Source organism: Bufo bufo, chromosome 8, assembly GCF_905171765.1.
Source record: "Bufo bufo chromosome 8, aBufBuf1.1, whole genome shotgun sequence".
NCBI classification, from domain to species: Eukaryota; Metazoa; Chordata; class Amphibia; order Anura; family Bufonidae; genus Bufo; species Bufo bufo.
In genome coordinates, this window is record NC_053396.1 from 230,121,771 (window position 1) to 230,193,859 (window position 72,089).

General features: G+C 48.8%; 3 protein-coding genes across 5 annotated transcripts; all 3 read left to right on the forward strand.

Moving 5' to 3' along the window:
- The first annotated feature begins 995 nt into the window (after positions 1-995).
- ARHGAP35 (Rho GTPase activating protein 35) lies at positions 996-41,723 on the forward strand. 3 transcript variants are annotated; one of them, XR_005780735.1, is made up of 9 exons: positions 996-1,240; positions 7,192-11,044; positions 13,573-13,714; positions 13,980-14,057; positions 14,452-14,583; positions 14,911-15,016; positions 15,139-16,388; positions 31,035-31,039; positions 41,713-41,723. XR_005780735.1 is itself a non-coding variant. In XM_040442303.1 (7 exons), the coding sequence occupies exons 2-7, from the start codon at positions 7,409-7,411 to the stop codon at positions 15,446-15,448; spliced, it is 4,404 nt and encodes a 1,467-aa protein (XP_040298237.1). In that variant the 5' UTR covers positions 996-1,240; positions 7,192-7,408; the 3' UTR covers positions 15,449-16,692. The 3 variants fall into 3 exon arrangements, 2 of the variants coding, with proteins under 2 accessions (XP_040298237.1, XP_040298238.1); XM_040442303.1 differs by lacking the exons at positions 31,035-31,039; positions 41,713-41,723 and having other exon boundaries at positions 15,139-16,692; XM_040442304.1 differs by lacking the exons at positions 31,035-31,039; positions 41,713-41,723 and having other exon boundaries at positions 996-1,137; positions 15,139-16,692.
- On the forward strand, positions 41,692-46,015 carry GPR174 (G protein-coupled receptor 174). Its single transcript, XM_040442316.1, has 2 exons — positions 41,692-42,017; positions 44,745-46,015. The coding sequence occupies exon 2, from the start codon at positions 44,912-44,914 to the stop codon at positions 45,899-45,901; it is 990 nt and encodes a 329-aa protein (XP_040298250.1). The 5' UTR covers positions 41,692-42,017; positions 44,745-44,911; the 3' UTR covers positions 45,902-46,015.
- Positions 46,016-46,757: 742 nt separating this feature from the next.
- On the forward strand, positions 46,758-49,663 carry LOC120978219. The gene is made up of 3 exons (XM_040406444.1): positions 46,758-47,081; positions 47,620-48,584; positions 49,121-49,663. The coding sequence occupies exons 2-3, from the start codon at positions 47,895-47,897 to the stop codon at positions 49,661-49,663; spliced, it is 1,233 nt and encodes a 410-aa protein (XP_040262378.1). The 5' UTR covers positions 46,758-47,081; positions 47,620-47,894.
- The last annotated feature ends 22,426 nt before the right edge of the window (positions 49,664-72,089 follow it).

Below are 72,089 nucleotides of genomic sequence, written 5' to 3' on the forward strand. Positions count from 1 at the left end.
GCCATATTATGACAGGGCTCTAGGGGCAGATAGTGGGGGCCATATTATGACCGGGCTCTAGGGGCAGATAGTGGGGGCCATATTATGACAGGGCTCTAGGGGCAGATAGTAGGGGCCATATTATGACAGGGCTCTAGGGGCAGATAGTGGGGGCCATATTGTGACAGGGCTCTAGGGGCAGATAGCGGGGGCCATATTGTGACAGGGCTCTAGGGGCAGATAGCGGGGGCCATATTATGACAGGGCTCTAGGGGCAGATAGTAGGGGCCATATTGTGACAGGGCTCTAGGGGCAGATAGCGGGGGCCATATTATGACAGGGCTCTAGGGGCAGATAGTAGGGGCCATATTGTGACAGGGCTCTAGGGGCAGATAGCGGGGGCCATATTATGACAGGGCTCTAGGGGCAGATAGTAGGGGCCATATTATGACAGGGCTCTAGGGGCAGATAGCGGGGGCCATATTATGACAGGGCTCTAGGGGCAGATAGCGGGGGCCATATTATGACAGGGCTCTAGGGGCAGATAGTAGGGGCCATATTGTGACAGGGCTCTAGGGGCAGATAGCGGGGGCCATATTATGACAGGGCTCTAGGGGCAGATAGTAGGGGCCATATTATGACAGGGCTCTAGGGGCAGATAGTAGGGGCCATATTGTGACAGGGCTCTAGGGGCAGATAGCGGGGGCCATATTGTGACAGGGCTCTAGGGGCAGATTTTTGCGGATGGCTCTGGACAGGAAGGTTTCATTGTCAGGATGCTTTTGTGCCCAGATTACTGCAGTGTCAGGATAGACCGCTTATAAATAAAGTTATTATAACTAGAAGGAAAAAAAATCCATGGTTTTGTAGTACAAACATGGCGTCTAGACACTTCCGGCGCCTTCAGCACTATTGCTGACTATAGCGATGAGAGTACGAACATGGCCGACTTCCGTAGGCGCTCCCGCGCGCCCCCGACGCGCCCCCGACGCCCTTTCTCCTGTTGTTGTGCCCGCGCCCGCGCGCCCGCCGGAAGGAAGGAGCCGCCATTACAGGAGGAGACTCCCGAGTCACCCGGATACACCCGGAAACCGCGGCTGGGGACCCGCAGTCACCCGAATCACCCGGATATACGAAGCGGCTGCGTCCTTCTCCAGAGTAAGGCCGGATGCAGGTTGAGGGGAGCCGCCTCTAGGCCGCACTGCCCCCGGTCACCTGGAGACTCCCGGAAACTGCGGCCTGATCCACGCCCGACAGACGGGTGAGAGGAGCGCTGACAGCTGAGCGGGCCTGCCTGACCCCGGGCACCGCACACCCGAGCGCAGCGCCCGACACACCCGGCAACCAGCGGCCGCCCTATTGTGTAGTACACCCTAGAGACTACATACATGACCCGTCTCCTCTACATACGTGACCCGTCTCCTCTACATACGTGACCCGTCTCCTCTACATACGTGACCCGTCTCCTCTACATACGTGACCCGTCTCCTCTACATACGTGACCCGTCTCCTCTACATACGTGACCCGTCTCCTCTACATACGTGACCCGTCTCCTCTACATACGTGACCCGTCTCCTCTACATACGTGACCCGTCTCCTCTACATACGTGACCCGTCTCCTCTACATACGTGACCCGTCTCCTCTACATACGTGACCCGTCTCCTCTACATACGTGACCCGTCTCCTCTACATACGTGACCCGTCTCCTCTACATACGTGACCCGTCTCCTCTACATACGTGACCCGTCTCCTCTACATACGTGACCCGTCTCCTCTACATACGTGACCCGTCTCCTCTACATACATGACCCGTCTCCTCTACACGTGTGACCCGTCTCCTCTACACGCGTGACCCGTCTCCTCTACATACATGACCCGTCTCCTCTACATACATGACCCGTCTCCTCTACATTCATGACCCGTCTCCTCTACATACATGACCCGTCTCCTCTACATACATGACCCGTCTCCTCTACATACATGACCCGTCTCCTCTACATACATGACCGTCTCCTCTACACGTATGACCCGTCTCCTCTACACGTATGACCCGTCTCCTCTACACGTATGACCCGTCTCCTCTACATACGTGACCCGTCTCCTCTACATACGTGACCCGTCTCCTCTACATACGTGACCCGTCTCCTCTACATACGTGACCCGTCTCCTCTACATACGTGACCCGTCTCCTCTACATACGTGACCCGTCTCCTCTACATACGTGACCCGTCTCCTCTACATACGTGACCCGTCTCCTCTACATACGTGACCCGTCTCCTCTACATACGTGACCCGTCTCCTCTACATACGTGACCCGTCTCCTCTACATACGTGACCCGTCTCCTCTACATACGTGACCCGTCTCCTCTACATACGTGACCCGTCTCCTCTACATACGTGACCCGTCTCCTCTACATACGTGACCCGTCTCCTCTACATACGTGACCCGTCTCCTCTACATACCCGTCTCCCCTCTACATACCCGTCTCCCCTCCACATACCCGTCTCCCCTCCACGCATGGCCCGTCTCCCCTCCACGCATGGCCCGTCTCCCCTCCACGCATGGCCCGTCTCCCCTCCACGCATGGCCCGTCTCCCCTCCACGCATGGCCCGTCTCCCCTCCACGCATGGCCCGTCTCCCCTCCACGCATGGCCCGTCTCCCCTCCACACATGGCCCGTACACATGACCCGTCTATTGTACATATGTCATATGAACTATACAGACGTGATTTATGTGGTATATATGTATGCACTGCACATTTTATGATATATATTCCTGTATATACCTTATATATGTGGACTGTACATACATGACTTGTATCAACTGTATTCACATGAGATATATACACTACATACGGACATGTATGATTGCATATTTTGTGTGTTGTCATTTGGAGAGTGGGGGTTGTACATGGAGAATGGTTGCAGTAGTGACACTGGATGTACACCAACAGAAGCAGCCGAACTACAGTTGATAGACAGGTGTACAGGTGGGGACTGGTTAATGGGCAGCCTCGTGGTGATCGATGGGGACTGGTTAATGGGCAGCCTCGTGGTGATCGATGGGGACTGGTTAATGGGCAGCCTCGTGGTGATCGATGGGGACTGGTTAATGGGCAGCCTCGTGGTGATCGATGGGGACTGGTTAATGGGCAGCCTCGTGGTGATCGATGGGGACTGGTTAATGGGCAGCCTCGTGGTGATCGATGGGGACTGGTTAATGGGCAGCCTCGTGGTGATCGATGGGGACTGGTTAATGGGCAGCCTCGTGGTGATCGATGGGGACTGGTTAATGGGCAGCCTCGTGGTGATCGATGGGGACTGGTTAATGGGCAGCCTCGTGGTGATCGATGGGGACTGGTTAATGGGCAGCCTCGTGGTGATCGATGGGGACTGGTTAATGGGCAGCCTCGTGGTGATCGATGGGGACTGGTTAATGGGCAGCCTCGTGGTGATCGATGGGGACTGGGTAATGGGCAGCCTCGTGGTGATCGATGGGGACTGGTTAATGGGCAGCCTCGTGGTGATCGATGGAGACCGGTTAATGGGCAGCCTCGTGGTGATTGGGGATCGGTTAATGGGCAGCCTCGTGATGATCGATGGGGACTGGTTAATGGGCAGCCTCGTGATGATCGATGGGGACTGGTTAATGGGCAGCCTCGTGATGATCGATGGTGACTGGTTAATGGGCAGCCTCGTGGTGATCGATGGGGACTGGTTAATGGGCAGCCTCGTGATGATCGATGGGGACTGGGTAATGGGCAGCCTCGTGGTGATCGATGGAGACCGGTTAATGGGCAGCCTCGTGGTGATCGATGGAGACCGGTTAATGGGCAGCCTCGTGGTGATCGATGGGGACTGGTTAATGGGCAGCCTCGTGGTGATCGATGGGGACTGGTTAATGGGCAGCCTCGTGGTGATCGATGGGGACTGGTTAATGGGCAGCCTCGTGGTGATCGATGGGGACTGGTTAATGGGCAGCCTCGTGGTGATCGATGGGGACTGGTTAATGGGCAGCCTCGTGGTGATCGATGAGGACTGGTTAATGGGCAGCCTCGTGGTGATCGATGGGGACTGGTTAATGGGCAGCCTCGTGGTGATCGATGGGGACTGGTTAATGGGCAGCCTCGTGGTGATCGATGGGGACTGGGTAATGGGCAGCCTCGTGGTGATCGATGGGGACTGGTTAATGGGCAGCCTCGTGGTGATCGATGGAGACCGGTTAATGGGCAGCCTCGTGGTGATTGGGGATCGGTTAATGGGCAGCCTCGTGATGATCGATGGGGACTGGTTAATGGGCAGCCTCGTGATGATCGATGGTGACTGGTTAATGGGCAGCCTCGTGGTGATCGATGGGGACTGGTTAATGGGCAGCCTCGTGATGATCGATGGGGACTGGGTAATGGGCAGCCTCGTGGTGATCGATGGAGACCGGTTAATGGGCAGCCTCGTGGTGATCGATGGAGACCGGTTAATGGGCAGCCTCGTGGTGATCGATGGGGACTGGTTAATGGGCAGCCTCGTGGTGATCGATGGGGACTGGTTAATGGGCAGCCTCGTGGTGATTGGGGATCAGTTAATGGGCAGCCTCATGGTGATCGATGGGGACTGGTTAATGGGCAGCCTCGTGGTGATCGATGGAGACCGGTTAATGGGCAGCCTCGTGGTGATCGATGGGGACTGGTTAATGGGCAGCCTCGTGGTGATCGATGGAGACCGGTTAATGGGCAGCCTCGTGGTGATCGATGGGGACCGGTTAATGGGCAGCCTCGTGGTGATCGATGGGGACTGGTTAATGGGCAGCCTCGTGGTGATCGATGGGGACTGGTTAATGGGCAGCCTCGTGGTGATCGATGGGGACTGGTTAATGGGCAGCCTCGTGGTGATCGATGGGGACTGGTTAATGGGCAGCCTCGTGGTGATCGATGGGGACTGGTTAATGGGCAGCCTCGTGGTGATCGATGGGGATCGGTTAATGGGCAGCCTCGTGGTGATCGATGGAGACCGGTTAATGGGCAGCCTCGTGGTGATCGATGGGGACTGGTTAATGGGCAGCCTCGTGGTGATCGATGGAGACCGGTTAATGGGCAGCCTCGTGGTGATCGATGGGGACTGGTTAATGGGCAGCCTCGTGGTGATCGGTTAATGGGCAGCCTCGTGTTGATCGATGGGGATCGGTTAAAAGGAACCTGTCACCGGGATTCTGTGTATAGAGCTGAGGACATGGGCTGCTAGATGGCCGCTAGAACATCCGCCATATCCAGTCCCCATAGCTCTGTGTGCTTTTATTGTGTAAGAAAAACCGATTTCATACATATGCAAATTAACCTGAGATGAGTCCTGTCCCTGACTCATCTCACATACAGGACTCATCTCAGGTTCATTTGCATATGTATCAAATAGTTTTTTTTACACAATAAAAGCACACAAAGCTATGGGGACTGGGTATGGCGGATGTGCTAGCGGCCATCTAGCAGCCCACGTCCTCAGCTCTATACACAAAATCCAGGTGACAGGTTCCCTTTAATGGGCAGCCTCGTGGTGATCGATGGGGACTGGTTAATGGGCAGCCTCGTGGTGATTGGGGATCGGTTAATGGGCAGCCTCGTGGTGATTGGGGATCGGTTAATGGGCAGCCTCGTGGTGATTGGGGATCGGTTAATGGGCAGCCTCGTGGTGATTGGGGATCGGTTAATGGGCAGCCTCGTGGTGATTGGGGATCGGTTAATGGGCAGCCTCGTGGTGATTGGGGATCGGTTAATGGGCAGCCTCGTGGTGATTGGGGATCGGTCAATGGGCAGCCTCGTGGTGTTTAATGGGGATCGGGTAATGGGCAGCCTCGCAGTGATTGATGGGGATTGGTTAATGGGCAGCCTCGTGGTGATTGGGGATCGGGTAATGGGCAGCCTCGCAGTGATTGATGGGGATTGGTTAATGGGCAGCCTCGTGGTGATCGATAGGGACTGGTTAATGGGCAGCTCAGTCCGTGTTTCGGTTCTTCCCTGCGGTTGTGCTGTGGCAGGGAGTTGCCGTGTTGGGGCCGGCACGTATGATACATGTAGAAGGGACGTGTGGAGGTAGCGCCGGTGGGTCTGATGTGGCAGGACTTGTCCTGGACTCTGGAGTGGTCCTGCCCCTGGGGCCGTGTGACTGGATGCTCTTATGGCCGCCTTCTCCATGTTTCGTTCTCTTTTGCGCTTTCTCCTGGTCGTATTGATTTTGCTGTGTAAATATATCATCTCGTGCAGCGGCACGCGGGTGGGTGACCTTTGGTCCTTTACATCCCAAGATGGAAGCCTCTGCCAGTGCATTGTGGGTAATGCAGCTGACAAGGAGTCCAAGGGGTACTTACTCTGCGGGTAGTTAGGATTCCACCTCCAGCGACGCAGGGTTCATGGATGACTGACCCAGACCCCAAAATCAGGAGCCCCCTATAAATATTAGTTCGGGAGTCATGTGGTCAATATCTACTTGAGGAGGAGCTGGCTGAAACCAATATGGCCGCTATAATAATCCTCGCAGTGGTCGTCACCCAGCTTTCCCAGACTCCTAAATGGGCCAAGTTATGTTACAAGTAGACTCCGCTCTTAAAGGGGTTGTTCACTTTCCCATATTGATGACATATCCTCAGGATATCGGTATCAGCAGGGCCCGACCCCTGGCGCTGTCGTCTTCGCATTGTTATCCTGCTCGACATCGCAGCCGCAGACAGTGTAATTACATTGAAGTGAATGGGGCTGCAGAGCTGTAATTACACTGCTGCCCGCTGCAATGTCGACAGCCAGCAGACAAACTGCGCTGCAGTCTCTTTTGACAGTCGGACCCCCGCTGAGCTGATATTGATGACCTGTCCTGACGATACGTCATGAATAGGGGAAAAGCGGAGAACCCCTTTAGCCCTCTTTTCAGGAGCCTGAGTGACTACCCCTGGAGCCAGTGCTATGTCGGCCTTATTCTCTGCTTTCTGTGTGTTTCTGCACCCCTTAGGGGAAAACCCTGTGACCTTAATTTTTAGCCGTACTCCAGTTAAGGTGTCGTCTGTGACGGTATACATAAAGCTTGTTGACTAGCGCCAAAACGTGCGCGTCCTGTGTAATGGGGTGGTGACCATTGACTGTCCCTCCCCCACCTCACCACCATTTACAGTGACCTGACTGGTAGGTGTTGTCTACGCTCCTGTTGACCCCAAATGTGTTTTTATTTTGCAGATTCCTGAGGATGAGCGCCATGTATGGCTGCTGCGGGGGTGACACACCGAGGGGAGGCTTCTCCTAAGAACCTCTTTTGCCCATCTGAAGAGGGACACCTGCATGTGACGAAGACTGGATCACAACGTCCTGGCATGTCCTGAGACTCTGTGCATGGAGTGCCATTACCAAGCCTCACCCCGGCAGGCGTTGATTTGGGCAGGATGAGTGCTGCGCCATGATGATGGCACGGAAACAAGATGTGCGGGTGCCCACTTATAGCATCAGTGTGGTGGGCCTGTCCGGCACAGAAAAGGAAAAAGGCCAGTGTGGCATCGGGAAGTCGTGCCTGTGCAACCGTTTTGCCCGACCTAGTGCAGATGACTTCCACTTGGACCACACCTCCGTCCTTAGCACTAGTGACTTTGGGGGCCGTGTCGTGAACAATGACCACTTCCTGTACTGGGGGGAGATCACCCGGACGCTTGAAGACTGTGTGGAGTGCAAGGTACATGTGGTGGAACAGACGGAGTTCATAGATGACCAGACCTTCCAGCCTCACCGCAGCACGGCGCTGCAGCCATACATCAAGCGTGCTGCATCCAGTAAGCTCGCCTCTGCCGAGAAGCTCATGTATTTTTGCACAGATCAGTTGGGACTAGAGCAGGACTTTGAGCAGAAGCAGATGCCCGATGGCAAACTGCTGGTAGACGGCTTTCTGCTGTGCGTGGACGTCAGTCGTGGCATGAATAGGAACTTTGATGACCAACTTAAGTTTGTCTCCAACCTTTACACTCAACTAGCCAAGACCAAGAAGCCGATTGTGCTGGTCCTGACCAAGTGTGATGAAGGGGTGGAGCGATACATTCGGGACGCCCACGGGTTCGCACTCAACAAAAAGAATTTACAGGTGGTGGAGACTTCAGCCAGGTCCAACGTCAATGTAGACTTGGCCTTTACTGCCCTCATACAGCTGATTGACAAGAGTCGTGGCAAGTCCAAGATCATTCCTTACTTTGAGGCATTGAAGCAGCAGAGCCAGCAGAGCGCAGCCGCCAAAGACAAGTATGAATGGCTGGTGGGGCGAGTAGTCAAGTCACACAATGAGACGTGGCTGAACGCGAGCCGGCGCATGCAAAGCTGCAGCGAATATCAAGATTATGTGTACTTGGAAGGTACCGACAAAGCCAAGAAGCTGTTTCTGCAGCACATCCAGAGACTCCGGCAGGACCATATTGAGCGTCGTCGCAAGGTTTACCTGTCAGACCTCCCCCATGCTTTAGATGTCCTTGTGCCTGACCTTGATGAAATAGACCATCTGAGCTGCCCCAAAGTAGCCAAACTGTTAGAGTCAAAGCCTAACTTCTCCCGTTGGTTTGTGGTTCTTGAGGACACCCCATGGGATCTGACAAGCCACATAGACAACATGGATGACGACCGAATACCTTATGACATCATGGAAACTGCGCAGGCTGCAGATGTGTATTGCAGTCACCTGGAAAAACTAAGGAATGCAAGAAAGAAATCTGAGATGAAAAAAGCCTTCAAAGAAAACCTAGTTGCATCTCCATTTATCACTCCTGGAAAGCCCTGGGAGGAAGCTCGTAGTTTTATTATGAGCGAGGAGTTTTATCAGTGGCTGGAAGAGCCGGTCTATATGGAGATCTATAGTAGGCACCAAAAGGAGATCATTGACAAAGCCAAGGAGGAGTTCCAGGAGTTACTGCTCGAGTATTCTGAGCTGTTCTACGAACTGGGACTAGACGCCAAGCCCAGCAAAGAGAAAATGGGGGTCATCCAGGATGTTCTAGGTGAGGAGCATCGCTTCAAAGCTCTGCAGAAGCTGCAGGCCGAGCGGGACGCCCTAATCCTGAAACACATTCACTTTGTCTATCATCCCACAAAAGACACTTGCCCCAGTAATCCTTCATGTGTAGACACCAAAATCGAGCAGCTTATCAGCTCCAGGTGCCCCTACCCCTATGACCGCCTCTATAAAGACCCCAGTGTAGACAGGATTAACCTGGTCATCCTCGGCAAGGACGGTTTGGCGCGAGAGCTTGCTAATGAGATCCGTGCTCTTTGCACCAACGATGACAAGTACGTGATTGATGGGAAGATGTACGAGTTGTCTTTGCGTCCCATTGAGGGCAATGTGCGGCTGCCTGTCAACTCATTTCAGACCTCGACCTTTATGCCTCATGGATGCCTCTGCCTTTACAACTCCAAAGAGTCTTTGTCCTATGTCGTAGAGAGTATTGAGAAAAACCGGGAGTCCAGTCTAGGACGTAAGGACAACCACATGCTCAACTTACCCCTCACCTTAATACTCGTCCACCGCAGAGGTGACACGAGTGGGGAAACTGCGCACAGCCTCATTCAGCAGGGCCAGCAAATAGCCAGCAAGCTGCAGTGCTTCTTCCTGGACGCTGCCTCCACCAGCCTGGGCTACGGCCGCAACATAAATGAGAAGCAGATCAGCCAGATCCTGCGCTTTCTTTTAGAGTCCAAGAAGAACCTGAATCTTGTGACCTCCTCGCCAAGTATCAAGGATTTGGTTGACTGTGACCTGCGTGTAGTCATGTGCTTGATGTGTGGAGACCCCTTTAATATAGAGGAGGTGCTGAATGTTCTGAAGCCTCATACGTATCGGCCGTCGCAGTTTGGAGTTGGTGGCTCAGTGCTGCTTGACTTGCCGTTAGGTAGTCAGAAGCGCCGGCTGGAGCTGCTTATCTTGTCCTATCACGCCTCCTTCAACATCCGGAAGACAAAACTGGTACACGGGTACATTGTTTTCTACGCAGCGAAGCGCCGTGCCTCCCTGGCCATGCTCCGGGCCTTCCTCTGTGAAGTACAAGACATTGTTCCTGTGCAGCTTGTTGCCTTGACTGAGGGTCCCGTAAACCTCTTGGATAACCTGACCAGGGACCAACTGACTGAAGGAGAGGAGATCGCTCAGGACATTGAAGGCAAATTCCTGAATTTACAGTATGGACAGTCCCAGCCCAAGCTGGACATGTTCTACTCCTTCTTCAAGGATGTTGTGGAGAAGAAAGTCATCATCGAAGCCTCGCATATGTATGACAACACAGCAGAAGCATGTAGCACTACAGAGGAGGTGTTCAGCTCCCCTCGCGCAGGGTCTCCTCTCTGCAATTCTCACTTGCCTGACTCCGAGGAAGATCTGGACCCGTCTCCTCAGCACATCCTGTCTCGGGACGACATGAGTTTGGCCGCACCCTCAAGAGACATTTCTAAATTGGAGGACAGTGAGAGTCTTCCCTTCATCTCTGTCATGAGCACCTTAGAGAGCAAACTGAACAACAAGGTACCTCCTCCCCTCAAACCAAAGCCCGACTTGTCCTACCTAGACCCTGGGTCCCGTGATGGTCACAGAAGGTCCTTAACCTCCATCACTTGGCCTCCATCTGAAGCCTTTGACCCTTCAGACTATGCAGAGCCTATAGACTCTGTTGTAAAACCGAGGAACCAAGAAGAGAACATTTACTCTGTGCCTCATGACAGCACGCAAGGAAAAATAATCACCATCCGAAACGCTATCAAGCCGCAGTCCAACGGCAGCGGGAACGGTTCAGACAGTGACATGGACACGAATTCCCTGGAGCGAACACGGAAAGCGTCCATCGTGACCAAACCTGTCCTTTACCGGACCAAGTGTGCCAAACTCGGGAAGTTTTCTAGTTACCGCAGCAGCTTCAGTGTGGGCAGTGACGACGAGCTGGGCCCCATGCGGAGAAAAGACGAAGACATTGGAACGCAGGGACCGAAAGACAACACTACAAACTCCTACGAGGCAGATGGGGAGGATCCGCGCAAGAGGAACATTCTGCGCAGTCTGAGAAGGACCACCAAGGTACGTAGTGTGGACAGAACTATAAATCCCCTCATACTCCAGTCACAGCCAGAGCTGCAGTCTGAACAGCGAGGAGCGGGAGATGTAGCTCATTCTTGGTCTATCTCGGATGTACAACACCAGTTGACACGTCTCCCACCTCATCCGAGCGAGCCCCGAACAGACCATGACCAGATGTCAGGCCTGTGAAGTATGACTGCAGCTCCGGCTGTGACTGGAGTAAAGGGAGCGCCCCATTCTATGTATGTGCAGCTGTTACTCTCTGATAGCACAGGTCCTGCAGAGCGGGTACCCCAACATGCTGATTACCAGATGTGCAGTTATTGGGGTTGTAGTCCTTCCTCTAGATCAGAAGCATGAACCTGATTGAGGTCTCGTCAGTGTTCATCGTGATCAGGGCCAATATTTAGTTCTGGATGTGAACATTAACTGACAGCTAGCAGAGATCTTGAAATTGGTTGAAACAGAGGGACATTTATGCAGACATCCGATCCCGCTGAGCCGGCGGAGGACTCTTAATAACGTAGTCCCATCTCTGATAGCCCGTGGGCTTCAGCTATAATTTACACCAGTTTCTGGCGCATGTTATAGTAAATCTGGCGTCCGTGTAAGCCCCGCCCCTTTTATCAACTTCAGGAAATAATGTATGTACACAGTGACTGCACCAGCAGAATAGTGAGTGCAGCTCTGGAGTATAATACAGGATGTAACTCAGGATCAGTACAGGATAAGTAATGTATGTACACAGTGACTGCACCAGCAGAATAGTGAGTGCAGCTCTGGAATATAATACAGGATGTAACTCAGGATCAGTACAGGATAAGTAATGTATGTACACAGTGACTGCACCAGCAGAATAGTGAGTGCAGCTCTGGAGTATAATACAGGATGTAACTCAGGATCAGTACAGGATAAGTAATGTATGTGCACAGTGACTCCACCAGCAGAATAGTGAGTGCAGCTCTGGAGTATAATACAGGATGTAACTCAGGATCAGTACAGGATACGTAATGTATGTACACAGTGACTGCACCAGCAGAATAGTGAGTGCAGCTCTGGAATATAATACAGGATGTAACTCAGGATCAGTACAGGATACGTAATGTATGTACACAGTGACTGCACCAGCAGAATAGTGAGTGCAGCTCTGGAGTATAATACAGGATGTAACTCAGGATCAGTACAGGATAAGTAATGTATGTACACAGTGACTCCACCAGCAGAATAGTGAGTGCAGCTCTGGAGTATAATACAGGATGTAACTCAGGATCAGTACAGGATAAGTAATGTATGTACACAGTGACTGCACCAGCAGAATAGTGAGTGCAGCTCTGGAGTATAATACAGGATGTAACTCAGGATCAGTACAGGATAAGTAATGTATGTACACAGTGACTCCACCAGCAGAATAGTGAGTGCAGCTCTGGAGTATAATACAGGATGTAACTCAGGATCAGTACAGGATAAGTAATGTATGTACACAGTGACTGCACCAGCAGAATAGTGAGTGCAGCTCTGGAGTATAATACAGGATGTAACTCAGGATCAGTACAGGATAAGTAATGTACACAGTGACTGCACCAGCAGAATAGTGAGTGCAGCTCTGGAGTATAATACAGGATGTAACTCAGGATAAGTAATGTATGTACACAGTGACTGCACCAGCAGAATAGTGAGTGCAGCTCTGGAGTATAATACAGGATGTAACTCAGGATAAGTAATGTATGTACACAGTGACTGCACCAGCATAATAGTGAGTGCAGCTCTGGAGTATAATACAGGATGTAACTCAGGATCAGTACAGGATAAGTAATGTATGTACACAGTGACTGCACCAGCAGAATAGTGAGTGCAGCTCTGGAGTATAATACAGGATGTAACTGAGGATCAGTACAGGATAAGTAATGTATGTACACAGTGACTGCACCAGCAGAATAGTGAGTGCAGCTCTGGAGTATAATACAGGATGTAACTCAGGATCAGTACAGGATAAGTAATGTATGTACACAGTGACTGCACCAGCAGAATGGTGAGTGCAGCTCTGGAGTATAATACAGGATGTAACTCAGGATCAGTACAGGATAAGTAATGTTTGTACACATTGACTGCACCAGCAGAATAGTGAGTGCAGCTCTGGAGTATGATACAGGATGTAACTCAGGATCAGTACAGGATAAGTAATGTATGTACACAGTGACTGCACCGGCAGAATAGTGAGTGCAGCTCTGGAGTATAATACAGGATGTAACTCAGGATCAGTACAGGATAAGTAATGTATGTACACAGTGACTGCACCAGCAGAATAGGGAGTGCAGCTCTGGAGTATAATACGGGATGTGAGATGTGTTGATGAGATTGCTTTCTGTATTTCAGTGCAGTCCTGGTTGATATGAGGTTGGGGTGTTTGTTCTGTGTGCCTGTGAGATGATGATACTGCCCCCCACTCGCCCCCAGAATTGGGGGTTCTGAGAGATGTGACCTCCTCTGGGGACAGTGATGATTCCTTCTTATCTTTTCTTTCCTCCCAGAAACGAGCCCCTAAACTCCGTCCCTCTCTGACCAAGCAGATGGAGAGCAATTATTTTGGGATGCCGCTGGTGAACGTCGTGACTTCCGAGAAGCCTATTCCTATCTTCATTGAAAAGTGTGTGGAGTACATAGAAACCACAGGTGAGGCTGCTGATTTTAGGGGCCGGAGAGCTGACACTCTAATCTGGTGTTCCTTACACATCACCACTTTTCCATCCATTTTGCTTGAGAACACCCCCCTTGTCTATGGCTGTGTCTGGTACTGCAGCTCCCTTCCCACCTCCCCCCATGGTGAAGGAGAGACCCCCGGGTACCTGCTGGGGAGAAGTCACGTGACTCCCGTCCCTCTCTTACTCCGCCCCCTTCTCCCCCGGACCTTCAGCATCCTCTTTCTGTCTCTCCCCAGGGATGAGCACGGAGGGAATCTACCGGGTCAGCGGCAACAAGTCCGAGATGGATTCTCTGCAGAGGCAGTTTGATCAAGGTGATGATGGTGGTAGTGGTGGCGGTGGGAAGAATGATGATGAGGGTGATTAATGGTGGTGGAAGAAAGGGTGGCGGTATTAGTGGTGAGGATGATGAGTGTTATAGTGGTGGTTGGAGGGATGATGGGATAATTATGATGGTGGTGGGTTGTTGATGACAGAGGTGGAGATGGGAAGGAGGGTAACGATGGCAGTGGGGAAGGAGAGGAAGATGATGGGTTGATGATCATGGCAGGCTGTTGACTTTGAAAATGGTGGAGGATGGGAAAGGAGGTTACCATTGGCAGCAGGGAAGTAGAGGAGGATGAGGATGGCGGAGGGGGGAGAATGATGGGATGAGGATGACCTCCGGACTCTGCTCTGACCCTTCTTGGACTCTTGTACTTCTCGCAGATCACAGCCTGGACCTGGCGGAGAAAGATTTTACGGTGAACACGGTTGCCGGAGCCTTGAAGAGTTTCTTTGCGGAGCTGCCGGACCCCCTGGTGCCGTATACCGTACAGTCCGATCTGGTGGACGCCTACAGTAAGTTATTGTAGTAAGCGGGGCCCGCCCTGCTGTCGTGTGGTTCATATCTGGCGAGACACGAGTGGCTGTACGCGTCATCATCGGATTCTCCACATTGATGATCACTCCCAACATTGTCCATAATGACTGGCCACTGAGAAATAGAGCAGAACCAGCCTCACGTCTCCTTATATAAACTCAAGGGAAGGTAAAGCTGTGATCGTGACTGCAGAATGCAGGCTGTTGTCCCTGTTCTCAGGACCTGTGGTGGGTGCCGTGGTTGTGTCTCTAGGCGCCATCTTTTCTTGGTTTCACCTTCTGAACTTTGCTTCTTGTCTTCTGTAGAAATCAATGACCTAGAGCAGAAGCTTCAGGCGATGAAGGAACTTCTGAGGAAACTGCCCAAGGAGAACCAAGAGATCTTCAAATACGTCATCTCGCACCTGAACCGGTCAGTGTGTGTGTGCGCGCGCTCGCGCTCAATCTCGTCTGTGTGTGCGCGCCCATGTGTGCCCCGTGTATGGGTTGCTCTTGCCCGCTGGGCCTCGTCTGATCTTCTCTGCTCCTCCGCAGGGTCAGCCAGCATCATCACACTAACCTGATGACGAGCGAGAACCTGTCCATCTGCTTCTGGCCGACGTTGATGCGCCCGGACTTCACCACCATGGACGCTCTGACGGCGACTCGCACCTACCAGACAATCATCGAGCTCTTCATCCATCAGTGTCCGTACTTCTTCTACCAGCGCCCTGCGGTGGACATTCCCACGCCGAGCTCCCCCTCCACACCTCCTCTCAATCCGCCTTCTCCCCCTCAGTCTCCCCCATTAACCCCCGTGTCCCCATCGGAGAGCCTGCTACCATCTGATCCAAACATCCTGTGACCGTTTCCTCCCCTGCAGTTTGTAGTCTCTCCCGGAGGCATCATCTGACCCCCCCAGCCACTTGCTGACCTCTCGTGGAGGACCGGTGGCATCACTTTTGGGACCATTACAGATGGAGGCCGAGATGGACCCTCCGGTGGAAGGAACAGGGGGTTATCGTGGTACATTATGGAGCGGGGCGTCCCTGGTACACTGTGCAAGGATCATGAATGGATATCTGGTACACGGACTGTGTGACCCCCCACATCACACGGGGACCCCGCTTCTGGGCTGTCCGAGCGCCTGCTGTCTGTGGATTATGCCCTCGGTCTGGATCACATCACAGGAGGAGCGGCACTTGGTGCGTCGAAGAGCAACACTGTGAAATGTGGCGCTGAGCGGGGGCTCTCCGCGTCCCTCTGTGGTATTAGTGCCCCCCACCTTTTAGGACACTAACCCCAAAAGGACACAGAACCCACACTACATATCTTAGCACTTACAGGCGGCACATTAGGGTTCCTGGGGGCTGCATGAATTGTATGCTTTGTACATGACTACACTGACACGTGTGACACGGGCCGGAGATCACACGCATGTTTAACCACTGCTGCTCCGGCTGCTTTTCTTCTTCATTTTCGTCCCTTTTTTTAATTGGAGGCGCCTCAGGATGGGATTGTAACTGATCTCCTGAGGTGCCTTATAGTCCCGGCTCATTTTATAGGCCTGACCCGTATAGGGTGAGATTGCACCACGCCCCATTTTATCTGACGTGTCCTACTGATCCCCGTAACAGACGGCCCCCGCTTTTACTGACTTCACAATGAGCTGCGCCCTCACTACCTCTTTGTCAAGACACTAACTGTCCTTAAGTGTTAAAACCCCCCTCCCCCACCCGCACCTGTATGACCGGCGACCACACGTAACAGACCTCGTCCTGCTAACTTAAATCCCCCCCCACCCAGTGAGCGTGGCCCGGGACAGGAGGGGTCAATGGCGGGGAGCCCTGAGGTGAACGTTTTGGGGGTCAGTCTCACAGGTTGTGAAGGGAAAGTCTGAACCCACAATCCCGTGTGCAGGGAGACCTCGCCGCGACTGGGGGCCCCCATCATTTCCTGTTCTGTTTGTCGGGTCACTTTGTGCATGAGAAGGTGACCCCCCCACCGCTGACGCCCGGAGTCGTATTTGCTGCGATCTGCTCATTGTAATTGGAACAAACTGAGGGCCTTAATGTGACTTGTATTATAGCTAATAAATCTTGTTATAAACTCCCAGCACTCGCCCTCTTCATCTGCAAAGATAGGGGCCCCACAACACGGGGCAGCAAGTGGGGACCGGCACCACACAGGGCTGCTACATTGTTACAGTGCATCCAACCAGGCTGTCCGAAAGATTGTTACAATGCATCCATGGCAACCAGGCTGTCCGAAAGATTGTTACAATGCATCCGTGGCAACCAGGCTGTCCCAAACATTGTTACAATGCATCCGTAGCAACCAGGCTGTCCGAAAGATTGTTACAATGCATCCATGGCAACCAGGCTGTCCGAAAGATTGTTACAATGCATCCGTGGCAACCAGGCTGTCCGAAAGATTGTTACAATGCATCCGTAGCAACCAGGCTGTGCGAAAGATTGTTACAATGCATCCGTAGCAACCAGGCTGTGCGAAAGATTGTTACAATGCATCCGTAGCAACCAGGCTGTCCGAAAGATTGTTACAATGCATCCATGGCAACCAGGCTGTCCGAAAGATTGTTACAATGCATCCGTAGCAACCAGGCTGTCCCAAACATTGTTACAATGCATCCGTAGCAACCAGGCTGTCCGAAAGATTGTTACAATGCATCCGTAGCAACCAGGCTGTCCGAAAGATTACAATGCATCCGTGGCAACCAGGCTGTCCCAAACATAGTGTATCCATAGCAACAGTTTTGTTAGATTTTTTACAATGTATCCGTAGCAGCCAGGCTGTCAGATTGTTAGAGTATCCATAGCAGGGCTGCCCCCAGTATCCTTAAAGGTTGAGTCCTTTGTAAATAATGTAAACAGAAGTTGTACTGTTCACTGACAGCAAGCAGAGCTTTAGAACAGTGAGGTATTAATGCTCAGATCTCTGCAGCATCATGTATATCCGGCTGAAGTCTGCGCTGCGGTTTTCTGGGGTTCTGTCGCCATGTATTAGGACGCTGTCACAGATCCCTGTGGAAGGTTTTTGAGTTAATACATGACGAGGATCCAGCGGGGGGAGGGGAGGAGGAGGAGGCGGCGGTGGTGGTGTCGTAGCTTTACATTTCTCATTCCCTTCCAGCCAACTTACAGCTACCACAGAAAAGCTGTGTGTGAACCTTCCCTTAACGAGATTTTCCCTTCTGCATAACCCCAATGTGTACAATGTAGATACTGGAACGTTGTAGCGAACCCTCAGCTCTGTGAGTGCAACCACGTCAGCATGTGGTGTCTGAGGATACAAACCAGGATGTTTCAGTTCAAAAAAAGAAGGAAAATTTGAAAATGATGAGAAACGAAGACAACTGGCGCAGAAACCAAGGGCCACTGCTTAGATTTGGTAGGAAATAGGATCTGACCAGGGGACAGTTGTAGGACGTTATGTACTGGAAGAGCCCTGAACTCATAGCAGCCAATCAGAACCCTCCTATGTACAAGAATAATACTGCTCCTATATACAAGAATATAACTACTATAATGCTGCTCCTATATACAAGAATATAACTACTATAATACTGCTCCTATATACAAGAATATAACTACTATAATACTGCCTCCTATGTACAAGAATATAACTACTATAATACTGCCTCCTATGTACAAGAATATAACTACTATAATACTGCCTCCTATGTACAAGAATATAACTACTATAATACTGCTCCTATGTACAAGAATATATCTACTATAATACTGCCTCCTATATACAAGAATATAACTACTATAATACTGCTCCTATGTACAAGAATATAACTACTATAATACTGCTCCTATGTACAAGAATATAACTACTATAATACTGCTTCTATGTACAAGAATATAACTACTATAATACTGCTCCTATGTACAAGAATATAACTACTATAATACTGCCTCCTATGTGCAAGAATATAACTACTATAATACTGCTCCTATGTACAAGAATATAACTACTATAATACTGCTCCTATGTACAGGAATATAACTACTATAATACTGCCTCCTATGTACAAGAATATAACTACTATAATACTGCCTCCTATGTACAAGAATATAACTACTATAATACTGCCTCCTATGTACAAGAATATAACTACTATAATACTGCTCCTATGTACAAGAATATATCTACTATAATACTGCCTCCTATATACAAGAATATAACTACTATAATACTGCTCCTATGTACAAGAATATAACTACTATAATACTGCTCCTATGTACAAGAATATAACTACTATAATACTGCTTCTATGTACAAGAATATAACTACTATAATACTGCTCCTATGTACAAGAATATAACTACTATAATACTGCCTCCTATGTGCAAGAATATAACTACTATAATACTGCTCCTATGTACAAGAATATAACTACTATAATACTGCTCCTATGTACAGGAATATAACTACTATAATACTGCCTCCTATGTACAAGAATATAACTACTATAATACTGCTCCTATGTACAAGAATATAACTACTATAATACTGCTCCTATGTACAAGAATATAACTACTATAATACTGCTCCTATGTACAAGAATATAACTACTATAATACTGCTCCTATGTACAAGAATATAACTACTATAATACTGCTCCTATGTACAAGAATATAACTACTATAATACTGCTCCTATGTACAAGAATATTACTACTATAATACTGCCTCCTATGTACAGGAATATAACTACTATAATACTGCTCCTATGTACAAGAATATAACTACTATAATACTGCTCCTATGTACAAGAATATAACTACTATAATACTAATCCTATGTACAACAATATAACTACTGTAATACTGCTCCTATGTACAAGAATATAACTGCTATAATACTGCTCCATACAAGAATATAACTACTATAATACTGCCTCCTATGTACAAGAATATAACTACTATAATATTGCCTCCTATGTACAAGAATATAACTACTATAATACTGCTCCTATGTACAAGAATATAACTACTATAATACTGCTCCCATGTACAAGAATATAACTACTATAATACTGCTCCTATCTTCAAGAATATAACTACTATAATACTGCTCCTATGTACAAGTATATAACTACTATAATACTGCCTCCTATGTACAAGTATATAACTGCTATAATACTGCTCCTATCTTCAAGAATATAACTACTATAATACTGCTCCTATGTACAGGAATATAACTGCTATAATACTGCTCCTATGTACAAGAATATATCTACTATAATACTGCTCCTATGTACAAGAATATAACTACTATAATACTGTTCCTATGTACAAGAATATAACTACTATAATACTGCTCCTATGTACAAGAATATAACTACTATAATACTGCTCCTATGTACAAGAATATAACTACTATAATACTGCTTCCTATGTACAAGAATATAACTACTATAATACTGCCTCCTATGTACAAGAATATAACTACTATAATACTGCTCCTATGTACAGGAATATAACTACTATAATACTGCTCCTATGTACAAGAATATAACTACTATAATACTGCCTCCTATGTACAAGAATATAACTACTATAATACTGCTCCTATGTACAAGAATATAACTACTATAATACTGCCTCCTATGTACAAGAATATAACTACTATAATACTGCCTCCTATGTACAAGAATATAACTACTATAATACTGCTCCTATGTACAGGAATATAACTACTATAATACTGCTCCTATGTACAAGAATATAACTACTATAATACTGCTCCTATGTACAGTCGTGGCCAAAAGTTTTGAGAATTTCATGATTTTCCTATTACATGACGTAAAGTCATGATTTTATTAAAGACACGGAGGTGAGTATTGCTTAAACTTCCTTTACTGTTACCATAGCAGCAAAGAAATGAACATGTCAATCACAAAGAAAACACCATAGTAACCGACTCCTCCCCCTTATCCCAGTATATATAGACTCCACACTCTGGGATCATCCTCTTTCTTTGAACAGCCACTCAAACCGCTGACTCTTCCGGAAACTGGATCTTTCTGAACGAAAACAACAGTTCTGAACCTTAGGACCAACTCGTCAACCGACCAGACAGCCGAACTTTAGTAGCCACGAAAACACCAACGAGTGTGTCTAGGCAAAAAACCCTGAGGAGGAGGAACTTCAACCTGCGGACGAGAACACAAAATACGAGGTAGTACCACAAGAATATATCATGATGGAAAGTCAAACTTTACAACAAAATTCAATCAACAAAATATTCATAAATAAACACATAATGCATAAATAAATAAAACAAGCTGTACTAGATTCTTCCGAAAAACCCAACAGGGTGGGTAAGGGAGGGCAATACTCGCCTCCGTGTCTTTAATAAAATCATGACTTTACGTCATGTAATAGGAAAATCATGAAATTTTATGACAAGACACGGAGGCTTCGTATTGCTAGTTTAAAGCTGAGAGATAACCGAGTTAAAAGCATGAGACTCCGGGCGAAAGTAAAACTCCCGGAAAGTGGACACCCTAGACCAATCCGCTAAACGCATAACATCCTCCAGACGGGCCCCGGCGACCGACATAGAGGTAGCGGAAGCACTGCGGACGGAATGAGCCGTAAAGATATTAGTGTCAATACCGGCCTGACTCATAATTTCCTTAACCCAGCGAGACAGTGTCACACTGGCGACTGGAGCGTAGGGCTTCCGAAAAGAGATAAACAGATTAGGAGAAGTAGAGACACGTAAAGACGCAGTACGAGATTCGTACTCCTGAAGGCACGCCACCGGGCATAGCTGTGGGGACTGAGGGAAAGCGGGGTAAGCCACTGAACGAATGTTCGTCTTAGTGCGCCTGGAAATGTTAAATAAAACCCCATCCGGCGTAAAGGACCGAGCATCGTGATCTAATGCCCGCACATCAGACACCCGCTTACACGAAATTAGGCAAAGCAGCGTAACCAACTTAGCTGATAACTGGCGTAGTGATAATTGATCGTTGGAAGACCAAGAAACCAGGAAACTTAAAACCAACCCCACATCCCAAGTTGCTGAGAAACGAGGTCTGGGAGGTCGAGACAAACGAGAGCCCTTCAGCAGACGGCACACCAAAGGATGTTGACCCGCAGGGGAACCCTCGTGTCGGGAAGATATGGCCGATCTGTAAAGATTAATAGTGCGATAGGCTTTACCTGAATCATATAAAGAAGACAAGAAGGACAAAACCGACATTAAAGGAGCCCGAAGGGGATCCAGGTCCCTTTCTCCGCACCAGCGAGCTCAAGCGTCCCAGGCGGAGCGATAAGCCCGTCTAGTTCCTGGAGCCCATGCGTTCTCCAATAAGAAAAGAGTCGTGTCCGAAACTCCAGACAGCGAGACGGGACACCCGAGATCCTGCAAGCGAGAAGACGAAGCCCGCCTGATTGAATGAGAGGATGTTGTGCTCCCAAAGGATCCCGCAAGAGCCAGGGAAGGTCCGGGAGGAGGATTGGACGATCCACCAATAAGTCCAGAAGCAGTGGGAACCACGGTTGAGACTGCCACAGCGGAACGATCAGGATCAGATCCGCTAATTGGCGTTGGGCTTGGAGGAGAACTCGGGGAATTAAAGCGAACGGCGGAAACGCATACATCAGCGCTCCCCCCCCCCACTGTTGCAGAAACGCATCCACCGCCTCCGCCAGCGGATCCGGACGCCAGCTGAAGAATCTGGAAGTCTGAGCGTTCAGACGGTTCGCGAAAAGGTCTATCAACGGAGGACCCCAGTGAGACGATAAAGTTAGGAATACCCCCTCGTCTAACTTCCAATCGCTGGAATCCGAAATATATCGAGAATTACAGTCTGCTACCACATTGCGGAGACCCGGAAGGTGTTCTGCTATAACTACAATACCTTTGGTAAGGCAAAACTCCCAGAAATCTTGAGCTCCGCACCAGCGAGCCCAAGCGTCCCAGGCGGAGCGATAAGCCCGTCTAGTTCCTGGAGCCCATGCGTTCTCCAATAAGAAAAGAGTCGTGTCCGAAACTCCAGACAGCGAGACGGGACACCCGAGATCCTGCAAGCGAGAAGACGAAGCCCGCCTGATTGAATGAGAGGATGTTGTGCTCCCAAAGGATCCCGCAAGAGCCAGGGAAGGTCCGGGAGGAGGATTGGACGATCCACCAATAAGTCCAGAAGCAGTGGGAACCACGGTTGAGACTGTCAGAACCGAAGAACGAGTGCCGCCCATCCCGTTTACGTATCGGACCGCGGAGACGTTGTCCATCCGCAATCTGATACAGGTCGTGACCGTGCCGTTGGCGAAACTGCGAATCGCCAACGACCCTGCCAGTAATTCCAGGCCATTTATGTGGAGGCGGGACTCCTCTGGGGACCAAGGACCTCCGGTGGAAATCCCATTGCAATGAGCCCCCCAGCCGTGTAGGCTGGCATGGGATTCTATAATCAAATCCGGTAAGGGACCGAACAGGGCTTTGCCATTCCAGACTGATAGATTGTGAATCCACCATAGAAGCTCGTCCCTCGTTTCTGAATCGAGCGTGACCATGTCTGAGTATGTGGCCCCGGCTCGGAGGTGTGCAATTTTGAGTCTCTGGAGAGCTCGGTAGTGTAAAGGAGCCGGGAAGATGGCCTGGATGGACGACGCCAGGAGACCTATAAGGCGTGCTAAGTGACGCAGAGATAGTTGGGGTCGAAGCAGAGCATGTCGCAGCTCTTTGCGAATAGCCCAGACCTTGGACAGAGGAAGGTGAAGGGTCAGAGAAGAGGAATCTATCCTGAATCCCAGGAACTCTATAGAAGTCGATGCAATGAGGCATGACTTCTCCTGGTTTATGATGAAACCCAACCTGGATAGGAGGTTGGTGGTCATGAACAGATGAGAGTGAAGAAGGGACGGACTCCCTGCCATGATAAGAATATCGTCTAGATAAATTATCATGCGCACCCCTCTCCTGCGGAGCCAGGACACTACGGGCTTCATTATTTTGGTGAAGCACCAAGGGGCGGATGAGAGACCGAAAGGCAGGCAAGTGAACCGCCAAAGCTGGTCTCCCCAAGGAAAGCAAAGTAGGTTCCTGGAGGTCGGAGCCACCGGGACCGTGAGGTAGGCATCCTTGAGGTCCAGTTTGACCATCCAATCGCCCGGAAGGAGCATGTCTCTCAGAAGATGGATGCCCTCCATCTTGAAATGGCGATATTGGACTATAGAGTTGAGAGACTTTAGGTTTATAACTGGGCGTGACTGGCCGCCCTTTTTCTGTACCAAAAACATACTGCTGATTACCGCAGCTGAATGGGGAGAAGTGCGTTCTATCGCCTGCTTGAGGACGAGTTCTTTCAGTTCTCTGTGCAGCAGACGTTGCACCGACCCCGTCCATAGAACGTGTCTGGGACTTGGTAGTAGGCTTGGAGGGGCTACCAGGTCTATAGTGAAACCCATGATGGTGTCTAAAACCCACCGGTCTGAGGTGATCTCGGACCAGGCATTGGAAAAGTGACGGAGTCTGCCCCCGACACAACCTGTTGAAGAAAGTAACGGTAGGACGGGAGGGGCACTTACCAACTGGTCGACGATAGGATGGGGCTCCACGGTAGCTCCTGGACCGTCCTGAAAAACCCCTGGATGGGAAGAAGGATGGTTGATGTCTGGTATCCTGAAGAGAGGATCTATAGTTGAAGGAGCCTCTTCCCGTACCCCGGGAATGGAAATCGGACCGGCCGGACAGACGGCCCCTAGAGCTGCCGGCCCTGTTGGAAAAACGGGTGTTAAAGACCCTCTTCATTGATGTCTGGGCTTTATCTAAAGCCGTAAAGGCCCCGACATATCTGCCTAGTTCTTTAATAAACGAGTCTCCAAATAAGAGACCCTGAGCATTTTTTCCTGCTTCTGACAGTGCAAGGTTGGAGAGCTTAGGCTCCACCTTCATCAAGATGGCTTTACGCCGTTCGATGGCTAAGGAGGTATTTACATTGCCTGCAATGCAAATGGCCCTCTGAACCCATCCTCCTAACTCGACAGGATCCACCTGTTTACCCTCCGCCTTGGCGGACTCGGCCATGTCGAATATTTTTGCAAGAGGGCCCGTGATGTCCAGAAGTTTATCCTGGACCGCCCGCAAGGCTGAATCAAGCCCTTTTTTCGGGTTAAACTTTGTTTTCGTGAGAAATTGGACCATCTTAGGGTCGACAGTCGGTGTTTCACACACTTTATTGGGGATCAAAGGGCGGGGGCATTCCGCTCGCAATTTACTGCGGGACTCCTTGCTTAGGGGAGCACGGATTTTCTCCTCCAAATAATGTGCTACATGTGTGGCGGGAAGCCATTCTGCTGATCTGGGATGATGTAACTCATCCGGATTAAATAGGGGGGCACCTAGCGGGTCAAACAGAAGATCGTCAGGTGTTGGAAGGCCTTCCTGAGGGACGCCCGCAGGCGTGGGTGGGATGGGAGCTGGCAATATATCCAGAGGGTCAGTTTCGACGTCCTCAAGCTCCTCCCCTGAGTCATAATGGAACTCATTCTGAACCTCCTCAATCGATTCTCTGTCAGAATCAGTCAAAGGCTCAGGAAGGGTCCTGGCCGATTTCCAAGCACGAGAACGTTCTGCCTGTCGTGCACAGGCTCTTTTTCGCGGGACAACCGCGTGGTCATGTGATGGATTACCATCGGTTCTAAGAGTTCTGGAGGCGGATGGTCCTTCAGAGACCAATATAGGATCTTGTGTGGCCCTAGAGGGCTGAACACATAAGGCCTGAGATAATGACTGTGATAAAGCTGAGGACATGGAGCCCATAGCAACCATGATAGCCTCAGAAATAGATTGCTGCAGCGCAGCATTATGTCGCTCCTGTGAGGAGACATTCCTTAAGCTGGGAGAATTAGGGGGGCTAAGGGGGGGGGGGCAGCAGGGTCCTGCCTAACAGAAGAGGAGCTACTGCGTTGAGACATAGTGATAGAGTGGACAGGAGTTAGTCACCCCAGACCACCAAAGGAACAAAGACCTGAAAGAAAACGACAGTGAGGATCGGGAATGCCAAAGGAGAAAAACCGGGCGCAAAGATAAACACTCACCAAGTAGAAAAACCGGCACCGAGTAAGGTGAGAGCTACCGGAGCACAGGAGGAGACAAACGGCGCGAAAATCCTGAGGAACGGCCGAGATCTCACGAGATCTCAGGTGGCCGTAATCCAGGACAGGAGCGCCGATGCCGGAAGAGAAGAGACCGAAATCTCGCGATCGCGAGACCTCGGACTTGCCTGCCAGAGCCAGGAGGAAAACAGGATGACGGAGGAAATCTCGCGTAACGCGAGACTACGGCTGGGGAGGCCGCGAGTAGGCTGAAACGAACCGGGAATACCGGTAAGGAACGAGAGGTATGGGACCAGACTGAACCCGGAAGCGAAAGATAATAAGGGCAGACTGGGGCGAAAAAACCCCCAAGGGGGAAGGGAAAGAGAAAAGATAAAATAACTACCCTAAGGTAGAAGCGCAGTAGTAAAGTGGTAAGGGGCAAGGCCCCCACAGAAAAGACCTGTAACGATGTAAAATTACACCTAAACGCTATATAATCAAATAAATGACAAACAAGGATTCTATTAACACAGAGGATACTTATCTGCCATGGCAGCAGCAAAGAAAGAGGATGATCCCAGAGTGTGGAGTCATTATATACTGGGATAAGGGGGAGGAGTCGGTTACTATGGTGTTTTCTTTGTGATTGACATGTTCATTTCTTTGCTGCTATGGTAACAGTAAAGGAAGTTTAAGCAATACGAAGCCTCCGTGTCTTGTCATAAAATTAGATAAATATTGGGAATTGGAAAAGTTGCTGCTTAAGTTTTTATAATAGCAATTTGCATCTACTCCAGAATGTTATGAAGAGTGATCAGATGAATTGCATAGTCCTTCTTTGCCATGAAAATTAACTTAATCCCAAAAAAAACTTTCCACTGCATTTCATTGCTGTCATTAAAGGACCTGCTGAGATCATTTCAGTAATCGTCTTGTTAACTCAGGTGAGAATGTTGACGAGCACAAGGCTGGAGATCATTATGTCAGGCTGATTGGGTTAAAATGGCAGACTTGACCTGTTAAAAGGAGGTTTGATGCTTGAAATCCTTGTTCTTCTATTGTTAACCATGGTGACCTGCAAAGAAACGCGTGCAGCCATCATTGCGTTGCATAAAAATGGCTTCACAGGCAAGGATATTGTGGCTACTAAGACTGCACCTCAATCAACAATTTATAGGATCATCAAGAACTTCAAGGAAAGAGGTTCAATTCTTGTTAAGAAGGCTTCAGGGCGTCCAAGAAAGTCCAGCAAGCGCCAGGATCGTCTCCTAAAGAGGATTCAGCTGTGGGATCGGAGTGCCACCAGTGCAGCGCTTGCTCAGGAATGGCAGCAGGCAGGTGTGAGCGCATCTGCACGCACAGTGAGGCCAAGACTTCTGGAAGATGGCCTGGTGTCAAGAAGGGCAGCAAAGAAGCCACTTCTCTCCAAAAAAACACCAGGGACAGATTGATCTTCTGCAGAAAATATGGTGAATGGACTGCTGAGGACTGGGGCAAAGTCATATTCTCCGATGAAGCCTCTTTCCGATTGTTTGGGGCATCTGGAAAAAGGCTTGTCCGGAGAAGAAAAGGTGAGCGCTACCATCAGTCCTGTGTCATGCCAACAGTAAAGCATCCTGAGACCATTCATGTGTGGGGTTGCTTCTCATCCAAGGGAGTGGGCTCACTCACAATTTTGCCCAAAAACACAGCCATGAATAAAGAATGGCACCAAAACACCCTCCAACAGCAACTTCTTCCAACAATCCAACAACAGTTTGGTGAAGAACAATGCATTTTCCAGCACGATGGAGCACCGTGCCATAAGGCAAAAGTGATAACTAAGAGGCTCGGGGACCAAAACGTTGACATTTTGGGTCCATGGCCTGGAAACTCCCCAGATCTTAATCCCATTGAGAACTTGTGGTCAATCCTCAAGAGGCGGGAGGACAAACAAAAACCCACTAATTCTGACAAACTCCAAGAAGTGATGATGAAAGAATGGGTTGTATCAGTCAGGAATTGGCCCAGAAGATGATTGAGAGCATGCGCAGTCGGATTGCAGAGGTCCTGAAAAAGAAGGGCCAACACTGCAAATACTGACTCTCTGCATAAATGTCATGTAATTGTCGATAAAAGCCTTTGAAACGTATGAAGTGCGTGTAATTATATTTCACTACATCACAGAAACAACTGACACAAAGATCTAACAGCAGTTTAGCAGCAAACTTTGTGAAAACTAATATTTGTGTCATTCTCAAAACTTTTGGCCACGACTGTACAAGAATATAACTACTATAATACTGCTCCTATGTACAAGAATATAACTGCTATAATACTGCTCCTATGTACAAGAATATAACTGCTATAATACTACCTCCTATGTACAGGAATATAACTACTATAATACTGCTCCTATGTACAAGAATATAACTACTATAATACTGCCTCCTATGTACAAGAATATAACTGCTATAATACTACCTCCTATGTACAGGAATATAACTGCTATAATACTGCTCCTATGTACAAGAATATAACTGCTATAATACTACCTCCTATGTACAGGAATATAACTACTATAATACTGCTCCTATGTACAAGAATATAACTACTATAATACTGCCTCCTATGTACAAGAATATAACTACTATAATACTGCTCCTATGTACAAGAATATAACTACTATAATACTGCTCCTATGTACAAGAATATAACTACTATAATACTGCCTCCTATGTACAAGAATATAACTACTATAATACTGCTCCTATGTACAAGAATATAACTACTATAATACTGCCTCCTATGTACAAGAATATAACTACTATAATACTGCCTCCTATGTACAAGAATATAACTACTATAATACTGCTCCTTTGTACAGGGATATAACTACTATAATACTGCTCCTATGTACAAGAATATAACTACTATAATACTGCTCCTATGTACAAGAATATAACTACTATAATACTGCCTCCTATGTACAAGAATATAACTACTATAATACTGCCTCCTATGTACAAGAATATAACTACTATAATACTGCTCCAATGTACAAGAATATAACTACTATAATACTGCTCCTATGTACAAGAATATAACTACTATAATACTGCCTCCTATGTACAAGGATATAACTACTATAATACTGCTCCTTTGTACAGGGATATAACTACTATAATACTGCTCCTATGTACAAGAATATAACTACTATAATACTGCTCCTATGTACAAGAATATAACTACTATAATACTGCTCCTATGTACAAGAATATATCTACTATAATACTGCTCCTATGTACAAGAATATAACTACTATAATACTGCCTCCTATGTACAAGAATATAACTACTATAATACTGCCTCCTATGTACAAGAATATAACTACTATAATACTGCTCCTATGTACAAGAATATAACTACTATAATACTGCCTCCTATGTACAAGAATATAACTACTATAATACTGCTCCTGTGTACAAGAATATAACTGCTATAATACTGCTCCTATGTACAAGAATATATCTACTATAATACTGCTCCTATGTACAAGAATATAACTACTATAATACTGCTCCTATGTACAAGAATATAACTACTATAATACTGCCTCCTATGTACAAGAATATATCTACTATAATACTGCTTCTATGTACAAGAATATAACTACTATAATACTGCTCCTATGTACAAGAATATATCTACTATAATACTGCTCCTATGTACAAGAATATAACTACTATAATACTGCTCCTATGTACAAGAATATAACTACTATAATACTGCCTCCTATGTACAAGAATATATCTACTATAATACTGCTTCTATGTACAAGAATATAACTACTATAATACTGCTCCTATGTACAAGAATATAACTACTATAATACTGCTCCTATGTACAAGAATATAACTACTATAATACTGCTCCTATGTACAAGAATATAACTACTATAATACTGCCTCCTATGTACAGGAATATAACTACTATAATACTGCTCCTATGTACAAGAATATAACTACTTCGCTGCTCAAAAAAATAAAGGGAACACAAAAATAACACATCCTAGATCTGAGTTAATTAAATATTCTTCTGAAATACTTTGTTCTTTACATAGTTGAATGTGCCGACAACAAAATCACGCAAAAATATAAAAATTGAAATCAAATTTTTTAACCCATGGAGGTCTGGATTTGGAGTCACCCTCAAAATTAAAGTGGAAAAACACACTACAGGCTGATCCAACTTTATTGTAATGTCCTTAAAACAAGTCAGAATGAGGCTCAGTAGTGTGTGTGGCCTCCACGTGCCTGTATGACCTCCCTACAACGCCTGTGCATGCTCCTGATGAGGTGGCGGACGGTCTCCTGAGGGATCTCCTCCCAGACCTGGACTAAAGCATCTGCCAACTCCTGGACAGTCTGTGGTGCAACGTGACGTTGGTTGATAGAGCGAGACATGATGTCCCAGATGTGCTCAATTGGATTCAGGTCTGGGGAACGGGCGGGCCAGTCCATAGCATCAATGCCTTCGCCTTGCAGGAACTGCTGACACACTCCAGCCACATGAGGTCTAGCATTGTCTTGCATTAGGAGGAACCCAGGGCCAACCGCACCAGCATATGGTCTCACAAGGGGTCTGAGGATCTCATCTCGGTACCTAATGGCAGTCGGGCTACCTCTGGCGAGCACATGGAGGGCTGTGCGGCCCTCCAAAGAAATGCCACCCCACACCATTACTGACCTAATGCCAAACCAGTCATGCTGGAGGATGTTGTAGGCAGCAGAACGTTCTCCACGACGTCTCCAGACTCTGTCACGTCTGTCACATGTGCTCAGTGTGAACCTGCTTTCATCTGTGAAGAGCACAGGGCGTCAGTGGCGAATTTGCCAATCTTGGTGTTCTCTGGCAAATGCCAAACGTCCTGCACGGTGTTGGGCTGTAAGCACAACCCCCACCTGTGGACGTCGGGCCCTCATATCACCCTCATGGAGTCTGTTTATGACCGTTTGAGCAGACACATGCACATTTGTGGCCTGCTGGAGGTCATTTTGCAGGGCTCCGGCAGTGCTCCTCCTGTTCCTCCTTGCACAAAGGCGGAGGTAGCGGTCCTGCTGCTGGGTTGTTGCCCTCCTACGGCCTCCTTCACGTCTCCTGATGTATTGGCCTGTCTCCTGGTAGCGCCTCCATGCTCTGGACACTACGCTGACAGACACAGCAAACCTTCTTGCCACAGCTCGCATTGATGTGCCATCCTGGATAAGCTGCACTACCTGAGCCACTTGTGTGGGTTGTAGACTCCGTCTCATGCTACCACTAGAGTGAAAGCACCGCCAGCATTCAAAAGTAACCAAAACATCAGCCAGGAAGTATAGGAACTGAGAAGTGGTCTGTGGTCACCACCTGCAGAACCACTACTTTATTGGGGGTGTCTTGCTAATTGCCTATCATTTCCACCTGTTGTCGATCCCATTTGCACAACAGCATGTGAAATTGATTGTCACTCAGTGTTGCTTCCTAAGTGGACAGTTTGATTTCACAGAAGTGTGATTGACTTGGAGTTACATTGTGTTGTTTAAGTGTTCCCTTTATTTTTTTGAGCAGTGTATAATACTGCTCCTATGTACAAGAATATAACTACTATAATACTGCTCCTATGTACAGGAATATAACTGCTATAATACTGCCTCCTATGTACAAGAATATAACTACTATAATACTGCTCCTATGTACAAGAATATAACTGCTATAATACTGCCTCCTATGTACAGGAATATAACTGCTATAATACTGCCTCCTATGTACAAGAATATAACTACTATAATACTGCTCCTATGTACAAGAATATAACTACTATAATACTGCTCCTATGTACAAGAATATAACTACTATAATACTGCTCCTATGTACAGGAATATAACTGCTATAATACTGCCTCCTATGTACAAGAATATAACTACTATAATACTGCTCCTATGTACAAGAATATAACTACTATAATACTGCTCCTATGTACAAGAATATAACTGCTATAATACTGCCTCCTATGTACAGGAATATAACTGCTATAATACTGCCTCCTATGTACAAGAATATAACTACTATAATACTGCTCCTATGTACAAGAATATAACTACTATAATACTGCTCCTATGTACAAGAATATAACTACTATAATACTGCCTCCTATGTACAAGAATATAACTACTATAATACTGCTGCTATGTACAAGAATATAACTACTATAATACTGCTCCTATGTACAAGAATATAACTACTATAATACTGCTCCTATGTCCAAGAATATAACTGCTATAATACTGCTCCTATGTACAAGAATATAACTACTATAATACTGCTCCTATGTCCAAGAATATAACTGCTATATTACTGCTCCTATGTACAAGAATATAACTACTATAATACTGCTCCTATGTACAAGAATATAACTGCTATAATACTGACTCCTATGTACAAGAATATAACTACTATAATACTGCTCCTATATACAAGAATATAACTGCTATAATACTGCTCCTATGTACAAGAATATAACTACTATAATACTGTCTCCTATGTACAAGAATATAACTACTATTATACTGTCCCCTATGTACAAGAATATAACTACTATAATACTGCTCCTATGTACAAGAATATAACTACTATAATACTGCTCCTATGTACAAGAATATAACTACTATAATACTGCCTCCTATGTACAAGAATATAACTACTATAATACTGCCCCTATGTGCAAGAATATAACTACTATAATACTGCTCCTATGTATAAGAATATAACTACTATAATACTGCTCCTATGTACAAGAATATAACTACTATAATACTGCCTCCTATGTACAAGAATATAACTACTATAATACTGCCCCTATGTGCAAGAATATAACTGCTATAATACTGCCTCCTATGTACAAGAATATAACTACTATAATACTGCTCCTATATACAAGAATATAACTTCTATAATACTGCTCCTATGAACAAGAATATAACTACTATAATACTGCCTGCTATGTACAGGAATATAACTACTATAATACTGCTCCTATGTATAAGAATATAACTACTATAATACTGCTCCTATGTACAAGAATATAACTACTATAATACTGCTCCTATGTACAAGAATATAACTACTATAATACTGCTCCTATGTACAAGAATATAACTACTATAATACTGCTCCTATATACAAGAATATAACTACTATAATACTGCCTCCTATGTACAAGAATATAACTACTATAATACTGCCTGCGATGTACAAGAATATAACTACTATAATACTGCTCCTATGTACAAGAATATAACTACTATAATACTGCTCCTATGTACAAGAATATAACTACTATAATACTGCTCCTATGTACAAGAATATAACTACTATAATACTGCTCCTATGTACAAGAATATAACTACTATAATACTGCCTCCTATGTACAAGAATATAACTACTATAATACTGCCTCCTATGTACAAGAATATAACTACTATAATACTGCCTCCTATGTACAAGAATATAACTACTATAATACTGCTCCTATGTACAAGAATATAACTACTATAATACTGCCCCTATGTGCAAGAATATAACTACTATAATACTGCTCCTATGTATAAGAATATAACTACTATAATACTGCTCCTATGTACAAGAATATAACTACTATAATACTGCCTCCTATGTACAAGAATATAACTACTATAATACTGCCCCTATGTGCAAGAATATAACTGCTATAATACTGCCTCCTATGTACAAGAATATAACTACTATAATACTGCTCCTATATACAAGAATATAACTTCTATAATACTGCTCCTATGAACAAGAATATAACTACTATAATACTGCCTGCTATGTACAGGAATATAACTACTATAATACTGCTCCTATGTATAAGAATATAACTACTATAATACTGCTCCTATGTACAAGAATATAACTACTATAATACTGCTCCTATGTACAAGAATATAACTACTATAATACTGCTCCTATGTACAAGAATATAACTACTATAATACTGCTCCTATATACAAGAATATAACTACTATAATACTGCCTCCTATGTACAAGAATATAACTACTATAATACTGCCTGCGATGTACAAGAATATAACTACTATAATACTGCTCCTATGTACAAGAATATAACTACTATAATACTGCTCCTATGTACAAGAATATAACTACTATAATACTGCTCCTATGTACAAGAATATAACTACTATAATACTGCTCCTATGTACAAGAATATAACTACTATAATACTGCCTCCTATGTACAAGAATATAACTACTATAATACTGCCTCCTATGTACAAGAATATAACTACTATAATACTGCCTCCTATGTACAAGAATATAACTACTATAATACTGCTCCTATGTACAAGAATATAACTACTATAATACTGCCTCCTATGTACAAGAATATAACTACTATAATACTGCCTCCTATGTACAAGAATATAAACTACTATAATACTGCTCCAATGTACAAGAATATAACTACTATAATACTGCTCCTATGTACAAGAATATAACTACTATAATACTGCCTCCTATGTACAAGAATATAACTACTATAATACTGCCTCCTATGTACAAGAATATAACTACTATAATACTGCTCCTATGTACAAGAATATAACTACTATAATACTGCTCCTATGTACAGGAATATACAGTCAGGTCCATAAATATTGGGACATGGACACAATTCTAACATTTTTGGCTCTATAGACCACCACAATGGATGTGAAATGAAACGGACAAGATGTGCTTTACCTGCAGACTGTCAGCTGTAATCTGAGGGGATTTACATCCAAATCAGGTGAACGGTGCAGGAATTACAGCAGTTACATATGTGCCTCCTACTTGTTAAGGGACCAAAAGTAATGGGACAGAATTATAATCATAAATCAAACTTTCACTTTTTAATACTTGGTTGTAAATCCTTTGCAGCCAATTACAGCCTGAAGTCTGGAACGCATAGACCTCACCAGACGCTGGTCTCATCCCTGGTGATGCTCGGCCAGGCCTCTACTGCAACTGTCTTCAGCTCCTGCTTGTTCTTGGGGCATTTTCCCTTCAGTTTTGTCTTCACCAAGTGAAATGCTCAATCGGATTCAGGTCCGGGGATTGACTCGGCCATTTTCGAACATTCCACTTCTTTCCCTTAAACTCTTTGGTTGCTTTTGCAGTATGCTTTGGGTCATTGTCCATCTGCACTGTGAAGCGCCGTCCAATGAGTTCTGAAGCATTTGGCTGAATATGAGCAGATAATATTGCCCCAAACCCTTCAGAATTCATCCTGCTGCTTTTGTCAGCAGTCACATCATCAATAAATATAAGAGAAGCAGTTCCATTGGCAGCCATACATGTCCACGCCATGACACTACCACCACCATGCTTCACTGATGAGGTGGTATGCTTAGGACCATGAGCAGCTCCTTTCCTTCTCCATACTCTTCTCTTCCCATCACTCTGGTACAAGTTGATCTTGGTCTCATCTGTCCATAGGATGTTGTTCCAGAACTGTGAAGGCTTTTTTAGATGTCGTTTGGCAAACTCTAATCTGGCCTTCCTGTTTTTGAGGCTCATCAATGGTTTACATCTTGTGGTGAACCCTCTGTATTCACTCTGGTGAAGTCTTCTCTTGATTGTTGACTTTGACGCACATACACCTACCTCCTGGAGAGTGTTCTTGATCTGGCCAACTGTTGTGAAGGGCGTTTTCTTCACCAGGGAAAGAATTCTTCGGTCATCCACCACAGTTGTTTTCCGTGGTCTTCCGGGTCTTTTCGTGTTGCTGAGCTCACCGGTGCGTTACTTCTTTTTAGGAATGTTGTTTTGATTAGGCCTAAGGTTTTTGCTATGTCTCTGATGTTTATTTTTGTTGTTTTTTCAGCCTAATGATGGCTTCACTGATAGTGACCGCTCTTTGGTTCTCATCTTGAGAGTTGACAGCAACAGATTCCAAATACAAATAGCAGACTGGAAATGACCTCTGGACCCTTTATCTGCTCATTGTAATTGGGATAATGAGGGAATAACACACACCCGGCCATGGAACAGCCGAGAAGACAATTGTCCCATTACTTTTGGTCCCTTAACAAGTGGGAGGCACATATGCAAACTGCTGTAATTCCTGCACCGTTCACCTGATTTGGATGTAAATACCTCAAATTACAGCTGACAGTCTGCAGGTAAAGCACATCTTGTATGTTTCATCTCACATCCATTGTGGTGGTGAATAGAGCCAAACATGTTAGAATTGTGTCCATGTCCCAATATTTATGGACCTGGCTGTAACTACTATAATACTGCCTCCTATGTACAAGGATATTACTACTATAATACTGCCTCCTATGTTCAAGAATATAACTACTATAATACTGCTCCTATGTACAAGAATATAACTACTATAATTCTGCCTCCTATGTACAGGAATATAACTACTATAATACTGCCTCCTATGTACAATAATATAACTGCTATAATACTGTTCCTATATATAAGAATATAACTACTATAATACTGCTCCTATGTACAAGAATATAACTACTATAATACTGCCTCCTATGTACAAGAATATAACTACTATAATACTGCTCCTATGTACAGTAATATAACTACTATAATACTGCCTCCTATGTACAGGAATATAACTACTATAATACTGCCTCCTATGTACAAGAATATAACTACTATAATACTGCCCCCTATGTACAGGAATATAACTACTATAATACTGCTCCTATGTACAAGAATATAACTACTATAATACTGCTCCTATGTACAAGAATATAACTACTATAATACTGCCTCCTATGTACAAGAATATAACTACTATAATACTGCTCCTATGTACAAGAATATAACTACTATAATACTGCTCCTATGTACAAGAATATAACTGCTATAATACTGCTCCTATGTACAAGAATATAACTACTATAATACTGCTCCTATGTACAAGAATATAACTACTATAATACTGCCTTCTATGTACAAGAATATAACTGCTATAATACTGCTCCTATGTATAAGAATATAACTACTATAATACTTCTCCTATGTACAAGAATATAACTACTATAATACTGCCTCCTATGTACAAGAATATAACTACTATAATACTGCTCCTATGTACAAGAATATAACTACTATAATACTGATCCTATGTACAAGAATATAACTACTATAATACTGCCTCCTATGCACAAGAATATAACTACTATAATACTGCCTCCTATGTACAAGAATATAACTACTATAATACTGCCTCCTATGTACAAGAATAACAGGGTGCACCTCTATTCCGGGATGTGGGGGGGTCATGTGATCAGGGTGCACCTCTATACCGGGATGTGGGGGGGTCATGTGATCAGGGTGCACCTCTATTCCGGGATGTGGGGGGGGGTCATGTGATCAGGGTGCACCTCTATTCCGGGATGTGGGGGGGGGGGGTCATGTGATCAGGGTGCACCTCTATTCAGGGATGTGGGAGGGTCATGTGATCAGGGTGCACCTCTATTCCGGGATGTGGGGGGGGTCATGTGATCAGGGTGCACCTCTATTCCGGGATGTGGGGGGGGGGGGTCATGTGATCAGGGTGCACCTCTATTCTGGGATGTGGGGGAGGGTCATGTGATCAGGGTGCACCTCTATTCTGGGATGTGGGGGGGGGGTCATGTGATCAGGGTGCACCTCTATTCCGGGATGTGGGGGAGGGTCATGTGATCAGGGTGCACCTCTATTCTGGGATGTGGGGGGGGGTCATGTGATCAGGGTGCACCTCTATTCCGGGATGTGGGGGGGTCATGTGATCAGGGTGCACCTCTATTCCGGGATGTGGGGGGGGGGTCATGTGATCAGGGTGCACCTCTATTCCGGGATGTGGGGGGGGTCATGTGATCAGGGTGCACCTCTATTCCGGGATGTGGGGGGGGGTCATGTGATCAGGGTGCACCTCTATTCTGGGATGTGGGGGGGGGTCATGTGATCAGGGTGCACCTCTATTCCGGGATGTGGGGGGGGTCATGTGATCAGGGTGCACCTCTATTTCGGGATGTCGGGGGGGGGGGGTCATGTGATCAGGGTGCACCTCTATTCAGGGATGTCGGGGGGGGGGGGGGGGTCATGTGATCAGGGTGCACCTCTATTCAGGGATGTCGGGGGGGGTCATGTGATCAGGGTGCACCTCTCGGCTCTCTGCTGGCCCCTTCTCTTGGCTCTCTGCTGGCCCCTTCTCTTGGCGCTCTGCTGGCCCCTTCTCTTGGCGCTCTGCTGGCCCCTTCTCTTGGCGCTCTGCTGGCCCCTTCTCTTGGCGCTATGCTGGCCCCTTCTCTTGGCGATATGCTGGCCCCTTCTCTTGGAGCCCTGGAGGCCCCTTCTCTTGGCGCCCTGGAGGCCCCTTCTCTTGGCGCCCTGGAGGCCCCTTCTCTTGGCGCCCTGGAGGCCCCTTCTCTTGGCGCCCTGGAGGCACCTTCTCTTGGCGCCCTGGAGGCCCCTTTTCTTGGCGCCCTGGAGGCCCCTTCTCTTGGCGCCCTGGAGGCCCCTTTTCTTGGCGCCCTGGGGGCCCCTTTTCTTGCCGCCCTGGAGGCCCCTTTTCTGGGCGCCCTGGAGGCCCCTTTTCTTTGGCGCCCTGGAGGCCCCTTCTCTTGGCGCACTGGAGGCCCTTCTCTTGGCGCACTGGAGGCCCCTTCTCTTGGCGCCCTGGAGGCTTCTTCTCTTGGCGCCCTGGAGGCCCCTTCTTTTGGCGCCCTGGAGGCCCCTTCTCTTGGCGCCCTGGAAGCCCCTTCTCTTGGCGCTCTGGCGGCCCTTCTCTTGGCGCTCTGGCGGCCCCTTCTCTTGGCGCTCTGGCGGCCCCTTCTCTTCGCGCACTTGGTGGACCCTTCTCTTCTCGCTCTTGATGGTGCCTTATCTTTGCGCTCTGGAGGTCCCTTTTCTTGGCGCCCTGGAGTCCCCTTTTCTTGGCGCCCTGGAGGCCCCTTCTCTTTGCGCTCTGGAGGTCCCTTCTCTTGGCGCTCTAGTGGCTCCATCTCTTGGCGCTCTGGCGGCCCCCTTCTTTTTGCGCTGTTTCTTCCCCATCTCTTGGCGCTCTGGCAGCCCCTTCTTTTTGCGCTGTTTCTTCCCCATCTCTTGGCGCTCTGGCAGCCCCTTGTTTTCACGCTGTTGCTGCCCCTTCTTTTGGCGCTCTTGCAGCCCCCTTGTTTTTGCGATGTTGCTGCCCCATCTCTTGGTGCTCTGGCAGCCCCTTATTTTTGCGCTGTTGCTGCCCCTTCTCTTGGCGCCCTAGCGGCCCCTTCTCTTGATGCTCTTGCGGCCTCTTCTTGTTGAGCTCTGGCGCCCCTTTCTCTTTGTGCTTTGTCGGCCCCTTATTCTGGCTCTCTGGTGGCCCCTTCTCTTGGTGCTCTAGGGGTCCCTTCTCTTGGCGCTCTGGAGGCCCCTTTCTCTTGGCGCTCTGCTGGCCCCTTCTCTTGGCGCTCTGCTGGCCCCTTCTCTTGGCGCTCTGCTGGCCCCTTCTCTTGGCGCTCTGCTGGCCCCTTCTCTTGGCGCTCTGCTGGCCCCTTCTCTTGGCGCTCTGCTGGCCCCTTCTCTTGGCGCTCTGCTGGCCCCTTCTCTTGGCGCCCTGGAGGCCCCTTCTCTTGGCGCCCTGGAGGCCCCTTCTCTTGGCGCCCTGGAAGCCCCTTCTCTTGGCGCCCTGGAGGCCCCTTCTCTTGGCGCCCTGGAGGCCCCTTTTCTTGGCGCCCTGGAGGCCCCCTTTTCTTGGCGCCCTGGAGGCCCCTTTTCTTGGCGCCCTGGAGGCCCCTTTTCTTGGCGCCCTGGAGGCCCCTTCTCTTTGCGCTCTGGAGGTCCCTTCTCTTGGCGCTCTGGTGGCTCCATCTCTTGGCGCTCTGGCAGCCCCCTTCTTTTTGCGCTGTTTCTTCCCCATCTCTTGGCGCTCTGGCAGCCCCTTCTTTTTCCGCTGTTTCTTCCCCATCTCTTGACGCTCTGGCAGCCCCTTCTTTTTGCGCTGTTTCTTCCCCATCTCTTGGCGCTCTGGCAGCCCCTTGTTTTTTCCGCTGTTTCTTCGCCATCTCTTGACGCTCTGGCAGCCCCTTCTTTTTGCGGTGTTTCTTCGCCATCTCTTGGCGCTCTGGCAGCCCCTTGTTTTTTGCGCTGTTTCTTCGCCATCTCTTGGCGCTCTGGCAGCCCCTTCTTTTCACGCTGTTGCTGCCCCTTCTTTTGGCACTCTTGCAGCCCCCTTGTTTTTGCGATGTTGCTGCCCCATCTCTTGGTGCTCTGGCAGCCCCTTATTTTTGCGCTGTTGCTGCCCCTTCTCTTGGCGCCCTAGCGGCCCCTTCTCTTGATGCTCTTGCGGCCTCTTCTTGTTGAGCTCTGGCGACCCCTTCTCTTTGTGCTTTGGCGGCCCCTTATTCTGGCTCTCTGGTGGCCCCTTCTCTTGGTGCTCTAGGGGTCCCTTCTCTTGGCGCTCTGGAGGCCCCTTTCTCTTGGCGCTCTGCTGGCCCTTTCTCTTGGCGCTCTGCTGGCCCCTTCTCTTGGCGCTCTGCTGGCCCCTTCTCTTGGCGCTCTGCTGGCCCCTTCTCTTGGCGCTCTGCTGGCCCCTTCTCTTGGCGCTCTGCTGGCCCCTTCTCTTGGCGCTCTGCTGGCCCCTTCTCTTGGCGCTCTGCTGGCCCCTTCTCTTGGCGCTCTGCTGGCCCTTCTCTTGGCGCTCTGCTGGCCCCTTCTCTTGGCGCTCTGCTGGCCCCTTCTCTTGGCGCTCTGCTGGCCCCTTCTCTTGGCGCTCTGCTGGCCCCTTCTCTTGGCGCTCTGCTGGCCCCTTCTCTTGGCGCCCTGGAGGCCCCTTCTCTTGGCGCCCTGGAGGCCCCTTCTCTTGGCGCCCTGGAGGCCCCTTTTCTTGGCGCCCTGGAGGCCCCTTTTCTTGGCGCCCTGGAGGGCCCTTCTCTTGGCGCCCTGGAGGCCCCTTCTCTTGGCGCACTGGAGGCCCCTTCTCTTGGCGCACTGGAGGCCCCTTCTCTTGGCGCACTGGAGGCCCCTTCTCTTGGCGCCCTGGAGGCCCCTTCTCTTGGCGCTCTGGCGGCCCCTTCTTTTTGCGCTGTTTCTTCCCCATCTCTTGGCGCTCTGGCAGCCCCTTGTTTTTTGAGCTGTTTCTTCGCCATCTCTTGACGCTCTGGCAGCCCCTTGTTTTTTCCGCTGTTTCTTCGCCATCTCTTGACGCTCTGGCAGCCCCTTCTTTTTGCGCTGTTTCTTCGCCATCTCTTGGCGCTCTGGCAGCCCCTTCTTTTCACGCTGTTGCTGCCCCTTCTTTTGGCGCTCTTGCAGCCCCCTTGTTTTTGCGATGTTGCTGCCCCATCTCTTGGTGCTCTGGCAGCCCCTTATTTTTGCGCTGTTGCTGCCCCTTCTCTTGGCGCCCTAGCGGCCCCTTTCTCTTGATGCTCTTGCGGCCTCTTCTTGTTGAGCTCTGGCGACCCCTTCTCTTTGTGCTTTGGCGGCCCCTTATTCTGGCTCTCTGGCGGCCCCTTCTCTTGGTGCTCTAGGGGTCCCTTCTCTTGGCGCTCTGGAGGCCCCTTTCTCTTGGCGCTCTGGCGGCCCCTTTCTCTTGGCGCTCTGGCAGCCCCTTTCTCTTGGCGCTCTGGCGGCCCCTTTCTCTTGGCGCTCTGGCGGCCCCTTTCTCTTGGCGCTCTGGTGGCCCCTTTCTCTTGACGTTCTCTACGTCTTGGTCTCATCTTGGAGGTTCCTTGCTCTTTATGTTTGGTGGTCATGTCGTGTTGGATTCTCGGGGCCTTTCAGGGGTATTTATTCTGAGGTCATGTGGCACCCAGGAAGGTAATTGGTTGGACAGGACCTTCATGGGGTGTTTAGAGAGCGGGGGGTGAATACTTTTTCAATGTTCTGTGACTACTCTAATTCTCTCTGTGTATTTGGAGCTGTAGCTTTTTTTAATTTTTTTTTATCATGACTACAGTACCTGGACTACTCCAGTCATCATGCGGCGACATCACCATCTGTTATCTCTTATGTTAGTGACTTTCACTGTACATTTCCTGTTGGGGGTGGTAGTCCTCCAGTGTCAGTGATGCAGGGGTGGCAGCAGGTGTTGGGGATTTTGGCGGGTGTCAGGGTGCTGCCCCCTCCCCCGGTCGCCGCATCCTCTCCCCACCCCCAGCCTCGTCATGTAGAGCAGTGGAAATAAAACTGAAAGAGGGGAAGTCCAGCTCTGGAGCAGTGAGTGCAGCCGCTCAGCGTGGATCTTCACACGAGACACGTATCGCCTGGGACCAGAACCCATGCGATGTCCCGTCAGCCCCAGGACCCGTGGACGGCACAAGGTGGGAGCGTGTCCTGATGGCTATCAGCGGGGTCTGCCCGGGGTCGAGGCTTGGGTGTGGTCTGGGGAGTGGGGCAGAGCCCCAGCTCTGTATGTGTAGTGCTTGTGCATCTGCGTCTTATTCTGGCGTTATCAGAGGGTCTAAGGCTGACGGCAAATGGGTAAATAAGGAACGGTGAGGATGAGGAGGGACCCCGGAGCTCCGAGGAGACCCCGCCACCGGCGCTGAACGCGACACGGGGAGAATCACCTGACAGCAGAGGTGGCACCCACACATCCCCGACACTGCGCCTCATTTACCGACTGTCCAGAAACGTCTGGCCCTGTGCTCACATCCTCTGTCTCTGCTGCCATGCTTTACACTGAAGGTCTCAGGTTCTTCTGCTCTTGTGCTCACATCCTCTGTCTCTGCCACCATGCTTTACACTGAAGGTCTCATGTTCTCCTAGTCCTGTGGTCACATCCTCTGTCTCTACCACCATTCTTTACACTAAAAGTCTCATCCTTCTGGTCCTGTAGTCACATCCTCTGTCTCTACCACCATGCTTTACACTGAAGGTCTCACGTTCTCCTAGTCCTGTGTCATGTGATCAGGGTGCACCTCTATACCGGGATGTGGGGGGGGGGGGGGTGTCATGTGATCAGGGTGCACCTCTACCGGGATGGGCAGGGGGGGACATGTGATCAGGGTGCACCTCTATACCGGGATGTGGGATGTGGGGGGCGGGGGTCATGTGATCAGGGTGCACCTCTATTCAGGGATGTGGGGGGCGGGGGTCATGTGATCAGGGTGCACCTCTATTCCGGGACGTGGGGGGGGGGTCATGTGATCAGGGTGCACCTCTATTCAGGGATGTGGGGGGCGGGGGTCATGTGATCAGGGTGCACCTCTATACCGGGATGTGTGTGTGGGGGGGGGGGGGGGGGTGTCATGTGATCAGGGTGCACCTCTATACCAGGATGGGGGGGACGACATGTGATCAGGGTGCACCTCTATACCGGGATGTGGGATGTGTGTGGGGGGGGGGGGGGTCATGTGATCAGGGTGCACCTCTATTCCGGGATGGGGGGGGGGGGCAGTCATGTGATCAGGGTGCACCTCTATTCCGGGATGTGGGGGAGGGGCAGTCATGTGATCAGGGTGCACCTCTATTCCGGGATGTGGGGGGGGGGCAGTCATGTGATCAGGGTGCACCTCTATACCGGGATGTGGGGGGGGGGGTCATGTGATCAGGGTGCACCTCTATTCCGGGATGTGGGGGGGGGGGGTCATGTGATCAGGGTGCACCTCTATTCTGGGATGTCGGGGGGGGGGTCATGTGATCAGAGTGCACCTCTATTCCGGGATAGGGGGGGTCATGTGATCAGGGTGCACCTCTATTCTGGGATGTGGGGGGGTCATATGATCAGGGTGCACCTCTATTCCGGGATGGGGAGGGTCATGTGATCAGGGTGCACCTCTATTCCGGGATGTGGGGGGGGTCATGTGATCAGGGTGCACCTCTATTCCGGGATGTGGGGGGTCATGTGATCAGGGTGCACCTCTATTCTGGGATGTGGGGGGGTCATGTGATCAGGGTGCACCTCTATTCAGGGATGTGGGGGGTCATGTGATCAGGGTGGACCTCTATTCTGGGATGTGTGGGGGGGTCATGTGATCAGGGTGCACCTCTATTCAGGGATGTGGGGGGGGTCATGTGATCAGGGTGCACCTCTATTCAGGGATGTGGGGGGGGGTCATGTGATCAGGGTGCACCTCTATTCAGGGATGTGGGGGGGGGGGGGTCATGTGGGAAAAACCAAAAACTTCCTAAATCTTCATAATAAATATAGAAGCTGCTTAGAAGTAAAAGGGGAAGCGTCTCCGATCGGCAGTCACACCCATTAACCCTTTCTACTCCCTACACTTCCCTCGGTGGGGAGCTTGTTACAATGTGTCGGTGCAGTCTGAGGCTTCACAGAGGAATGTCCGGTGATCACTGCCGCATTTCGTTTTCTAGGCTTGTATAGAGGACTCCGCTGACCTGCAATGACCTCTGCTGACCACCAATAACCTACACTGACCTCTGCTGACCTTCAATTATCTCTGCTGACCTCCAATGTCCTCCACTGACCTCTGCTGACCTTCACTAACCTCTGCTGACCTTCAATGATCTCTGCTGACCTCCAATGTCCTCCACTGACCTCTGCTGACCTTCACTAACCTCTGCTGACCTTCAATGATCTCTGCTGACCTCCAATGTCCTCCACTGACCTCTGCTGACCTTCACTAACCTCTGCTGACCTTCAATGATCTCTGCTGACCTCCAATGTCCTTCACTGACCTCTGCTGACCTTCACTAACCTCTGCTGACCTTCAATGATCTCTGCTGACCTCCAATGTCCTCCACTGACCTCTGCTGACCTTCACTAACCTCTGCTGACCTCCACTGACATCCATTGAAATCCGCTGACCTCCACCGACCTCTTCTGATCCCCACCGACCTCTGTTTACCTCCACTAACCTCTGCTGACCTTCAATTACCTCTTCCTACCTCCACTGACCTCCAATGACCTCTTGTGACCTCCAATGTCCACCACTGACCTCTGATGATCTCTGCCGACCTCCACTGACCTCTGTTTACCTCCACTAACGTCTGCTGCCCTCCACTAACCCCTGCTGACCTCTGATGACCTCTGCCAACCTCCACTGACCTCTGCTGACCTTTACCTGTTTTTTCTTTTCCAGATCCGCGTTCGCGGTCACTGTGTTTATAAACGGCTCCGCTGGACAAATATCGCCGCTCGCCATCCTGCGAGGACAGACCCTGCAGAATGGGAAATGGGCATAAAGCCGCCACCTGAGAGCTGAGTCGCAGTTAACCCCTGCACCACCGGATCCCAGCGCAGGGGAAGATGCCGCTTGGCAGCAATGTTACAGGCGGCTGTGAGATGGACGGGCGCGTCCTGGACTACCTGTACGCCATCACCTACGCCGTCATCCTCATCCCGGGGCTGATCGGGAACGTCCTGGCGCTGTGGGTCTTCTACGCGTACATGAAGGAGACGAAGCGCGCCGTCATCTTCATGATCAACCTGGCCATGGCGGACCTGCTGCAGGTGCTGTCGCTGCCGCTGCGCATCTTTTATTACCTGCACAAGTCGTGGCCCTTCGGACGCTTCGTCTGTATGTTCTGCTTCTACCTGAAGTACGTCAACATGTACGCCAGCATCTTCTTCCTGGTGTGCATCAGCGTGCGCCGCTTCATCTACCTCCTCTACCCCTTCCGCCATAGGCAGCGGCGGTGTGACGTGTACGTTAGCGTCGCCGGCTGGATCCTAGTCTGCCTCAGTTGCCTCCCGTTTCCTCTGCTCAGGACGGGGCAGGAGACGAGCGGCGGCGAGCAGAGATGCTTTGTGGACCTCCCCCTGCTGGACATTGGCTTTGCCGCCTCCGTGGTCACGGTGACCGCCGCCGAGATCTTCGGGTTTGTCAGTCCGCTGGCCATTGTTCTGTTCTGCACCTGGAGGACGGTGGCCTCGCTGCGGGAGCCGCACGCCGCCTCTCACGACCTCGGGGAGAAGAAGAAGGCGCTGAAGATGATCCTGACCTGCGCCGCCGTCTTCCTCATCTGCTTCGCTCCCTATCACCTCAGCTTCCCGCTAGATTTCCTGGCCAAAGCCAACAAGATCGCCTCATGCTCGCAGCGGCGCGCCATCCTCACCCTGCACCCCGTGGCGCTCTGCCTGGCCAGTATGAACTGCTGCCTGGACCCCGTCATCTACTACTTCACCACCGACGAGTTCCGGCGCAGGCTGTCCCGGCAGGACTTGGTGGACGGCGCCGAGATGCAGATTTATGACGGTAAAGACTTCACGGATCCCTGCGGCTGCCGAGCGAGGTGATGAAGGCCACTGGATGGACAAGGTTGTCAGAGGGCGCTGTGTGCCAGACTGTGCCCGCTGCTACTACAACCCCCATCAGACCTGAGCTCAATACTCAGCCCCCACTTACACAATCTTCTGGATCTTCGGGTGTCACATGATGCGGAGGGGTCAGTGAGTGGGAACAGCTGAGGGTTTGTTGCAATGTTACTTCTATGAGTTAGCCACATCAGCGTCTCTGGTGACCTATAGGGACATGCTGGGAGTTGTATTCCACCAGTGGTCTTCACTGATCCATTGTAACAAGCCCATCAGCTGTGTCTCACTTTATAAAGATGTAGGTGTCCCTGGGGAAGCAGAGGTACGCGGAGCTGTCTGCCGGGTGCTTCGACCCCTGGGAGCCCATGTCAGCTGACATGCCCATCCCCCTCCACTCTGCTGATGTTTGTATCACTGTGACTCCTCCCCCGCGGAGCCGCACCGCTGTTTGTTACGTGATGTCACTGGGCCAATCACTTAAAGGGCCAGGCCCCTGAGGATTTATTACTTTCCTCTTTGGATTCATCATTATATCTGTTTCGGGAAAAGCTGGGTGATCAGTTCCAGCCTCTCTGGTGTGTTCCTGCTCCTATCTCACTGCACGGCCGGGCTGCAGGAGCGCTGATATGGCAGCCATATTCCAGAGGCAGATATGAGTGGACACAAAGCTCCTGGGATGATGTGCACTATGTGTCCTCTACGGGATGGGGGGGTACATAGATATAGCGGAGTGTGGGCTGTGTATGTACCGCCAGCTACATCCTCCGACAACCGCAGCGGAACTCGTGTCAGAGTGATGGATGTATACTGAGGTGTCACACTGCACCGTGACATCTGGGGACGTATGAGGACTGTGCACGAGGACATCTGGGGACGTATGAGGACTGTGTACGGGGACATCTGGGGACGTATGAGGACTGTGTATGGGGACATCTGGGGACGTATGAGGACTGTGCACGAGGACATCTGGGGACGTATGAGGACTGTGTACGAGGACATCTGGGGACGTATGAGGACTGTGCACGAGGACATCTGGGGACGTATGAGGACTGTGCACGAGGACATCTGGGGACGTATGAGGACTGTGCACGAGGACATCTGGGGACGTATGAGGACTGTGCACGAGGACATCTGGGGACGTATGAGGACTGTGCACGAGGACATCTGGGGACGTATGAGGACGTATGAGGACTGTGTACAGGGACATCTGGGGACGTATGAGGACTGTGTACGGGGACATCTGGGGACGTATGAGGACTGTGTACGGGGACATCTGGGGACGTATGAGGACTGTGCACGGGGACATCTGGGGACGTATGAGGACTGTGCACGAGGACATCTGGGGACGTATGAGGACTGTGCACGAGGACATCTGGGGATGTATGAGGACTGTGTACGGGGACATCTGGGGACGTATGAGGACTGTGCACGAGGACATCTGGGGACGTATGAGGACTGTGCACGAGGACATCTGGGGACGTATGAGGACTGTGTATGGGGACATCTGGGGACGTATGAGGACTGTGTACGGGGACATCTGGGGACGTATGAGGACTGTGTATGGGGACATCTGGGGACGTATGAGGACTGTGTACGGGGACATCTGGGGACGTATGAGGACTGTGCACGAGGACATCTGGGGACGTATGAGGACTGTGCACGAGGACATCTGGGGACGTATGAGGACTGTGTATGGGGACATCTGGGGACGTATGAGGACTGTGTACGAGGACATCTGGGGACGTATGAGGACTGTGCACGAGGACATCTGGGGACGTATGAGGACTGTGTACGGGGACATCTGGGGACGTATGAGGACTGTGCACGAGGACATCTGGGGACGTATGAGGACTGTGTACGAGGACATCTGGGGACGTATGAGGACTGTGCACGAGGACATCTGGGGACGTATGAGGACTGTGTACGGGGACATCTGGGGACGTATGAGGACTGTGTACGGGGACATCTGGGGCGTATGAGGACTGTGTACGGGGACATCTGGGGACGTATGAGGACTGTGCACGAGGACATCTGGGGACGTATGAGGACGTATGAGGACTGTGTACGAGGACATCTGGGGACGTATGAGGACTGTGCACGAGGACATCTGGGGACGTATGAGGACTGTGTACGGGGACATCTGGGGACGTATGAGGACTGTGTACGGGGACATCTGGGGACGTATGAGGACTGTGCACGAGGACATCTGGGGACGTATGAGGACTGTGTACGGGGACATCTGGGGCGTATGAGGACTGTGTACGGGGACATCTGGGGACGTATGAGGACTGTGCACGAGGACATCTGGGGACGTATGAGGACTGTGCACGAGGACATCTGGGGACGTATGAGGACTGTGTATGGGGACATCTGGGGACGTATGAGGACTGTGCACGAGGACATCTGGGGACGTATGAGGACTGTGCACGAGGACATCTGGGGACGTATGAGGACTGTGTATGGGGACATCTGGGGACGTATGAGGACTGTGTACGGGGACATCTGGGGACGTATGAGGACTGTGCACGAGGACATCTGGGGACGTATGAGGACTGTGCACGAGGACATCTGGGGACGTATGAGGACTGTGTATGGGGACATCTGGGGACGTATGAGGACTGTGTACGAGGACATCTGGGGACGTATGAGGACTGTGCACGAGGACATCTGGGGACGTATGAGGACTGTGTAGGAGGACATCTGGGGACGTATGAGGACTGTGTACGGGGACATCTGGGGACGTATGAGGACTGTGTACGGGGACATCTGGGGCGTATGAGGACTGTGTACGGGGACATCTGGGGACGTATGAGGACTGTGCACGAGGACATCTGGGGACGTATGAGGACTGTGTACGAGGACATCTGGGGACATATGAGGACTGTGTACGGGGACATCTGGGGACGTATGAGGACTGTGTATGGGGACATCTGGGGACGTATGAGGACTGTGCACGAGGACATCTGGGGACGTATGAGGACTGTGCACGAGGACATCTGGGGACGTATGAGGACTGTGTACGGGGACATCTGGGGACGTATGAGGACTGTGCACGAGGACATCTGGGGACGTATGAGGACTGTGTACGGGGACATCTGGGGCGTATGAGGACTGTGTACGGGGACATCTGGGGACGTATGAGGACTGTGCACGAGGACATCTGGGGACGTATGAGGACGTATGAGGACTGTGTACGGGGACATCTGGGGACGTATGAGGACTGTGCACGAGGACATCTGGGGACGTATGAGGACTGTGTACGAGGACATCTGGGGACGTATGAGGACTGTGTACGGGGACATCTGGGGACGTATGAGGACTGTGTACGGGGACATCTGGGGACGTATGAGGACTGTGTACGGGGACATCTGGGGACGTATGAGGACTGTGCACGAGGACATCTGGGGACGTATGAGGACTGTGCACGAGGACATCTGGGGACGTATGAGGACTGTGTACGGGGACATCTGGGGACGTATGAGGACTGTGTACGAGGACATCTGGGGACGTATGAGGACTGTGTACGGGGACATCTGGGAACGTATGAGGACTGTGTACGAGGACATCTGGGGACGTATGAGGACTGTGCACCGTGAAATCTGGGGACGTATGAGGACTGTGTACGGGGACATCTGGGGACGTATGAGGACTGTGTACGAGGACATCTGGGGACGTATGAGGACTGTGCACGGGGACATCTGGGGACGTATGAGGACTGTGTACGGGGACATCTGGGACGTATGAGGACTGTGTACGGGGACATCTGGGGACGTATGAGGACTGTGTACGGGGACATCTGGGGACGTATGAGGACTGTGTACGGGGACATCTGGGGACGTATGAGGACTGTGTACGAGGACATCTGGGGACGTATGAGGACTGTGTACGGGGACATCTGGGGACGTATGAGGACTGTGTACGGGGACATCTGGGGACGTATGAGGACTGTGTACGGGGATATCTGGGGACGTATGAGGACTGTGTACGGGGACGTATGAGGACTTTGTACGAGGACATCTGGGGATGTATGAGGACTGTGTACGGGGACATCTGGGGACGTATGAGGACTGTGTACGGGGACATCTGGGGACGTATGAGGACTGTGTACGAGGACATCTGGGGACGTATGAGGACTGTGTACGGGGACATCTGGGGACGTATGAGGACTGTGTACGGGGACATCTGGGGACGTATGAGGACTGTGTACGAGGACATCTGGGGACGTATGAGGACTGTGTACGGGGACATCTGGGGACGTATGAGGACTGTGTACGGGGACATCTGGGGACGTATGAGGACTGTGCACGAGGACATCTGGGGACGTATGAGGACTGTGCATGAGGACATCTGGGACGTATGAGGACTGTGCATGAGGACATCTGGGACGTATGAGGACTGTGTACGAGGACATCTGGGGACGTATGAGGACTGTGTACGAGGACATCTGGGGATGTATGAGGACTGTGTAGGAGGACATCTGGGACGTATGAGGACTGTGTACGGGGACATCTGGGGACGTATGAGGACTGTGTACGGGGACATCTGGGGACGTATGAGGACTGTGCACGAGGACATCTGGGGACGTATGAGGACTGTGCATGAGGACATCTGGGACGTATGAGGACTGTGCATGAGGACATCTGGGACGTATGAGGACTGTGTAGGAGGACATCTGGGACGTATGAGGACGTATGAGGACTATGCACGAGGACATCTGGGGATGTATGAGGACTGTGCACGAGGACATCTGGGACGTATGAGGACTGTGTATGAGGACATCTGGGACGTATGAGGACTGTGTACGAGGACATCTGGGGACGTATGAGGACTGTGTACGGGGACATCTGGGGACGTATGAGGACTGTGTACGGGGACATCTGGGGACGTATGAGGACTGTGTACGAGGACATCTGGGGGCGTATGAGGACTGTGTACGAGGACATCTGGGGACGTATGAGGACTGTGTACGGGGACATCTGGGGACGTATGAGGACTGTGCACGAGGACATCTGGGGACGTATGAGGACTGTGCACGAGGACATCTGGGGACGTATGAGGACTGTGTACGGGGACATCTGGGGATGTATGAGGACTGTGTACGAAGACATATGGGACGTATGAGGACTGTGCACGAGGACATCTGGGGACATCTGGGGACGTATGAGGACTGTGTATGGGGACATCTGGGGACGTATGAGGACTGTGTACGAGGACATCTGGGACGTATGAGGACTGTGTACGGGGACATCTGGGGACGTATGAGGACTGTGTACGGGGACATCTGGGGACGTATGAGGACTGTGCACGAGGACATCTGGGGACGTATGAGGACTGTGCACGAGGACATCTGGGGACGTATGAGGACTGTGTACGGGGACATCTGGGGACGTATGAGGACTGTGTACGGGGACATCTGGGGACGTATGAGGACTGTGCACGAGGTCATCTGGGGACGTATGAGGACTGTGTACGAGGACATCTGGGACGTATGAGGACTGTGTACGGGGACATCTGGGGACGTATGAGGACTGTGTACAAGGACATCTGGGACGTATGAGGACTGTGTACGGAGACATCTGGGGCGTATGAGGACTGTGCACGAGGACATCTGGGGACGTATGAGGACTGTGTACGGGGACATCTGGGGACGTATGAGGACTGTGTACGGGGACATCTGGGGACGTATGAGGACTGTGTACGAGGACATCTGGGGACGTATGAGGACTGTGTACGGGGACATCTGGGGACGTATGAGGACTGTGCACGAGGACATCTGGGGACGTATGAGGACTGTGTACGAGGACATATGGGATGTCTGAGGGTGTACAAGGATATATGGGGACGTAGGAGGGTGAACAAGAAAATATGGGGACGCATGAGGGGTGTACGAGGACATATGGGATGTCTGAGGGTGTACGAGGACATCTGGGACGTATGAGGACTGTGTATGAGGACATCTGCGGACGTATGAGGACTGTGTACGAGGACATCTGGGGACGTATGAGGACTGTGTACGGGGACATCTGGGGACGTATGAGGACTGTGTACGAGGACATCTGGGGACGTATGAGGACTGTGTACGAGGACATCTGGGGACATATGAGGACTGTGTACGAGGACATCTGGGGACGTATGAGGACTGTGCACGAGGACATCTGGGGACGTATGAGGACTGTGTACGGGGACATCTGGGGATGTATGAGGACTGTGTACGAAGACATATGGGACGTATGAGGACTGTGCACGAGGACATCTGGGGACATCTGGGGACGTATGAGGACTGTGTATGGGGACATCTGGGGACGTATGAGGACTGTGTACGAGGACATCTGGGACGTATGAGGACTGTGTACGGGGACATCTGGGGACGTATGAGGACTGTGTACGGGGACATCTGGGGACGTATGAGGACTGTGTACGGGGACATCTGGGGACGTATGAGGACTGTGTACGAGGACATCTGGGGACGTATGAGGACTGTGTACGGGGACATCTGGGGACGTATGAGGACTGTGCACGAGGACATCTGGGGACGTATGAGGACTGTGTACGAGGACATATGGGATGTCTGAGGGTGTACAAGGATATATGGGGACGTAGGAGGGTGAACAAGAAAATATGGGGACGCATGAGGGGTGTACGAGGACATATGGGATGTCTGAGGGTGTACGAGGACATATGGGGTGTATGAGAGTGTACGAGGACATATGGGAAGTATGAAGGTGTAAAAGGACATATGGGATGTATGAGGGGTGTGTACAAGGACATATGGGGACGTATGAGGGTGTACGAGGACATATGGGATGTATGAGGGTGTAGGAGGACATATGGCGATGTATGAGGACATATGGGATGTATGAGGGTGTACAAGGACATATGGGAAGTATGAGGTTGTACAGGGACATATCAGATGTATGAGGGGTGTACGAGGACATATGGGGATATATGAGGGGTGTACGAGGACATATAGGATGTATGAGGGTGTACGAGGACATATGGGGATGTACGAGGACTGTATACAAGGACATATGGGATGTATGAGGGTGTACGAGGACATATGTGATGTACGAGGGGTGTATGAAGATTTATAGGAGGCGTATTAGAGGAGGATGGTGACATACTAGGAACCTTTGGGATCATTGCAGCCAATAGATGGAAAATGTTTAGTGTGGGGGGGGGGGGGAGCCTGGACGATGACACCTTCAAAATGTACCGACATCTCTGTACACAGAGTTGTCGTTTCTTTCCGTTTCAGCTGCGTGTGGTATTTTCCCAATGGGAAAGTCGCTTCTGTATTTATTTTCAGATATTTTTTTTTAAATAAAATTGATATTAAAATTCTATGCAGTGATTTCCTTATACTGAGGAGGAGTGTCCTCGCAATTCCCTGATCTGCTGAAGGTTTTACCATGGTCCTCACAGTCCCTTGATCTGCTGAAGGTTTTACCATGGTCATCACAGTCCCTTGATCTGCTGAAGGTTTTACCATGTGCCTCACAGTCCGCTGATCTGCTGAAGGTTTTACCATGGTCATCACAGTCCCCTGATCTCCTGAAGGTTTTACCATTGTCCTCACAGTCCTCTGATCTGCTGAAGGTTATACCGTAACCCTCACAGTCTCCTGATCTGCTGAAGGTTTTACCATGGCCCTCACAGTCCGCTGATCTGCTGAAGGTTTTACCATGGTTATCACAGTCCCCTGATCTGCTGAAGGTTTTACCATGGTTATCACAGTCCCCTGATCTGCTGAAGGTTTTACCATGGCCCTCACAGTCCCCTGATCTGCTGAAGGTTTTACCATGGTTATCACAGTCCCCTGATCTGCTGAAGGTTTTACCATGGCCCTCACAGTCCGCTGATCTGCTGAAGGTTTTACCATTGTCCTCACAGTCCTCTGATCTGCTGAAGGTTTGACTATGGCCCTCACAGTCCCCTGATCTGAAGGTTATACCATGGTCCTCGCAATTCCCTGATCTGCTGAAGGTTTTACCATGGCCCTCACAGTCTCCTGATCTGCTGAAGGTTTTACCGTGGTCCTCATAGTCCCCTGATCTGCTGAAGGTTTTACCATGGCCCTCATAGTTCTTTGATCTGCTAAAGGTTTTACCATGGTCCTCACAGTCCCCTGATCTGCTGAAGGTTTTACCATGGCCCTCACAGTCCCCTGATCTGCTGAAGGTTTTACCATGGTCCTCACAGTCTCCTGATCTGCTGAAGGTTTTACCATGGCCCTCACAGTCCGCTGATCTGCTGAAGGTTTTACCATTGTCCTCACAGTCCTCTGATCTGCTGAAGGTTTGACTATGGCCCTCACAGTCTCCTGATCTGAAGGTTATACCATGGTCCTCGCAATTCCCTGATCTGCTGAAGGTTTTACCATGGCCCTCACAATCTCCTGATCTGCTGAAGGTTTTACCGTGGTCCTCACAGTCCCCTGATCTGCTGAAGGTTTTACCATGGCCCTCATAGTTCTTTGATCTGCTGAAGGTTTTAACATGGTCCTCACAGTCCCCTGATCTACTGAAGGTTTTACCATGGTCCTCGCAATTCCCTGATCTGCTGAAGGTTTTACCATGGTCCTCGCAATTCCCTGATCTGCTGAAGGTTTTACCATGTGTGGCAAAACCAACCTCGCCACTGGGTTTTGGAGAGGCCTGTTTATCCGCCTCTTGCCCCTGGATTATGGGCCATATACCAACTTTTAAACCCCTGAACCGATTCAAGTGAATTTTGGATAGGTTTGTCCCAAAGTTATACTGTTCAAATTGATGTTAGATATATGTATGGCCAATGTAAACTCACAAAGTTGTAACAATCTATAATAAGTGTAACTTGTCAGCTTGGGAGGAATATGCTGGGTGTGTTTCTATTGTGCCATTGTCCCATTGTGTGTTAAAATGGTGATGTCTGTTCTGTTGCCCTCACATGTGTATTGGCGATCTCCCTTTGTCCTCAGAGATAATTGGATTGCTCCTCAGGTTGTCTCTGGGACAGAGAGGAGGAGACCATGATGCATTGTGGGGATATGTTGTATTTGTCCTATGTCACAGTATTCATTCTGGTCCTCTGGGGGCGTGAACGATTGGTTGCTGTAGTTACATTGTATGTGTTGTAAATTACTGATTGGTTGTATTTCAAACCCCTGTGGGCAGTACTATGTTTGTGGTTTATGAATAAAAGAGGCTGTACGTGAAGTACAGTCAGACCACTGCTTGACCCTCAACACGGAGCCTTGTCTCGTTATTGGGGGGATTCGCTGTATGCTGTTGGAGACTGATTGCCAGGAGTGTAAGCTGATCCCTGTTCGTCTGCTAGCAGCTATTCGTGAGGTTCCAGTTTGGAGTGCTACTTTGTATCCAGTTCGGGAGTTTGGTGTATCCTGCAGTAGCTGTGCCTGTCTCTCAGAAAGGGGCTTATCGCCTAAATGGATTTTAACCCCTTGTCTGCTGAAACTGTCCGTTACACCATGGTCCTCACAGTCCCCTGATCTGCTAAAGGTTTTACTATGGTCCTCACAGTCTCCTGATCTGCTGAAGGTGTTACCGTGGCCCTCACAGTCTCATGATCTGCTGAAGGTTTTACCGTGGCCCTCTCAGTCCCCTGATCTGCTGAAGGTTTTACTATGGCCCTCACAGTCCCCTGATCTGCTGAAGGTTTTACTATGGCCCTCACAGTCCCCTGATCTGCTGAAGGTTTTACCATGGCCCTCACAGTCCACTGATCTGCTGAAGGTTTTACCATGGCCCTCTCAGTCCCCTGATCTGCTAAAGGTTTTACTATGGCCCTCACAGTCCCCTGATCTGCTGAAGGTTTTACCATGGCTCTCACAGTCCAACTGATCTGCTGAAGGTTTTACCATGGTCCTCGCAATTCCCTGATCTGCTGAAGGTTTTACCATTGTCCTTACAGTCCCCTGATCTGCTGAAGGTTATACCATTGTCCTCACAGTCCCATGATCTGCTGAAGGTTTTACCATGGTCCTCGCAATTCCCTGATCTGCTGAATGTTTTACCATGGCCCTCACAGTCTCCTGATCTGCTGAAGGTTTTACTGTGGCCCTCTCAGTCCCCTGATCTGCTGAAGGTTTTACTATGGCCCTCACAGTCCCCTGATCTGCTGAAGGTTTTACCATGGCTCTCACAGTCCACTGATCTGCTGAAGGTTTTACCATGGTCCTCACAGTCCCCTGATCTGCTGAATGTTTTACCATGGTCCTCACAGTTTCCTGATCTGTTGAAGGTTTTACCATGGTCCTCACAGTTTCCTGATCTGCTGAAGGTTTTACCATGGTCCTCACAGTCTCCTAATCTGCTGAAGGTTTTACCATGGCCCTCACAGTCCCCTGATCTGCTGAAGGTTTTACCATGGCTCTCACAGTCCACTGATCTGCTGAAGGTTTTACCATGGTCCTCGCAATTCCCTGATCTGCTGAATGTTTTACCATGGTTCTCACAGTCTCCTGATCTGCAGAAGGTTTTACCGTGGCCCTCTCAGTCCCCTGATCTGCTGGAGGTTTTACTATAGCCCTCACGGTCCCCTGATCTGCTGAAGGTTTTACCATGGCTCTCACAGTCCACTGATCTGCTGAAGGTTTTACCATGGTCTTTGCAATTCCCTGATCTGTTGAAGGTTTTACCATGGTCCTCACAGTCTCCTGATCTGCTGAAGATTTTACCATGGTCCTCACAGTCCCCTGATCTGCTGAAGGTTTTACCATGGCCCTCACAGTCCCCTGATCTGCTGAAGGTTTTACCATGGTCCTCACAGTTTCCTGATCTGCTGAAGGTTTTACCATGGTCCTCACAGTCTCCTAATCTGCTGAAGGTTTTACCATGGTCCTTACAGTCCCCTGATCTGCTAAAGGTTTTACCATGGCCCTCACAGTTTTTTGATCTGCTGAAGGTTTTACCATGGTCCTCGCAATTCCCTGATCTGCTGAAGGTTTTACCATGGTCCTCACAGTCTCCTGATCTTCTGAAGGTTTTACTATGGTCCTCACAGTCCCTTGATCTGCTGAAGGTTTTACCATGGTCCTCACAGTCCCCTGATCTGCTGAAGGTTTTACCATGGTCCTCACAATTCCCTGATCTGCTGAAGGTTTTACCATGGTCCTCACAATTCCCTGATCTGCTAAAGGTTTTACCATGGTCCTCACAGTCCCCTGATCTGCTGAATGTTTTACCATGGTCCTCACAGTTTCCTGATCTGTTGAAGGTTTTACCATGGTCCTCACAGTTTCCTGATCTGTTGAAGGTTTTACCATGGTCCTCACAGTTTCCTGATCTGCTGAAGGTTTTACCATGGTCCTCACAGTCCCCTGATCTGCTAAAGATTTTACCATGGCTCTCACAGTCCACTGATCTGCTGAAGGTTTTACCATGGTCCTCGCAATTCCCTGATCTGCTGAAGGTTTTACCATTGTCCTTACAGTCCCCTGATCTGCTGAAAGTTATACCATTGTCCTCACAGTCCCATGATCTGCTGAAGGTTTTACCATGGTCCTCGCAATTCCCTGATCTGCTGAATGTTTTTTCATGGCCCTCACAGTCTCCTGATCTGCTGAAGGTTTTACTGTGGCCCTCTCAGTCCCCTGATCTGCTGAAGGTTTTACTATGGCCCTCACAGTCCCCTGATCTGCTGAAGGTTTTACCATGGCTCTCACAGTCCACTGATCTGCTGAAGGTTTTACCATGGTCCTCGCAAATCCCTCTTCTCCTGAAGGTTTTACCATGGTCCTCACAGTCCCCTGATCTGCTGAATGTTTTACCATGGTCCTCACAGTTTCCTGATCTGTTGAAGGTTTTACCATGGTCCTCACAGTTTCCTGATCTGCTGAAGGTTTTACCATGGTCCTCACAGTCTCCTAATCTGCTGAAGGTTTTACCATGGCCCTCACAGTCCCCTGATCTGCTGAAGGTTTTACCATGGCTCTCACAGTCCACTGATCTGCTGAAGGTTTTACCATGGTCCTCGCAATTCCCTGATCTGCTGAATGTTTTACCATGGTTCTCACAGTCTCCTGATCTGCAGAAGGTTTTACCGTGGCCCTCTCAGTCCCCTGATCTGCTGGAGGTTTTACTATAGCCCTCACGGTCCCCTGATCTGCTGAAGGTTTTACCATGGCTCTCACAGTCCACTGATCTGCTGAAGGTTTTACCATGGTCTTTGCAATTCCCTGATCTGTTGAAGGTTTTACCATGGTCCTCACAGTCTCCTGATCTGCTGAAGGTTTTACCATGGTCCTCACAGTCCCCTGATCTGCTGAAGGTTTTACCATGGCCCTCACAGTCCCCTGATCTGCTGAAGGTTTTACCATGGTCCTCACAGTTTCCTGATCTGCTGAAGGTTTTACCATGGTCCTCACAGTCTCCTAATCTGCTGAAGGTTTTACCATGGTCCTTACAGTCCCCTGATCTGCTAAAGGTTTTACCATGGCCCTCACAGTTTTTTGATCTGCTGAAGGTTTTACCATGGTCCTCGCAATTCCCTGATCTGCTGAAGGTTTTACCATGGTCCTCACAGTCTCCTGATCTTCTGAAGGTTTTACTATGGTCCTCACAGTCCCTTGATCTGCTGAAGGTTTTACCATGGTCCTCACAGTCCCCTGATCTGCTGAAGGTTTTACCATGGTCCTCACAATTCCCTGATCTGCTGAAGGTTTTACCATGGTCCTCACAATTCCCTGATCTGCTGAAGGTTTTACCATGGTCCTCACAGTCCCCTGATCTGCTGAATGTTTTACCATGGTCCTCACAGTTTCCTGATCTGTTGAAGGTTTTACCATGGTCCTCACAGTTTCCTGATCTGCTGAAGGCTTTACCATGGTCCTCACAGTCCCCTGATCTGCTAAAGATTTTACCATGGCTCTCACAGTCCACTGATCTGCTGAAGGTTTTACCATGGTCCTCGCAATTCCCTGATCTGCTGAAGGTTTTACCATTGTCCTTACAGTCCCCTGATCTGCTGAAAGTTATACCATTGTCCTCACAGTCCCATGATCTGCTGAAGGTTTTACCATGGCCCTCACAGTCCCCTGATCTGCTGAAGGTTTTACCATGGTCCTCACAGTTTCCTGATCTGCTGAAGGTTTTACCATGGTCCTCACAGTCTCCTAATCTGCTGAAGGTTTTACCATGGCCCTCACAGTCCCCTGATCTGCTGAAGGTTTTACCATGGCTCTCACAGTCCACTGATCTGCTGAAGGCTTTACCATGGTCCTTGCAATTCCCTGATCTGCTGAAGGTTTTACCATTGTCCTTACAGTGCCCTGATCTGCTGAAGGTTATACCATTGTCCTCACAGTCCCATGATCTGCTGAAGGTTTTACCATGGTTCTCACAGTCTCCTGATCTGCTGAAGGTTTTACCGTGGCCCTCTCAGTCCCCTGATCTGCTGGAGGTTTTACTATGGCCCTCACAGCCCCCTGATCTGCTGAAGGTTTTACCATGGCTCTCACAGTCCACTAATCTGCTGAAGGTTTTACCATGGTCCTCGCAATTCCCTGATCTGTTGAAGGTTTTACCATGGTCCTCACAGTCTCCTGATCTGCTGAAGGTTTTACCATGGCCCTCACAGTCCCCTGATCTGCTGAAGGTTTTACCATGGTCCTCACAGTTTCCTGATCTGCTGAAGGTTTTACCATGGTCCTCACAGTCTCCTAATCTGCTGAAGGTTTTACCATGGTCCTCACAGTCCCCTGATCTGCTAAAGGTTTTACCATGGCCCTCACAGTTTTTTGATCTGCTGAAGGTTTTACCATGGTCCTCGCAATTCCCTGATCTGCTGAAGGTTTTACCATGGTCCTCACAGTCTCCTGATCTTCTGAAGGTTTTACCATGGTCCTCACAGTCCCTTGATCTGCTGAAGGTTTTACCATGGTCCTCGCAATTCCCTGATCTGCTGAAGGTTTTACCATGGTCCTCACAGTCCCCTGATCTGCTGAAGGTTTTAACATGGTCCTCGCAATTCCCTCTTCTCCTGAAGGTTTTACCATGGTCCTCACAGTCCCCTGATCTGCTGAAGATTTTACCATGGCCCTCACAGTCCTTTGATCTGATCATCGTTGAAAACCTATGGATAGACCTCGAAAGAGCAGAGCATGCAAGATGGTCCAAGAATCTCTCAGAACTTGAAGACATCTGCAAGGTAGAAGGGAGGAAAATCCCTCAAACAACAACTGAAGAAAATGTGTCATCTGTAACTTTCTGTCTTCAGGAGATCATTTCATCTCCAACTTCCATAAGTGTTCAAAGTATCAGGAATTGTTACCAGGGGCACCCACACTATTGCATGCCACTGTATATACAGTGAGGAACAGAAGTATTTGAACACCATGCAATTTTGCAAGTTCTCCCACTTTGAAATCATGGAGGGTCTGACATTTACATTGCAGGTGCATTCCCATCTGAGAGACAGAATTAAAAAAAAATATTCGACTTCCGGTTCCGGCGCTGGGATGCGGGCGGCAGCGTGAAGGAGCTCCGGTGACTTCTCACCATATATTGAATCCCGCTCGTCAAAAATCGGCAATAGGGGGCTGAGACAGGTACGTCCTGGTCCCTGAACATCCAGAGTCCATAAGTTTATGGAACGCTACCTGCTACGGAGCGGCAAAAGGAGGATCTCCGGAGGACGGGGCAGAGTCATTGAGGACATGCTCGACAAGATGGCGGACTCGCGCCCTTCTACTCCATCTCCGCTGACACAAGTGCTGCTAGAAAGCGGTATGAGTGAAGAGCAAGTTACCCAGCCAAACCCCTCAATGGACATTGATTACAAAAAGTTGGCCATAGAGGTGGCCAGACATTTAGCCCCCGATATAAGAGAAACACTCACCATAACTCTGTCTGCCTCGTTACAGCAGCTGCATGAGGCGGTCGCCCAGCATGATCTGAGACTGGAAGAACTTGAGCAGAGAGTGTCTAGGGCTGAAAATGAATCGGCTGCTTTTACTCAAAAAGTTAATGAGCTTTCAAAGCAGAATATGATTTTGTATGATCGGGTAGAGGACCTGGAAAATCGGTCCAGAAGGAGCAATTTGAGACTGTTGGGGCTACCTGAAAAGTTTAAACCGCAGACTCTGATGGATATATGTGAAAAAGAATTACCCAGGGCTCTGGGATTAGAAGGGCGCTGTAAAGTAGAAAGGGCCCACAGAATTGGTCCAGTACTAGAGGATCAGCAGAACCAGATGGGACCATCTAGAAGTCAAGGTCCTAAACCACGTCAGGTTATTATGAAATTCCTGGACTATTGCGACAAGGAAGCCCTGCTGAGGGCATATAGGGCCAAGAAAGGTCCACTAAAGCTGCTGGGACACTCTGTATTACTTTTTGGTGACTACTCTGCAGCTGTGGCTAGGAAGAGGAGGGAGTTTAGTCACGTCTGCACTTTACTGCATCAAAAGGGACGCAGGTTTCAACTACAATACCCAGCAAAGTTAAGGGTGTTGCATCCTAATGGGTCAAGCACGATTTATCATGATCCGACGACAGCAGAAGAGTGGATTAAATCCATACAGAATCCAGGGGAGCCAGAGGGAGCAGACAAAAGGAGAGGAAGAAGCTCATCCAGAGTGGTGAACCCAAGAGATCGGGAACGGAGAAGGGAGAGAGGAGGAGAATATCCAGAGCCTGGGACTAGGGGACGAAGATCTTCAGACCGGAGAGAAGATCCCTACCCAGGGAGATGACCCACGTTTTCCATCTAATCAATAGGGGGTCTATAAGAGATCTCAAAATGCATGTGAGACTGGTATACCTGCTGGTTCAATATGGCAGCACTGTTCTGTCACTGCATATATGTTGAAGAGGGTTATGGTTATACCCGCCAAGTTATGTTAATATTCTGTATTAAGTGCAGTGCTAATGAAATGTCATATGCGGGGTGGATGATACCAGATGCAGTATAGATGGATACGGGTAAAAGCCTAATATGTTTAACGGGGAGACCTCAAGAAGTTACAGTAGGAGTGTTATTTTTCCTAGATATCTTGGTGAGAGGCAGCCTGCAACCCAGAAAAAAAGGGAAGTTATTATAAGAATTAAAGAGGTTGTATTAGAGGAGAAGGAAGACAGAGAAGCTAAAAGTTTGTGACAGTGTTACACAAAATTGTTGGTAATCTAACATTTATCTGTTTGTTCGCAAGGGATCTCTCTGGGCGCTTTCGGTGAGTGACGTGGACCCCAGACTCGGTAGGTTGGAATAGCATATATATCTGCCAAACGTATATATAAAAAAAAAAAAAAAAAAAAAAAAAAAAAGTCCAGGGGACTGACATGAAGGTGCTAACGTGAAATATCAAAGGTTTAAAATCACCCCAGAAAAGGTGGATGGTTTTACGACACCTTAAGAAACTTAAACCAGATGTGGTTTTCTTACAAGAGACCCATCTAGAGGCGCATGATTTTGACAGAATGAAAAAGTTATGGGTGGGTAGAGTCATTGGGTCCCCGTCACTTAACCGAAAAGCGGGGGTAATAACGCTTATCAATAAGCAATTGAACTGCCAGATTATATCACAAACTACTGATTTACAGGGAAGATGGGTACATATTGTAATACAAGTGCAGAATACACAGTATAGTATGTATAATATATACTGCCCTAACACAGGGAATCCTGCCTTCCTAAAGGACCTAGAATTAAGACTGTTAGGAGACTCATGCATAAATAAGGTGGTTGGAGGTGATTTTAATGCGGTTCTAAATGGTGTAGTGGATAGGAAGAGAAATGAAGGAAAACTAGGAGGGGAGACTTCCCAAGATAAAGCGCTACAACAGTTGTTGGTGGGTGGTGGATTAGTAGATGTCTGGCGTCAAGCCCATCCTGACGAGAGTAGTTTTACTTTCTATTCACACTCCCAAAACTCCTGGTCCCGCATAGATTATTTGTTAGTGACCCACAACTTGGTACATAGGGTAGAATTATCAGATGTAGGAGACTTAGTAATCTCGGACCATGCACCGGTGACAGTAGTGGTGAGGGATGATTTCCCTAGAGGCCCTGACTTCATATGGAGATTCCCCTCGCAACTCTGCGGAAGAGAGGAGTTCTTGGAAAAGCTCTCTATTTGGTGGGAGGAATATAAAGCAGATAATGCGAATCATATTGACACACCAAATCTTTTCTGGAACGCTTCTAAAGTAGTGTTGAGAGGCAGAATCATGGGATACCTGACAGGTCTTAAAAAAAAGGCTCAAGCTCAGCTGGAAATGGCAAGCCAAAAAGTTAGGACGACCTATGCAGAGTTTAAGCAAGACCCCACAGATTCAAATAGGAAAAAATGGTTTGAGGAACGTCAAAGTTTTGAGCAGTGCATGAAAGAGAAAGAACTACTTCGTAGTTCTGAATTTGAGGCCAAGATATTTAAATATGGCAACAAGTCAGGGAGACTTTTAGCCAATCTGGCGAAAGGATTGAGACAACCGCAGTATATAAACAGCTTGAAAAATTCTGTAGGGACCACTATACATAACCCGGCAAAAATTAATTCCATTTTGGGAGAATATTATGAAAAACTGTATAAAGATGGGGATAGGGTCGACTTAAGTAACACACTTCTTGACAAAAATAGATTACCTAAGATGACTGAGGAACAACGACATATCTTGAATGCAGAGGTCACAGTGACAGAATTGCAGGGGGTGATAAAGGGGCTAGGTAACGCTAAGGCTCCTGGACCTGACGGTTATACTGGAGAGTACTACAAAGCCTTATGTACTCAGCTATTGCCGGTGTTGATGGAGGTTTACAATGACGTATTTAGGGGCGTATCGGCCCTGGATGGAACTAACCTCTCCTACATCAAATTGTTACCCAAACCTGAGAAAGACCCTTTACTGCCGGGTTCATATAGACCCATTTCTTTGATAAATGTGGACGCAAAGATTCTGTCCAAAATTATTGCAGACCGCTTGGCTAAAATGATGCCATCATTGATAGGACAGGAGCAGGTGGGTTTCATCCAGGGCCGTGCAGCGGTGACAAACATTAGAACAGTTCTTACCGTTATGGATAGGGTGCAACATGATCCGGAGAAGGGAGAGACCCCAGCCATGCTCACATTAGATGCTGAAAAAGCGTTTGACAATGTCAGGTGGGCATGGCTGGAGGCGGTCCTGGATAAAATGGAGATTACAGGGGCCTTTAGGGGAGTCTTGACGCAGATGTACCACAGGCCGCAGGCAAGGGTCTATACGCAGGGCCACCTATCCAAACCATTCGACCTACAAAAGGGGACTCGGCAGGGGTGCCCTCTTTCCCCATTATTATTTAATCTGGCATTAGAGCCACTGGCTAGAGAGTTATGCAAGTCTGACCTATTTGAAGGGATTAAAGTCGGAAAGTCGCAAGTGAAAGCGGCATTGTTTGCCGACGATATTATTTTATTTATGTCAAAACCACAGGGACAAATAGATTATATCTTTAAAGCATTGGAGAGTTTCGGGAAATATTCTGGATACAAAGTGAACATGTCCAAATGTGAACTTCTACCGATAGGCCAAAAAAGCAGGTTGGAGGTAGATAAAAATACGGGCATAGTGGGCTCCTTGATAAAATCCCAAATCAAATACTTAGGTATAAAGATTGGACGGACGCCACATTCCATCTATCAATTAAATTACCCACCTTTGCTCAACAAAATTAAGGATGACTTAGTCAGATGGCAGAATCTACCATTATCTCTAATGGGGAGATGCCATTTAATCAAAATGCTAGCAGTATCCAAATTGATGTACCCACTCCAGACCATACCAGTACTCCTAAGACACATAGATGTGAGGAATTTGGAGGGATGTTTTATAAAATTCATTTGGAATGGTAAAAAACCAAGGGTCTCATTGAGGAAGCTGAAACTGCGAAGGGAATTTGGAGGGCTAAATGTGCCTGACATTAGGGGATATAATTTGGCCTGTTTAAGTAGACACCTATTGGACTGGTTCAATGAGACTTCCCATTACTCTAATTTAAGGTTAGAAAAGCAGTTGGCGGCACCATGGGATCTAAAGGCTTTGGTTCATACCAAACTATCTCAGTTGCCACGCCTAGCCAGATGTTCGTTAATACTACGGGATTCCATTATAGCGTGGAAAAATCTTAGAAGGGTATATAGATTGCCGTATCAGGTCTCGAAACACCTTCCTTTGCACAATAATCCAGCCTTTAAGCCAGGGCAGTCGGAGAGGTCGTTCCGGGGGTGGAAAGTCAAGGGTGTGAAGACGGTAGGCGATTTGTTCCATATTCAGGAGAATAGATGGGCGACTCTACAGGAACTAATAGATAAGTGGGGGCTGTCGGGATCTGATTTGTTCCCATATCTACAAGTCAAACACTATTGTAAGAGCCTGGCTACCAATATGGGTGGTGAATGGAGTAGGAATAAATTTGATACACTCATTACCTCTGGTAATAGACAATCCATATCGCTTTTGTATAGTAGTCTGCGGAGCCAATGGGAAGACACTTTTGCCAAAGGAGTGTTCGGGAGATGGGGGAACAAATTGGATCTGGAGGAGGTTTACCCAATCGTGAGAAATGGTATAGCAGCTTTACACAGGTCAGTGATGAATGAAACAATGAGGGAGACGCACTTTAAAATTATACACTATGCCTTATATGGTTTTGACATGCCATTCAATAGCGCAAAACCAGATAGGATTGTGGCATGTCCGAGATGTTCCACCCCCAAAACTGATCTGCTACATGGGCTGTGGAGCTGCACAAAATTAGAAGATTATTGGAATATGGTGAGAACGATCTTACGAAATGGCAGTAATTCTAAAGAGGAACTCGACATCCAAATAGTAATGCTGCATGCAAGAAAACAGGTGGAGTCTAATGAAGGTGAAAATGATAATGGGCAGAATAAAGGCCTCACGGCAATGGGACATAGGATAGTTCTGGAAGCAAAGAGATGTTTGTTGTCGGCATGGCTTAAATCAGAGGTACCATCAAAGGCAGAATTTTTGAGACGTCTGAGGCATATGCTACACTTGGAGTGGCTAGAAGCAATAGGTAGAAAGGAAGCGGCTGGGAAAAAATTGTACAGGATATGGAAAAAATTCATGTTAAACTTCATGGAGGAGGCAGAATCAGTTAGAATCATGAGACCGTTTGCCCTAACAGCTTGGTACCTGCAGGAAGACATCAAAGGACGGCTAGGTAGGCTTAAAGTATGTGATCGGTAGAGATATAAGACAAGACAAGTAAGAGGAGACAAAGGGGTATCAGGAAAAGTGTATTAATGGTGATGACGAACAAGTTGGCGCTCAGAGAGATTTGTTTACCCTTGTCAGATATACTTTGATCTGTTATTATTTGTTGGATTACACGGGGGGGGGGGGAGGGAAAAAAAAAATATAAAAAATGCATAGTATTGTGTTGTCAGCTCTGAACTAGGATATGTCACCTAAAATGCATGATATAGAAGATTATGGAAATGTAATCTTTATTGTATGATGGATGATACTGTATTGATATCTTTTTATGATCATGACACAATACTAATAAACATCTTTATTAATAATAATAAAAAAAAAAATATTCAGGAAATCCCATTGTATGATTTTTAAATAATTTCTTTGTCTTGCACTGTTGAACAGAAGTATCTGAACACCTGAGAAACAGCAAGAATTCTGGTTCTCAAAGACCTGTTACTGCGCCTTTATAAAGTCCACCTCTACTCCACTCATTAATCTAACTTAGCAGCACCTGTCTGAGCTCTGTAAAGACCCCTGTCCACCCCACAGTCAGTCAGACACCAACTACTACCATGGGCAAGACCAAAGAGCGGTCAAAAGACACCAGATACAAAATTGTGGACCTCCACAAGGCTGGAAAGGGCTACGGGGCAATTGCCAAGCAGCTTGGTGAAATAGATCAACTATTGAGCAATTGTTAGAAAATAGAAGAGGCTAAAGACGACTGTAAGTCACCTCGGACTGGGGCTCCATGCAAGATCTCACCTCGTGGGGTATCACTAATGATAAGAAAGGTGAGGAATCAGCCCAGAACTACCAGGGAGGAGCTGGTCAATGACATGAAGAGAGCGGGGACCACAGCTTCAGAGGTCACTGTCGGTAGAACACTACGCCGTCATGGTTTCAGATCATGCATTGCACAGAAGGTTCCCCTGCTCCAGTCGTCACATGTCCAGGCCCATCTGAAGTTTACCAATGACCATCTGGATGATCCAGAGGAGGCCGGGGAGAAAGTCATGTGGTCAGATGAGACCAAAGGAGAACTTTTTGGTCTAAACTTCACTCGTCGTGTTTGGAGGAAAAAGAAGGATGAGTTGCATCCCAAGAACACCGTCCCGACTGTGAAGCATGGGGGGGGGGGGGTAACATCATGCTTTGGGGGGGCTTTTCTGCGAAGGGGACAGGACGACTGCACTGTATTAAGGAGAGGATGAATGGGGCCGTTTATTGTGAGATTTTGAGCAACAACTTCCTTCCCTCAGTCAGAGCATTGAAGATGGGTCGTGGCTGGGTCTTCCAACATGACATCGACCCGAAGCACACAGCCAGGATGACCAAGGAGCGGCTCCGTAAGAAGCAGATCAAGGTTCCGGAGTGGCCTAGCCCGTCTCCAGACCTAAATCCAATAGAACATCTTGGGAGGGAGCTGAAACTCCGTGTTGCTCGGCGACAGCCCCGAAACCTGACAGATGTAGAGGAGATCGGTGTGGAGGAGCGGGACAAAACCCCTGCTGCAGTGTCTGCAAACCTGGTCAAGATCTACAGGAGACGTCTGACCTCTGGAACTGCAAACAACGGCTTCTGGACCAAATATCAACACAGATAAGTAATGTATGTAGACAGTGACTGCACCAGCAGAATAGTGAGTGCAGCTCTGGAGTATAATACAGGATGTAACTCAGGATCAGTACAGGATAAGTAATGTATGTACACAGTGACTGCACCAGCAGAATAGTGAGTGCAGCTCTGGAGTATAATACAGGATGTAACTCAGGATCAGTACAGGATAAGTAATGTATATACACAGTGACTGCACCAGCAGAATAGTGAGTGCAGCTCTGGAGTATAATACAGGATGTAACTCAGGATCAGTACAGGATAAGTAATGTATGTACACAGTGACTGCACCAGCAGAATAGTGAGTGCAGCTCTGGGGTATAATACAGGATGTAACTCAGGATCAGTACAGGATAAGTAATGTATCTACACAGTGACTCCACCAGCAGAATAGTGAGTGCAGCTCTGGAGTATAATACAGGATGTAACTCAGGATCAGTACAGGATAAGTAATGTATGTACACAGTGACTGCACCAGCAGAATAGTGAGTGCAGCTCTGGAGTATAATACAGCATGTAACTCAGGATCAGTACAGGATAGGTAATGTAATGTACACACTGACTGCACCAGCAGAATAGTGAGTGCAGCTCTGGAGTATAATACAGGATGTAACTCAGGATCAGTACAGGATAAGTAATGTATGTACACAGTGACTGCACCAGCAGAATAGTGAGTGCAGCTCTGGAGTATAATACAGCATGTAACTCAGGATCAGTACAGGATAGGTAATGTAATGTACACACTGACTGCACCAGCAGAATAGTGAGTGCAGCTCTGGAGTATAATACAGGATGTAACTCAGGATCAGTACAGGATAAGTAATGTATGTACACAGTGACTGCACCAGCAGAATAGTGAGTGCAGCTCTGGAGTATAATACAGGATGTAAGTCAGGATAAGTACAGGATAAGTAATGTATGTACACAGTGACTGCACCAGCAGAATAGGGAGTGCAGCTCTGGAGTATAATACAGGATGTAACTCAGGATCAGTACAGGATAAGTAATGTATGTACACAGTGACTGCACCAGCAGAATAGTGAGTGCAGCTCTGGAGTATAATACAGGATGTAACTCAGGATCAGTACAGTATAAGTAATGTATGTACACAGTGACTCCCCCAGCAGAATAGTGAGTGCAGCTCTGGAGTATAATACAGGATATAACTCAGGATCAGTACAGGATAAGTAATGTATGTACACAGTGACTCCCCCAGCAGAATAGTGAGTGCAGCTCTGGAGTATAATACAGGATGTAACTCAGGATCAGTACAGGATAAGTTATGTATGTACACAGTGACTGCACCAGCAGAATAGTGAGTGCAGCTCTGGAGTATAATACAGGATGTAGCAGGATAGGTAATGTATGTACACAGGGACTCCACCAGCAGAATAGTGAGTGCAGCTCTGGAGTATAATACAGGATGTAACTGAGGATCAGTACAGGATAAGTAATGTATGTACACAGTGACTGCACCAGCAGAATAGTGAGTGCAGCTCTGGAGTATAATATAGGATGTAACTCAGGATCCGTACAGGATAAGTAATGTGTGTACACAGTGACTGCACCTGCAGAATAGTGAGTGCAGCTCTGGAGTATAATACAGGATGTAACTCAGGATCAGTACAGGATAAGTAATGTATGTACACAGTGACTGCACCAGCAGAATAGTGAGTGCAGCTCTGGAGTATAATACAGGATATAACTCAGGATCAGTACAGGATAAGTAATGTATGTACACAGTGACTGCACCAGCAGAATAGTGAGTGCAGCTCTGGAGTATAATACAGGATGTAACTCAGGATCAGTACAGGATAAGTAATGTATGTACACAGTGACTGCACCAGCAGAATAGTGAGTGCAGCTCTGGAGTATAATACAGGATGTAACTCAGGATCAGTACAGGATAAGTAATGTACGTACACAGTGACTGCACCAGCAGAATAGTGAGTACAGCTCTGGAGTATAATACAGGATGTAACACAGGATCAGTACAGGATAAGTAATGTATGTACACAGTGACTGCACCAGCAGAATAGTGAGTGCAGCTCTGGAGTATAATACAGGATGTAACTCAGGATCAGTACAGGATAAGTAATGTACGTACACAGTGACTGCACCAGCAGAATAGTGAGTGCAGCTCTGGAGTATAATACAGGATGTAACTCAGGATCAGTACAGGATAAGTAATGTATGTACACAGTGACTGCACCAGCAGAATAGGGAGTGCAGCTCTGGAGTATAATACAGGATGTAACTCAGGATGAGTACAGGATAAGTAATGTATGTACACAGTGACTCCACCAGCAGAATAGTGAGTGCAGCTCTGGGGTATAATACAGGATGTAACTCAGGATCGATGTACATATAGAACTTTCCAGAACTCTGCACTTTCATGTTGTTTTTCTGGTGGTTGTGTTCGGCTCTTTCGCGGCAGTCACCAGCACCTGGCAGGCTCTTTATGGTTGGTTTGTTTCGTTGCTGTTCTCTGCTGCGTTACTTTTAAGTGGTTTCTGTGGTTTCCTCTGTTCAACGGGATAAACTCCGAGCTCTGAAGAAACCAAAACAATTTTTTTGTGGTGTTTAAACTACAAAAATGGCTCATCCAGAGCTGAACTCGGCAATGGCCGGAGATTGGGGTGAGGTATTAGTATATGGACACAGAAGAAGAGGCCCCATCACTGGGTCACAGTGTCCTAAAAAAAAAAAGGGTCAAATACCCTACCAAGTGCAAATTATATCAGTGATGTCATCAGCAGGGGGCGGGGCTGTGGCCTTTTTGTTCGTGGTTCTCTCCTCCTACGTGCTGTAAGCCCCTCCCCCTGCGGTCAGTTTCCCATTGTCTGTTGTTTTCCGTGCTGTGCGGCCCCCGGTGACTCCTTCACCTTCAGTCACTTCTTCTCCTTTCTAGTTATGGAGGCGGAACTGAGAAAACAGTGATGTAGTAATCGATCAGGAGATCAGCGGCGCTCTGGAGGGCGGGGAGTCACCATGTAACAGTGAATGATCAGCGGCGCTCTGGAGGGCAGGGAGTCACCATGTAACAGTGAATGATCAGCGGCGCTCTGAAGGGCAGGGAGTCACCATGTAACAGTGAATGATCAGCGGCGCTCTGGAGGGCGGGGAGTCACCATGTAACAGTGAATGATCAGCGGCGCTCTGGAAGGCAGGGAGTCTCCATGTAACAGTGAATGATCAGCGGCGCTCTGGAATGCGGGGAGTCACCATGCAACAGTGAATGATCAGCGGCGCTCTGGAAGGCGGGGAGTCACCATGTAACAGTGAATGATCAGCGGCGCTCTGGAAGGCGGGGAGTCACCATGTAACAGTGAATGATCAGCGGCGCTCTGGAGGGCAGGGAGTCACCATGTAACAGTGAATGATCAGCGGCGCTCTGGAGGGCGGGGAGTCACCATGTAACAGTGAATGATCAGCGGTGCTCTGGAAGGCAGGGAGTCTCCATGTAACAGTGAATGATCAGCGGCGCTCTGGAAGGCGGGGAGTCACCATGTAACAGTGAATGATCAGCGGCGCTATGGAAGGTCAGGGAGTCATCATGTAACAGTGAATGATCAGCGGCGCTCTGGAAGGCGGGGAGTCTCCATGTAACAGTGAATGATCAGCGGCGCTCTGGACGGCGGGGAGTCACCATGTAACAGTGAATGATCAGCGGCGCTCTGGAAGGCAGGGAGTCATCATGTAACAGTGAATGATCAGCGGCGCTCTGGAAGGCGGGGAGTCTCCATGTAACAGTGAATGATCAGCGGCGCTCTGGACGGCGGGGAGTCACCATGTAACAGTGAATGATCAGCGGCGCTCTGGAAGGCAGGGAGTCTCCATGTAACAGTGAATGATCAGCGGCGCTCTGGAAGGCAGGGAGTCACCATGTAACAGTGAATGATCAGCGGCGCTCTGGAAGGCAGGGAGTCTCCATGTAACAGTGAATGATCAGCGGCGCTCTGGAGGGCGGGGAGTCTCCATGTAACAGTGAATGATCAGCGGCGCTCTGGAAGGCGGGGAGTCACCATGTAACAGTGAATGATCAGCGGCGCTCTGGAAGGCAGGGAGTCACCATGTAACAGTGAATGATCAGCGGCGCTCTGGAAGGCGGGGAGTCACCATGTAACAGTGAATGATCAGCGGCGCTCTGGAATGCGGGGAGTCACCATGTAACAGTGAATGATCAGCGGCGCTCTGAAGGGCAGGGAGTCACCATGTAACAGTGAATGATCAGCGGCGCTCTGGAAGGCAGGGAGTCACCATGTAACAGTGAATGATCAGCGGCGCTCTGGAAGACAGGGAGTCTCCATGTAACAGTGAATGATCAGCGGCGCTCTGGAGGGCGGGGAGTC

Bases quoted from the DNA above. Each gene is read 5' to 3' on its own strand.
- ARHGAP35 (XM_040442303.1), top strand. From the start codon at position 7,409: ATGATGATGGCACGGAAACAAGATGTGCGGGTGCCCACTTATAGCATC. The intron at 14,058-14,451 runs GTGATGATGGTG...TACTTCTCGCAG, and splicing joins GCAGAGGCAGTTTGATCAAG to ATCACAGCCTGGACCTGGCG. The intron at 15,017-15,138 runs GTCAGTGTGTGT...GCTCCTCCGCAG, and splicing joins GTCATCTCGCACCTGAACCG to GGTCAGCCAGCATCATCACA.
- GPR174 (XM_040442316.1), top strand. From the start codon at position 44,912: ATGCCGCTTGGCAGCAATGTTACAGGCGGCTGTGAGATGGACGGGCGC.
- LOC120978219 (XM_040406444.1), top strand. From the start codon at position 47,895: ATGAGGACTGTGTACGGGGACATCTGGGGACGTATGAGGACTGTGCAC. The intron at 48,585-49,120 runs ATCTGGGGACGT...GTGTACGGGGAC, and splicing joins TGAGGACTGTGCACGAGGAC to ATCTGGGGACGTATGAGGAC.